The sequence below is a fragment of the Nelusetta ayraudi genome, unplaced genomic scaffold (genome assembly GCF_046127955.1).
Source record: "Nelusetta ayraudi isolate G7.1 ecotype Tasmania unplaced genomic scaffold, CSIRO-AGI_Nayr_v1 ptg000059l, whole genome shotgun sequence".
Lineage (NCBI taxonomy): Eukaryota > Metazoa > Chordata > Actinopteri > Tetraodontiformes > Monacanthidae > Nelusetta > Nelusetta ayraudi.
In genome coordinates this window covers 4,168,749-4,236,567 of record NW_027466109.1, presented here as the reverse complement: position 1 = coordinate 4,236,567, position 67,819 = coordinate 4,168,749, and the positions used below count along the sequence as shown (strand labels likewise).

The 67,819-nt window shown below is 44.9% G+C and overlaps 5 protein-coding genes and 1 long non-coding RNA gene across 15 annotated transcripts; 2 read left to right on the top strand and 4 right to left on the bottom strand.

The window, feature by feature from the left end:
* Positions 1-539: 539 nt before the first annotated feature.
* Positions 540-3,788, top strand: LOC142897290 (torsin-1A-interacting protein 1-like). The gene is made up of 7 exons (XM_076039499.1): positions 540-691; positions 786-965; positions 1,263-1,319; positions 1,396-1,536; positions 1,651-1,773; positions 1,864-1,914; positions 1,999-3,788. Exons 2-7 carry the CDS (start codon positions 854-856, stop codon positions 2,784-2,786), a joined length of 1,272 nt encoding a protein of 423 aa, XP_075895614.1. The 5' UTR covers positions 540-691; positions 786-853; the 3' UTR covers positions 2,787-3,788.
* A 2,593-nt stretch (positions 3,789-6,381) lies between these two features.
* rgl1 (ral guanine nucleotide dissociation stimulator-like 1) lies at positions 6,382-31,010 on the top strand. Of its 2 annotated transcripts, none has more exons than XM_076039138.1 (18): positions 6,382-6,797; positions 20,649-20,759; positions 23,108-23,316; positions 23,404-23,478; positions 23,575-23,765; positions 23,876-24,000; positions 24,137-24,352; positions 24,442-24,545; positions 24,680-24,764; positions 25,213-25,302; positions 25,419-25,505; positions 25,811-25,843; positions 25,941-26,062; positions 26,344-26,433; positions 27,621-27,810; positions 28,560-28,814; positions 28,914-29,028; positions 29,147-31,010. In XM_076039138.1, the coding sequence occupies exons 1-18, from the start codon at positions 6,639-6,641 to the stop codon at positions 29,332-29,334; spliced, it is 2,445 nt and encodes an 814-aa protein (XP_075895253.1). In that variant the 5' UTR covers positions 6,382-6,638; the 3' UTR covers positions 29,335-31,010. The 2 variants fall into 2 exon arrangements, with proteins under 2 accessions (XP_075895253.1, XP_075895254.1); XM_076039139.1 differs by lacking the exon at positions 6,382-6,797 and adding an exon at positions 17,453-17,724.
* A 1,478-nt stretch (positions 31,011-32,488) lies between these two features.
* Positions 32,489-33,613, bottom strand: LOC142897176 (uncharacterized). The gene is made up of 2 exons (XR_012928428.1): positions 33,026-33,613; positions 32,489-32,914 (listed from the first exon to the last, which is right to left on the bottom strand). It is a non-coding gene; the product is annotated as an uncharacterized LOC142897176 (long non-coding RNA).
* Positions 33,614-38,024: 4,411 nt separating this feature from the next.
* abhd17ab (abhydrolase domain containing 17A, depalmitoylase b) lies at positions 38,025-44,805 on the bottom strand. 2 transcript variants are annotated; one of them, XM_076039178.1, is made up of 6 exons: positions 43,993-44,805; positions 43,382-43,737; positions 42,305-42,499; positions 41,095-41,274; positions 40,402-40,652; positions 38,025-40,282 (listed from the first exon to the last, which is right to left on the bottom strand). In XM_076039178.1, the coding sequence occupies exons 2-5, from the start codon at positions 43,729-43,731 to the stop codon at positions 40,427-40,429; spliced, it is 951 nt and encodes a 316-aa protein (XP_075895293.1). In that variant the 5' UTR covers positions 43,732-43,737; positions 43,993-44,805; the 3' UTR covers positions 38,025-40,282; positions 40,402-40,426. The 2 variants fall into 2 exon arrangements, with proteins under 2 accessions (XP_075895293.1, XP_075895292.1); XM_076039177.1 differs by having other exon boundaries at positions 38,025-40,652.
* Positions 44,806-46,101: 1,296 nt separating this feature from the next.
* Positions 46,102-53,479, bottom strand: LOC142897318 (AN1-type zinc finger protein 5). 5 transcript variants are annotated; one of them, XM_076039555.1, is made up of 7 exons: positions 53,208-53,344; positions 52,118-52,307; positions 51,754-51,865; positions 51,008-51,135; positions 50,601-50,708; positions 49,984-50,053; positions 46,102-49,090 (listed from the first exon to the last, which is right to left on the bottom strand). In XM_076039555.1, exons 2-7 carry the CDS (start codon positions 52,266-52,268, stop codon positions 49,039-49,041), a joined length of 621 nt encoding a protein of 206 aa, XP_075895670.1. In that variant the 5' UTR covers positions 52,269-52,307; positions 53,208-53,344; the 3' UTR covers positions 46,102-49,038. The 5 variants fall into 5 exon arrangements, with proteins under 5 accessions (XP_075895670.1, XP_075895667.1, XP_075895668.1 ...); XM_076039552.1 differs by lacking the exon at positions 49,984-50,053 and having other exon boundaries at positions 53,331-53,479; XM_076039553.1 differs by lacking the exon at positions 49,984-50,053 and having other exon boundaries at positions 53,224-53,358.
* A 287-nt stretch (positions 53,480-53,766) lies between these two features.
* Positions 53,767-61,909, bottom strand: plin3 (perilipin 3). Of its 4 annotated transcripts, none has more exons than XM_076039547.1 (8): positions 61,754-61,909; positions 58,740-58,820; positions 58,355-58,550; positions 57,944-58,026; positions 57,286-57,517; positions 56,099-56,445; positions 54,924-55,142; positions 53,767-54,366 (listed from the first exon to the last, which is right to left on the bottom strand). In XM_076039547.1, exons 2-8 carry the CDS (start codon positions 58,797-58,799, stop codon positions 54,232-54,234), a joined length of 1,272 nt encoding a protein of 423 aa, XP_075895662.1. In that variant the 5' UTR covers positions 58,800-58,820; positions 61,754-61,909; the 3' UTR covers positions 53,767-54,231. The 4 variants fall into 4 exon arrangements, with proteins under 4 accessions (XP_075895662.1, XP_075895664.1, XP_075895663.1 ...); XM_076039549.1 differs by having other exon boundaries at positions 54,924-55,139; XM_076039548.1 differs by having other exon boundaries at positions 61,759-61,884.
* Between the last annotated feature and the right edge of the window lie 5,910 nt (positions 61,910-67,819).

Sequence of the window (67,819 nt, the reverse complement as noted above, 5' to 3'; positions counted from 1 at the left end):
TTTGCAAGCAGTTTGCACGCGAGGACTCTGTTTAAAAACATAACATTATTAAAAGCATGTATCTTTATTTATTGTTCAAGTTGTTTAACCTGGAAAAGAGAGATTGTTTTAAAATTATAAGCATAAGGTGAGGAACGTGACTGCGAACCGAATTGGCGCTGTAAAAGCAGGAAGTTGCGTCTCCAGCGCTCGCTTTGCGGTCCACATCCTGTTACTTTAATAATAAATCCGTTGACTAAAGAACAAGGAAGTCGCTTGCTGCTCTGTGTTACCACGATGCGCCGTCGGTTTCCTTAACTTTTTTTTTTTTTTTTTTGCTGCTTTTGTAGCTGATCTCAAATGGATTCTGATGTCTCAGAAAACACGATCCTGAGACGATCATCGAGGCTCTCAACGAAAGGTGAGTACGACGACGATCCTGACATTTAGGGCTAGGTTAGCTTATTGCTACAGCTAGCTGTCGTGAAGTTATCTACACTTTGACAGCTCCATTTGAGGGTTATCATGTCACTTTATATTTAAAACCAAATTGTGGCCGAGTAGGATTTATTTATTTCTGTTCACTTTCCTGGATATACCATTGAAGCGACCCCTAGACCTCCTATAAGAATTGCCGGGAAACGGAAAAACTCTGCGCCCGTTGCTCCTGTCAATGGTTCCGAAGATGTGGTTAACGGATCCGAGGACGAAGGTGTGAATGGATCACTCATTTAAATACGAGTATGAACCATCAGATCTGCTCGCAGCCCAGTGTAACACGTTTTTTTGCTTGCTTGCTTTTACAGGATCCCCAGGAAAGAAGAGTCGTCTGGAGCCTTGTGAAAACCCGTCTGACACTGTTGACGAGAATGAGATGGAAGTTCAGGAAGGTGCAAAGGAACAGCCTCAAGATGCAGATATGGATATTGGCCAGGATTCCTCCCCACCTCGTAGCCCTAATACCGCTCCACCAGCAACATCCAGAGGTTAGACCTGCAAGTGCTTGATGCTTCCATGAGTGTTTCTTACATTCAGCTATCAAAATGATAAAATGGATCTCCAACACAATACAAATTTCCATTGAGAAGTAGTTATTTTGCCATTAACACACTTTTTCCTCTTAAACTACACCAAATGTACAGTAAGGCAGCAAGTTTTCTTTGCCTGTCTTTAGATTTTAGATTCCTTTCTTTTTCGTCATTTGTAAGTGAAAGCTGTTCCATCTCTGGATTATATTAATTGTCTTCTCCTTGTCTCCTCGTCTGTCTGTTTTTCCTCATTAGGCTCCCATGGCGATGGATTTCTAATCGCCCCTGTGTCCTGTCAAAGTTGTAATGAAGGTAATGAAGGAAAATGCTTCACTCTGCTATCGATTGCTTGCAGCAAAGACGCTTACTCCCTTTTGTTTGTGTCCAGGAAAACCTTCTACAGGGGAACCTTCAGCTTCCAACAAATCACACATACAAACCAGATCATCATCAGGGTCATCATCTTCACAGATTAGCCACCATGATCTGGGTCCAAAGTATGGTATGGAAATGTACCGCAGGAACAAAAGTATGATTATCACTGACAAAAGACAGCATTAGAAACTAATTCTCTTCTTCAGTTCGCTGAACTCCTTGGAAAGTGATTGCACTTTTGCACTCATACATTTTGCCTAATCTCCAGCTTTGCCACCAGTTAATCACCACACTCCGACAGTTTCCTCCTTGGGAAGCGCACCACGGCATCGTTTCTATGACGGTCCACCCCTTAAAATCCCAGCGGTGTCCGTTCTGCCGAAGGATCCAGGTACTGCAGCTTCAGCACTAAACGGCAGCCTTGGAAACACACCATCGATCATCAGCATTCACCTAACGCACATCTTCCTCTTTTTCAAAGGGAAAAATAAAGCTTCTGTTGAACGGGAAAGTGCTACCGGTTCCTCCAGAGGTAAGCTGTCCTTTGCACTCTTAGCAGACAAACATACACAACTACTGACTTTCACCTTTGCGCCATTGGAATGTCGTCTTGCAGGATTTATCTGGCTTCTCTGCCAGTCGCTTGTCCTGCTGCTCTTCACATCTGCCGTCATCCTGCTGGCGTACAAGATCGTCCCTTCACTCCGAACGTCCGCAGTCAGCCCAACGCCCCCGTCTGCCTCCGTGAACGCCACGTCGTTTTTGTACAGCTTGTCTCTCCTCCAAACCCAGTTCGCCAACCAGCGGCCTGATTTGTGGAAGAGGAGCAGGATCCACCTGGAGACGCACCTCAAAGCGGCTCAGCCGAAGGAGCCGGTCAGTCTGATCCTGGCTGCCGGCCTCCGAGCCGAGAGGACACTGCGCTGCCTGGCGCAGGGTCTGGCCTCGTCCTTCTCCTCGGCACTGAACGCCTCCGTCCTCCACTTGGACGGGGCCAGCACAGCCAGCTTGGACAGCGACCGGGTGAAGCTGGACATTGACACGCAGCTCCGCGCGGCTTTCGAGGGAGACAAGCCGGCGGCCGTCATCCACCGCTTCGACAGCCTGCCCCCAGGCTCCACCCTCATCTTTTACCGCTACTGCGACCACGAGAACGCCGCCTACAAGCGCGCCTTCCTCCTGTTCACCGTGCTGTTGCCCAAAGACGAGATCGACGGCGAGTTGAAGCTGACGGAGGTGGAGGAGGTGGTGCAGGACTACGTGAAGAACAAGCTGGTGCCCTCCGTCCAGCACGCCGGCTTCAACATGATGGACATGGACAAGTTTGGCGGCCTGTGGAGCAGAATCTCGCATCTCATCCTGCCGGTGTTGTCGGAGGAGGACGTGGAGAAGAACGGCTGCTGAAGGAATCAGAAGACCAATCTGGACCAGCCACGTCCGTTTTTACACTGTGCAGCAGGAACAATGAAGAAGCAGGTTCGTATATCTCGTGTGCCGAGTTAAATTTTACAGACTATGGTTTTTTGATTTAATTATTGTTTCTGAAGAATTCGTCATTCCATCACCTTGACATATGATCAAATGTGTCAAGTTCCGTGTTAACAATTCCCTTCACTCTAAAGCTTTGTTTTTCATTTTAGGTTATTTTTGAAACTTAAGTGTTAAAACCTGATGTCATGAACTCTAGCTCTGACAACGGTGTATGTCATATAGCATTGGCAGGGTGTACATCATTTTTGAAGGTTTGCTTTTTGGCTTGTACTTTGATGAACAGCACTTACGTATTATTCTCACCGTTTTAAAATGATTTTTTTTTTTACATTGACTGACTGATTGATCTTCTTTGATTGTTAATTTATTTCCAATTTATTTCCCACTCCAGACAATTAGATGTCTTGTCAATCTGATTGGTTTGTCCTTTTGTATACAATGCTTAAATGGCTATAAGGCCCAATAACGAGTGGCATTTATTATCTTAAATAGTGTTTTTTACAGTTTTCTTTTTTTTTTATCTGAGAGTTTGTATTTGTGTCTCTTTTCCACATTGGATTATATTTTGTTTGCTGTTTGTATAGTGGATACACTTAAAACATGTCAAAAACATTTTTCCACTGTTTCTGGCTTTCACAGTTTTGACTAAGAGATAGGAATTTAAAAAACAGCAGGTCATAATATGTGCCTTGAATACTTCTGTAAAAATCAAAGTTTAGATTTGAAAAAACAAAACAAAAACACAGTTACATGATTCTCACAGGTGCCACTATTCAGATTTGTGAGGATTTCTTTTAAAAAAAGATATTCAGCAGTGTTGTCATTAATATCACTTTTTTCTCTACAATATGAGATTCATTTAGCCACTATTGTATGAAATGAACATTTTCAATAAATATTATTTTGGTAATTAAATTATTTTCTTCTCCAGCGATTTATGATTTCGTAAGAACCATATGACTTGATGTTGAGATATAAGACAACCAAGAAGGTTCCCCCTCATTAACACTCTCGTTAAAAGACCCTTAAAAGTCTATTCATCCTTAACAGGGTCCTGTTACATTCGGTATCAGGAGAAATTCTGTCAGTCAAATTATTTTCGTCATTTCAACAATGCCGGATGCAGACTCGTCACGGCCGAAATTAACCGTTGTGGGTTGTTTTTTTTTTTATAACCAGCAGATGGCAGTGTGCAACATTGAATCAATAGGAGTCAAGCCTGGGCAGTTGGGTTTTCCTTGCTCCCTTTTTTCTTTGCGATTTGCTCCACTTTTGTGTTTATCACTGCTCGCGCTCATTTTTATGCCGTTTTCCGTTCGGTTGACAGCTGATTAATAATGCCGCAACCACCCCTGTATCTGTATGTAGTGGTTCCGTCCCGGCCCCAGTGGGTCCCGGTCTCGGGGGCAGCCCCACCCCCCTCCCAGTGCTGTCACTCAACTCCCCAGAAATGAGGAAAGTCACTTCTTACTTTCAAGGTACGATTGAGTCACAGTTACGGCGAACCACTCTGTTCGATTTGAAGCACTCCCCTCCTTCGCGATTCCGTTGCACAGATGTTTTTTTTTTTGTACAACATACATTTTGTCTTTGTTGTGTATGCTACAGACGTGGGTCTCGTGTCGTACCACGACGCACAGCTGTGCGGTATTTGTTCGCCCTCTGGGAACTGAGCCAGGGAGAAATTCAGACCCAGAGACTCGAAGTTCTGTTTGCAATAAGCCGAGCCGATGGGATCTTGAGTGCGTAGCGTGCGTGTGTGTGTGTTGTCACAGTTTTATGGAGCTTTGCCTTTGCCAGCTGTGTAAACCGTAGCTGGCCACACTGCCGACTGTGTCAGCACACTCAGACGTGGACGGAGGAGAAGGGTGGCGGTGGTGGTGGTGGTTCTGCAGACGAGGGGAAATAAGAACCTCCACCATGAAGTTTTTTCAAGTGTTGCTGAAAACATTGCATCCTGGCTGTTAATGTTCAAATCACTTTGTCCTCTGGCATCATGTCAGGCAGCTAGCCGGGCGAGGAGGAAGTGCCAGAGTCTGGGCCGCAGCGAGGTGATTGGTGGGCCTAAAAAAAGAGGCGCGGCGGCAGCAGCAGCACTGGACAACAGGACAACAGAGAGAGGAAGTGGTGGAAGGAAGCAGAGGAAGACCAGTTCACTCCAAGTCCATCCAGGCCGACAGCATAAAGCCGTTCCACCCATTCATCCTGCCCCACCCCCCCAGTCACCATTCATTCCCAGATGTCACCTCGAGTCCAGCTGCCCCCCACTCACCTCCACTCCTCCGATTTATCGCCTCTGATGATTAGGAAGGAATTTGGGTGTTTGATGTTCATTTCTAGGCCACGGGCTCCAATGAGTCACTTCTCCAATATAAACAGGCATTAGGCGGAGACTTAATGCATTCTTGTGTGTCGGTGCTCCGGAGGAATTCCTCACGCTGAGTCAGAGCGGCGGTGGTCTGAATCACGACCACTGCCGCCGCCGTGATATTTTCTCCCTGGAGACTCAGCCGGTAGTCTGTCGGTGATGGTTGGTTTTGCCTCACGTGTCGCTGAGTACAATGTAGTCATTTGGCACAAGAATGAGATGACCGTCGGGTCAGACTGTCTAAATGGTATCAAATACCAATGCGATACGAAGTTCTGGGGGAACCAGTGGAGGCGAAGATGAAAAAGAAAATGGCTGAATTAAATACTTTTACATTTGCGATGTTGCAAAGAGTGAAAGCCCGTCTGATTTGTCTCTATATTTTTAGATGAAACCCAAGCAGTGTGGTCCTGACTCGAAGGTTCAAGTCTCTGAAATTTCTGTTGAGTGTGTTTGCCATTGAGTAACTCTGCCGGATGCTCCTCTGACACTGTTATTGTTCCTATGGCTGTTTATTTACCAGAGAGAGAGAGAGAGAGAGAGACCGCCATACAGCTCGTATGGTTTGAACTTAGACCTGCTGTTGTGCCACTTCACAGAAAGCTGAATCAGTAACTTTATTTAACAAACCAAAAAAGACATCAGCACATCTGAATGGTGAGTCACATTTCGTGTCGTGAAAACATAAAAAAAAAAAAAAAAGAAAAGGGGGGGGGCGGCGTCTGGATCTGTTGACATTTATCTCGCAAACTTTAATGGGATTTCAAATGAGCCTTTGGAGTGAATGGAGTTGGGAAGTGGCCATGAAAGAGGCCAAAGGTCAACCGTCCTGGAAAATATCTGCTGCGCTTCACACTTCTCCCGACATCTTTCATAACATCCTCCGCTCCGTCCGTCCGTCCGACCTTTCCTGCCTTTCTTTTCCTCTTCTTCACATTCTTCCACCGCCGAAGCCTCTTTAGTCGCTGGATGAAGGAGGAGGGGGGGAGGGAGAGGAGGAGGAGGAGGCAGGGGAGGGCCGGGGTGATAACTCCTCCCCCTGCCGTAGTGGCGGTGGTGGAGGGAGGGCGGCAAAAGAGACTTAAAGATTTGGAAAGGAAAAGAAAGGACAGACACACAGTTGGTCCGGGTGGCGGAGAGCAGGTTGAGGGCGTGCACGGATAGAGAGAGAGAGAGAGGGGGAGAGAGAGGGAGGGGGAGGGGCCATTAACTTACCACTCGGCGCAGGAAACAACAGAAGCGCTCCGACCGCTGTCCAGGACTGAGCTGAGTGAAAACATCTGGCCAGGCTGCCAGGGGAAGGAAGTGACTGACCGCTGCGCCTCCACCAGACAGACCACCGGCCTCCGTCCAATCAGAATGCTCCGCCGCTGAGACGCCATCCCACCCGGCCCAGCATGATCTCCCACTACCCACTGGCCACCCTGCTGCCGTGGCCCGCCGCCACCCACCAGACCTGCCCGCACCTGGACTGCAGCCTGCTGCAGGACGGCGAGGGGGGCGTGGCCCTGCAGCGGTACCAGCCTCGCTCGCCCGAGAGCAGCCGTCGCAACTGGGTGAGTGAGCGAGCCAGCGAGCGCCCGGCGCCGCCGTTATCCCCCCGCCCTCCCCTGTACTCCCCCTCTATCACCCGCTCCCCTCTCCCCTGCTCCCCTGGGAGGAACAGGTACTCCCAGTTCAGATGCTGTTTCTGGTGCGGAAGGCCCTGATAGGAGTCGGCCGTGGGAAGAGATAGTGAGAGAGAGCGAGAGAGAGAGAGAGAGAGAGAGGATTATTCTGAGGAAGCAGCTTGGTTTCTTTGTTTTTTCTCTCCTCCAAGGTCTGTTTGTTTGCAGGATGTGTCCGCAGATTGTGAGAAAGGGAGCAGAGTGTGAAAGGGGAGAGACAACATTGCTGATAACTGGTTGTTGCCTGTGTGTGTCTGTGTGTGTGTGTGTGTGTGTGTTAAAGCAGTGTTTTTCAACACTAGTGTCAGGTGTGCCATGAAAAATTACCCAATTTCACTTCATTGGTCTAACGAAATAAAGACATTTCATTGTGGAGTGACTGTGCTTTAATGGGAATGTCTATCATACTGTCAATTCCTCCCAGGACATTAGCTTTAAATTAATGAAGCGACTTTATTGTCATTTTTCAGGCTAAAAAGTGTCATTTTATAATATTTTCGGTTGGTGGTGCCGTTGGATTTTTTTCATTGTGAAAAATGTTCCGTGGCCCCATAAAGCTTGATATCACTGGGTTCAAGGTCTTCCTTGACTTGGCGGGTCACAGCAGCAGCTAACTGACAGCCAGACCCTTCGTGACCTCTCGCACGACAACTTGCTGTAAGTTCAGCGCTGTGTCCGTGACTCACTGACATGTTTTGCAACACGTGGACAGCTCACAGCAGCGGAAGATTGCACAGCGGACAGAGCGGAGGTCCGGTCGACCTCTTGTGAAAGGTGGCATGTCACTTAAATTTAAACCATAAGTTCCGTATGTGTGTGTGTGTGTGTGTGTGTGTGTGTGTGTGTGTGTGTGTGTGTGTGTGTGTGTGTGTGTCAGCAAATCCTTGATGACTGGCCAGAGTCCTGGAAGCATTATTACTCATTTCAATCTGGAGTTTGAGCATCACCGTGGCAAAAACCGTCGGTGTCAGCCGAAAAATAATGGATGCCAGTGTCAACATGATGCCTCCTCAAGTTCTACTGATCATTTAGTTCTTTATGTGTTTTATTCTTTTTGCCCGTCATGGAAATAATGACAACAGGAGAGCAATGGTTAAGCAGGAGATCATTTTATTCTTATTTTTCAGTCACGAGTTTTCGTTGTGAATTTCAGCTTTCAGATATATGATAATAATGAAGGTTGAGATTTAGTGAGTGGAGGATCTGAGGCTCAGCCAGCCAAGTGTAGTGTCCCCCAACAGCAACCAGCACTCCAAGTAAAGTGCCATCGTCATAAATTTAAAGGTGTAATTTCAGCCTCCCCCCGCTAGAATTAACGATTGATTGGACCTTCCATGTGTTTGGAAGGAGAGTTAAATCAGTGGTCAAAGACACGATGGGCACAGTAAGCACAAGCAACAGACGACCAAGGGTCCATTCCACAATGTAGCAAAAGTAGAAGTGCCCTTTGTGACATCACAGAAGGCTGATTCTGCAAGAGAGGTGGAGGGTGCATCTTTATTGCTGCTGGTGAGTTCACAAACAGGACTGAGGCCCACGATTGCTGGAGAACAATGTGAATTGAATTTTTCTGAATACACCATCAGTATGTCAATCAGTAATCGTAACTGAACACTTGTCAACTGCAAGATGTTTTCACGTGAAAAAAAGACTTGAAAGCGATCAAGACGGCTGACGATTTCTTACTTCAGCCGCACGCGTGCATGATCAAATTGTATGTGGCGGCTCCGATAATGACTAGAATAACCTCCATCAGAGACACTGAGCGTCCACCCTGCATTAATATCCCTCAGCCGACCTTCCCCCCGGCTTTTGTTTGCTTGTTTTTTTCTTTCTCGAGTGGAGTATTGCGCGAGCATCGTGTCCGGCATCCTGGCTGACGCGTTTCTAATCTCGCAGCACCATTTCCGCCAATTGTTCAAGGGGGCGGGGGGAGTAGTGCGGACGGAGGTTAGCTCGCAGACACTCGGCGCTGACAGCAGCGGCTGGCCGTCGTCCTTGCAGCTCAGCTTAAGTGCGCTGAGGCTGAATAAACAGGACTGGATGGAAAAAAAAACAAAAAAAAAAAACATGTCAAGTTACATAAGAAAAAAAAAAGTAGACATCAGCAGGGAGGAATCATGAGACCTTCTGTCTTTTTTTGCAAGCACTTGGATGAAACTGCAGTTTCTCTGAGTCAATTCCAGTCGTTAAAAGGGTGGAGAAAAAAAAAAAAGCCATGATGGTGCAACAGCTCCACATGTTGCTTTATGGGGACAAACACCTTGAGTGCACCCAAGTGTTGCACACTTCCATGTCACTTCAACTCCTACCCCCCCTCCCCCTGCTGACACCGAGTTATGAAAGCGGCCATAAAGGCGACGATTGAACCCGTTACCTCGATTTAATCACCGTCGCTGGCAGTTGTCAGGTCCATAGTTCAGTGTCGCGCATTCATGGCGGGACTCTCCTGTTGTGTGTGGGAGGGGATGAATGATAAAATCACAGCAGAAGTGTATGGATTGTAAAAAAAATAAGAAAGAAAAAAAAAAGAAAGAAAGAAATGAATAAATAATAAACATGTTGTTAGTGACCAGAATGTTGCAAGATGTGGCACAGGAGGGAGCAACAACACTCCATGAAGTTTGAACCCAGCTGTGCAGAAGTGAGAATGTTGATGAGGAGCGAACACCCACACACACATACACACACACATCAGCAGGTTACTAGAGGTGGTTTTACTGCATTGTAACAAACATTTACTCTCCTCTTGCACGTCAGTGCAACACAGTCGATGCGCATCCTGCTCAATAAAATGATGGTAAAAAAAAAAAATTCTGCACTTTACGAGGAACGCTTGTTGCTGCCTTATACAAGTTGAATCCCAACAACCAGCAGGTCAACAACCTCGCTGTCATTTGCAAGAAAATGCAGAAGTTTTTTTCCCCCCCTTTTTTTTCTTGTTCTATTGAAACATGGAAAACAGCCACAAAGGAAGAGAGGACGTGATTTTTTGATGATGCTGCGCTTTCCATTGAAAAAAAGAAGAAAGCTGAGCGAGCACTCCTCCTTCCTCTTTCTTGGCTTTTTCAACAGAGAAGTGCACGTTTTTCAGGGCCACGGCTCATTGACGTCCATTTCTGTGTTGGTGTTTTTCATTTTTTTTTTTTTTTTGTTCACCCTGTGTTTTGATGACTGCCGTGATTCATCGCCATTCCTTCGCTTTCATGTGCGGAAACAAAAAGAGAGGCCAGCGACACTTGCTGGGTGGCAGTGGCGGCGTTGCGATTGACCCAGATGGCGCTCGCAGTTGGCTACACAAGTGACAGAACATTCATCTGGTACACCGTCCTTTTGAGAAAAAAACCCACCGCTCACAGACAAGCAGAACTCGAACTGAGTTAAATACTTGTCAACAATTTCAAAACATTAACTGTGAAAATGAGTTTCAGGCAGCCCCACATGACAGCAAGAAAGCTCTCAACCATCCATCCATCTACCCACCCATCCATCCATCCATCCATCCACCCACCCATCCATCCACCCATCCATCCATCCATCCATCTAGTTGTCGCCTCAGATGGTGTTTACACACACGGCCGACCCCCCGCCGGGTCAAGTTCTCCGCAGGCCCGCAGGTTTCAGATTGTGATCTCGGCCCCCTAATTAGGTCACATAATAGAGGTGGTGTGAAAAGTCAATAGTGTGGCCATTGTCCCCTGTCGGTCCCACCGCGGCAGCAGACCCAGGAGCAGCCTGCTCAACTGGGGCAGAAGCTCATCACAGCATATGGAGACACCATTTCTTTTTGTTGTTGTCAGCTTCTGTTTTGGTAGGGCAGTGTGTGTGTGTGTGTGTGTGTGCGTGTGTGTGTGTGTGTGTGTGTGTGTGTGTGTGTGTGTGTGTGTGTGTGTGTGTCAGTAGGTGGATGGCAGGAGGCCGGAAACACAACACGTGACGTGTAATTTCTTCTTCCATTATATTTTTTTTTTGTTCTGTTTTTTTCTCATGTTTTTTTTTGGGGGGGGGGGGGGGATATTCTCGAACTCTGAACTCTTTGTTTCTTTTCCCGCTCAGGCGAGGCTCACGGTATTAGCAAGGACGCATGACTGGGATCAAGCTGACAATGTGATGTGTGAATTAGCGTGTGTGTATGTGTGTGCATGCGTGTGTGTGGCATTTTTAAGCTCGGAGCTGCTGGTACCCAGACAAAGAATGTCAGCATTTACCCACTTTGTGTCCTAGCGGGTAACTTGTGTCTTGAATTAAATATCTGTAAAAAAAAAAAACAACAACAACATACAAAATTCATTGCATGTTCTATGAAACTGCATTTTCAGTTTAAAAGAAATGGCGATTCAGGATTGGGGGATGGGGGCGCCTTTTTATTTTATTTTTTTCATATTTTTGGACAGCAGGCCTGATTCACGCTAATGTAGCTGAATAAGTGTTGACTCTTGACCAGTGTTGTGGCAACAGCCCAGCTTGTTTTGCTGGCTTTCCCTCTTTTGTAGAAGTTCTCTGTTTTTTCTTCTCGCACAGTTTCATTTCCCACAGCTGCACATGCTCTGCGCGTCACTTTTACAGTAAGAGTGCCGCGGGCCGCACGTATCTTTGGCTCTGATTCAGCCTAAGGAGGGAGGAATTAAGTAGGACGGTTACATAAAGCAATAAAAAAAAAAAGGACAAAGTGCAGCCCGGCCTGGCCTCTGACCCCCGCTGTCGCCAAGTCCGACGCGCGCGCTGCCATTTTTCCGGCCTCGGTGCTCGGTTGCCACCGGTGTGCCTCGTGTTGTTTTTGTTACGTGCGTGACAGGTTTTTTCGGGGTGGCGCGTCTCCGCTCAACAACAGATGGTCCGTCTCTCATTAGCAGGGGGTCAGACAGACAACCGAGCCAGTCCAGACCGATTCATTCAAGGCTTAGCAGAGCTTAGGCGTGGGGAGGCGGGGCTCCGCGGGTTTTTGGGGGGCCCCCATGATGAGTGTTTGTGTGTGTGTGTGTGTGTGTGCAGTGGGGATCTGATTGACCGTAACTCTTCTATACGTACAAACACCTGAAGGTAACCTTAATACCAGCTGAGTCACCGGTCGCTCCTCTGAGGATTAGCCTTGTTTTTATACCTCTGTCTGACGGAGCCCATGCGGAGGCTGCTGCCAGCAGGAAGCAAAGCTCCTTCACATCCCTGCATTAAAGAAAAATGAAATTCAGCAGATCTGGTGCAAGTACGGCATACTTTCTCAAAACTGAAATTTCACTCACCGCTGTGTCAGTTCAGGCTCTACTGATGTTTCCTAACCAGCGTGACCGTGTTGGAGCTTCACCGAGGGGGCGGTTCATGCCAACCCTGTTGTGGCTCAAGCATGTTTAAGGAAGCTTTCAAGTTTCAGGAATCACCAACGTGACGCTAGCGCTCTGTTTTTAGCCTCCGCAAACGAGCAGCTACGTCTGATCATGTGATGTGGCCAGATCTCAGTCAAACCTCCCCGGCCACAACAGGCTTCTGACTGGGCGCACTTCCCTCTCGTCTCCCTCTGCAATGCTCAAGACCAGTGATGTGGATTAGAAAAGTTTTGGGTGAACTATCCCTTTAAGAGGCTCTTGGTTTGCAGGGTCATCTGTGTTTCATGTGGAGTGTGGAGGAGGAGGAGGAGGAGAAGAGGGGGGAGTAGAGGGAGGAGGGTCTCAGCCTGCAGCTTTGGACTTTACTGGAAACTAATGATGTCACCCATCCAGAGAGGAGTGGGAGACAGACAGAGAGAGAGAGAGAGAGAGAGAGAGAGAGAGAGAGAGAGAGAGCTGGACAACAACAGCCGGGACAATGGATCAGAGGGGCGCAGAGACGTGACATAAGAGAGGAGGGAGAGAAGCAGACAGAGCTTTTAATGTGACCGCCCACAACAAAAGGCTCAGTTGACCGAAGTCGATGAAAAAAAAAAGAAGAAGAAGAAGAAGAGGGGGGGAGAAGAGAGAAAGAAAATGCAGCTGTGCGTGTTATGAAACCTGGCATGTCCTCAATTTGTTTTGCACGGCAAACCTGCTAAAAAGAAAGAGAGAGAGAGAGAAAAAAAACCTCCCAAAAGAAAAACATTCTCATGTGTTTTATGTCACTGCAGATCCTCCCGACCCTCCACCGTAACATAAACCTCGTGGGGTTTTTGCGGGTCTGGCCCGGCCCGCTGTAAAAACCTCTGCTGACTCTGAGTAAACACGACGCGTCCTGAACTCTGCCCTCTACTGGCCAGTGGCGCTTTGAAAAACAGGGATCTGTCAACCATGTCACACACACACACACACACACACACACACACACACACACACACACACACACACACACACACACATAAGCAAACAGAAGATGCGCTCCATGCGTGTTTTCCCCGTCATGTCACTAGAAGGATGTGAAGGCTCCTCGCCATGGGATCCCTCTGAAGTTTGGATCCTGTCAGAACCCCAAACTCCCTTTTTGTTGTTGCTGTTTTGGTTCGACAGCCGGGAAAGGTGGACGAGTTCCTGCTGCAGGACATGATATCACTCTTCCCTGGAAGTCATGAGCGAGATGGTCCAGTTGCGTCACGCTTGTCTCTGGGCCAGTGTGGAACCTCTCAGCCTCTAACAGCCCTGCAAACTCTCCTCTGCTCTCCTCTCCTCTCTCACACCGGGGTGATGGCCCTCTTTCAACCTTAATCTCATCGCTGTCCGATGCCTTCTTCCCTATCTTGAGTGGAAACACTGGGAACGCCGTCCCTCCCATCTCTGCCCTCCAAGTTTGTTTTGCTTGTGCGTTTCACAGCCTCTCTCCTCTCTTGTCCATCTTCTACGAACCACGCCCTGGGGCCACAGAAGAGAGGCTCCCCCGGCCGGCCAGTCAGGTATAAGGGCGGCAGGCTTGCCGGAGTCGAGAGCATGTCGGCAGGAAGTAGGAGATTTCCTGGAATGTACTTTTTTTTCCCCCTACAGTGGTGCAATAACAGTGAGAGCAGTTCCCCTCCTGTTTTTGTCCCCTCTTCTCTGCCTGTGCTACTCTGACACAGTGAACCAGGGAGAAGAACGTCGTCCTCGATAAGGAAAACAATGGCAGAGACACATCGGTCACTGTAAATCACACAACTTTGCTCTTATCAGTCAGCTGCTTGGTGGGATTGTCTCCTTAGTCTCCCAAAGGAAGTGAAAATGCTTCCAGTCACAACTTTAAAAGTTGTTTTCAAGACTACTGGGGGTTTAATCATTATATGAGAAAGTAAAATAGTTTCTCGTTGCATTTGGCACAATCACCTTCCTCCAGAACCCCCAGCGTTGTGTATCTGTGTTGAATAAATGAGTGGGAAATTCAAAAATGAAGGTCTTTGCACCAGCCACAGCGCAAATGAAAAAAAAGGAAAGATGCATGTTTTCACACTGACTCATCCTCCATCGATGACAACTTTGCCCTCATCATGCTTCCAAGATAAAGAAATCGCTCTCCAATAAAGCTGTCGACCATCGGTGAAACCAGGGGAGGACAGCATTGTTGATGTTGGTTGGACGAGACTGTGTTTGGTGTTCGGCGGATGCGTTTTTGTCAGTTTGCTGATGAAATATTTGCACTCCATATGAAAGTTCTCACGCCCAGCAAGTAGGTATAGAGCTTGGAAGGTTCTTGAATGCCTGAATAGGGCTGTGTTCCATCTCTCATAGGTATAAATCATTTGCTAGAAAGCCAGTGATATAACTGATCCCCAGAGGACTGGAGTTGACATCAGATGTACCCTTGACATTTGCTGATCTTCATTCCCACTCAGTTGTGTTCTATCATCAAATGTATGTCTACTTGTAAACAGCCTTTATTTCCCCAGGCCTTACTCCCTTATTATTTATTTATTTGTTTGTCTTACTTTGCCTCTCAAGTCATAAGGACTTATCTGCTTCATCCATCATGCGACGCTGCAGATGTCACATTGGTCACGCGTCTTGTTTGCGCTCCGATGCAACATCACTCCCCTCTGTGAGAGTGACACTCCCATCCCCTCCCCCTTGGGAGTTCTGCTGGAGGTCCTGTGGGGTCACAACCTTCCCAATGCCCCTCTGGGCTTCCCAGAGCCCCAGAGACCCAGGCGGACGTTGAGGAAAGCTCAGCCTGGGAACTGGAGCCCGGCCAGATTAGCAGGACCAATAAGCAGTCAGCAAGAAGACCCAGTGATGAAGCGTCAACACCACGCACAGAGGTTCACTGATGGGGACCTGTGTCGGGCTTTCCTGCCCTTATGGTGACGTCCAAAAGGCCTACACCAACACTGATCCACCTTCTGTGAGTGTGACAGCCAGTGACGCTGGGTTTGCCGTCAGGGTTGTGTAGCCTGGGCAGAGTGCTGCTTTGTAAAACCCTCATTGAAATTAGAGCACAGCAGGTGCAACTGCAACTAGGCCGTCTCATATCACAATGCTGCCCCCCTTGCCTCGTGCCGGGCTCACCAATTCATCTGTTTATTGTAGAGTACCAAGTAGACTTCTTTAACTGAAAATAATAAATTATGACGACCGGGGGTACCAAGACCTAGTCCAAGACCAAGTTCAGGACCAAGACACTACCAAGACTAGGGGTATTGAGACCAAGTCCAAAACCAAGAACAAGACACTACCATGACCGGAAGTATCAAGACCAAGACCAAAACAGTACCAATACCAGGGGTACTGAGACCAAGACAAGAGAAAGCTTCATGAGACTAAGACACTACCAAGAGCAGGAGGATCATAACCGAGACAAGACCAAGGCCAGGTCCAAGACAGACCGAGACAAAACTTGGATGGAATAAAATTTTAGAATCACCCGGACAATCCGGTTAATTGCATTGATTGTGGAACGAAAGCATCACATTAGGACTCAGTTGTACAGCACAAAATCAGCACAGCTATTATTGCATGATTTCAGGCACATTACACAATATTACCTGCCTTTCTTGATGTTTCAAATCACTGCATGGGTAGAATTGGGGTGAATATTTTGTGTGGAGGAAGTGAATGACGGCTATCGCTGACCTTTCAGAGGACCTCACATGCAGACTTTACAAGCATTTTGTGGCTACGTAATAATATTGATGCTGCATTAAACTGGGACGTCCGAGACCGAGACGAGACCAAGACCAAAGAGTGCCGAGGGTGAGTCAAGACTGAAACTGGCTAACGGTGGTCTTGTGACCGGCCTCGAGTACTACAACACCTCGGCCTGCATTGATATAATTTGGAAGGCCTATTCGTTGACAATAGGACATTGTACAATAAGGACGACTTTTGATTCATATCTTCCCGTTTATTCACACAAGTGGGCTGTTTGCGTACGTGTGCGGGCACCGTCACAGAGGAGCAGTGTTGGCCATTCTCACACTCGGACTATTCTCCTCCTCTATGTCATTGACAATGCACAGTACCGGTGACGCCATCCAGCGCCTTCCTTGAATTGTCCCACGCAGAGGAGGCCATGAGGCAGCTGCAGCACACACACACACACACACACACACACACACTGGGCAGCCACAATGCATCGCTTCATCCACTCTTATGAAATCTGTGTGTTGATGTTTTATTCATGCTACAGTCTGAGTGGCTTCTCATCCCTTTTGGTTTTATTAAAATGATATGTTTAGATTCCAAGGGTGGCGTTTACATTAATGTTCTGACATATCATGGAGGACTCGAGCATAAAAAAAATAAAGGCATGTTTAGAGCCGAAACATAAGAGATAGAGACAAACACGTGCTGCCATAAAACAATGCAGTAAAGCAGATTTCTTTTGGAATTAATTTCATCCTGATAAAACCAACTAACTGAAACACGTTTGTCAAACAGAGTTGCTCTTTATTCCACAGGATGTTGCAAAAACGAAGAGGCTTTTTGTAAACATCCTTACGCTTGTAGTTGGTGAAGAGAAGTCGTGCCAGGGTGAAAAAATAAATTCTGCGTTGACGTGTTTTCCAGTGAGAACTTTCTAGGTGCATGGCATGTAACAGCATGTTGTGCGATTTCTTCATCGTGAGTGTACTACATATTTGGGAAGTGCAATGTTAAATCATCATCAGATGACTCTTTGGCCAAGGAGATCTTGTTTTATCGTGACATTTACCTGCATCAACTGCATTCTAGCCAATAAAGACTGTCATTTCTGTAAAAACAAAAGAAGCAAATCGCTGAGTCTGTTGTCTCGCGGAGCAATGAAACAACTTCAAGGAAATGATAGACAACATTTTTATTATTTAAATTGTTCTACTTGTCTAAGAAAACTGTAGAAAAGAAAGTAAAAGTAAGGAAAAAGAAGATGGCAAAAGCCTTCGAGCGCTCTTCATACAAACAGAAAAAGGGGAATATGTTGTATAACTGCGTGGTGTTTCATGCGAAGGAAGACCGGTTTTCCTGGGCACATTAATGTCATTGCGCAAAAAGACTTCGCGCGGGCATCGTGCGTATTGGTCGTCACACTGACGAAAGTCGGGCACGCACAGAGCGGAGCGGAGCGGGGGGAGGGGGTGGTGGGGGGGTGAGGGCTCCGGTGGGCGGAGTCAGGCCATTCACTAGAAGAAGGGGGAGCCTTTTGACAGACAGACAGACAGGCAGGCAGGCGAGGAGGACTCGGAGAGTTTGGGCTGAAGCGACCGACAGTGTGTTTTGGGAGGCGGAGGGGAATTCGCAGCGGCGATCGGGGACTTTTTTTTTGCGGTCCGCTTGCTTTTAGCGCTTTTTACCCCACATCAGGAACTAATCGCGGCTCTCTCACTCCTTCGTCTAAACGGATTAATGACCGGCTCTGATGTTTCCCCCGGACCATGAGAGAAACGCTCACCATGAAATTCGCATGGAAAACTAAAATGGTAAATTAAATGCTTTTCCATCCTGCTGCTGTAGGTTTTTCTTTTTTTTTCTTCTTCTTCTTTTTTTTTGGGGGGGGGGGCGGGGGGGTATGGGGCGGAGGGAGGAAGGAACTGGGTGAGGAGGGGGAAGGCTGTTTGTATGCTTGGGAAAGTATCGGATGAAGGGATGGGGTGGATGGGTGGGTTTAGGGGGGCAGCGGGTGGCCACTGGAACATGGAGTTTTAATTGTTTTCACTACCCCGCCCCCCCTAAAATCCAGTCCAAACCACATTGTTCGCTATGTTTTTTGTTTGTTTTGTTTTTTTAAGGCGTCGCGCAAAGTTTCTTTAGAAACGTGCGTAGCGGAGCGGAAGGACACAAATTCCTCCGCCAGAATATGACCGCGATCCGTTAGCTTCCCCCTCTGGCCGTGGATGGTGCTGTGCGCTGCACGGGCGAACTTTTTGTTTAGTTGGTGCGGGCGGTGCTGGTGGGGGAGAAAGGCTGAAGGCTGAGGGGAACAATTGGCGAGGCCTCGGCCTCCTCCACGGCTCCCAGCTGCGTCCAGGCCCACACAGAGGAACACAAAAGCCCACAAATCAGCGGCCAAACAGTCGCCGCAACTTTTGTTGTTGTTGTTGATGTTGATGTAATCACGGGAGTTGCATTTCACGTCCAGCTGATGGCCAGATAGGCTCTATTTGCGCAGGGATGATGCTTTATTTACCTCTCACGGCTCTCCTCTCCGTGTGTGTGTGTGTGTGTGTGTGTGTGTGTGTGTGTGTGTGTGTGTGTGTGTGTGTGTGTGTGTGTGTGTGTGTGTTGTTTTAACGCGCCTCTCCTGTGGAGTGCTCCACAAGTGGTGCAGAGTAAACAACTTCTCTCCAGCTTGTGCTGACGTTTCCATTGGGCTTTCACTTTAAAGGACCCCGGGCATTGAATGATGGAATTTCATTGCTTGAATAGAGGGAAGAAAAATGCATACATGTGCATGCTCTAATATACAAGTGGCTGAATTATTTTTTTATTCATTAATAATAATAAGTGCATATCCAATAGAAGAGTAGAGGCGGTCCACTTGTAAGGAGGCGGCCATGTTGCCCACAGTGTGAGTCTGACATGTGACACGAAGCGGGTACGTCAGAAAACAGGGATCCACGTTAGCAGCGTTAGGAGTTTGCCTTCCTCCCCCTGAGATGCTGCTGAACCTCGCACACTTGGCCTCTAACTCGCACCTATCTCATCTAATGCCCAACGTGGGCAACACCCTCTTTTATTCCTCCTCCAGTGCAAGCCGGCGCAACTTTTCCATCCCTCGGCGAGCCTTCAACATGCTGCACAAAAAGCCAGTTGGAATTTTTTCTCTTTCTCTCTTTCTTTCTCTCTGCACGGCTCTGAAAAACATCCCCGATTCTTTTAGTGGACAAAAAAAAGCAAGCTGTGTGTGTGCAGACTGTGAACTCAGCAGCCCCGGACAGGCGGCGCACGGACCTCCCGCTATTGTTTTGGGAGTGTGTGGACTGCATGACTCATGCACTGATGTATTTATCTGTCTCCGCGCCAGCCGGTTAGCCAGCCAGCCAGCCAGCCAGCCAGCCAGGCTCCTGCAGGTGGCTGAAGTGGACGGGCAGCGAGACGTGCACTCGGTGGCAAAGCGAGGTCCGGAGGGGGTTCTTCGCAGCCTGCAGACGCTCCTGCAGGACGTCCCTCCTCTCTCTGCTCCTCTTTGTGGTCTTTCTTTTCTCCCCTCTTTCTCTTTTCATCTCAGCGTCACATGTCTCTGTTCAAACCAAAACACGGGCCCCGCCATGGACGAGTGCCATGCCCCCGCCCCAGCCCCGCTAGCGCCGTCCGTCCATTGAGCCTGTTAACGTGAACCGTGCCCTTTGACCTTTCATCTGGCAAAGTTCTCCAGTGTGGCGAGTCGACTTTGCCGTTGAGCTGCGCAATTGAAAGTGGGGACGGGGGAGAGTGATGTTGGCCGCCGCCACCTTTTGTGTGTGTGTGTGTGTGTGTGTGCGTGTGTGTGCGTGTGTGTGTGGACTTGGCCGTAATACTGCATGCGTGGTGTTTATATTTGGCCGCACCTCCTCCTCCTCTTCCTCCGCTGTCTCTGCTTCTGTTTTTGTCTCGCTCTCTGCGTGTTGATGTCTCAGCACATCTCAGCCTCTTTTTTTCCCTTCTTTTTTTCCCTCTTTCCTTTCCCACACCCGATCCAAGCGAGGGTTTCTGGATTTTCATTTTTCGCTCCTGCTATCTCTCGCCCCTCCCTCCCTGTGTTGTGTGTGCGCTCCGGTGATTTAGTGCCGGCAGCCAGAACTGAGGGTCGCGACGAGCTCACGTCCATTTAGTCTCCGTCTGCTGCTTCCGAGTGCATTTTTGCTCTGCAGGCACAGGTTTTTTTTGTAATGTGCGTCTCGGGAAGGCGGGCCAGACTGCTGGAAATCATGTCAGCTCGGGGCTGAAGAGACGCAAACGTCTTGTCTTCTTATGGGGCTGAGAACAAAAACAAACTGTCAGGTTTATCAGGAGATATTTGAGCGTCAGGACAGACAGGCAGACAGCGGTCGGGGCTGCAGAGGGCCGGCCAGGGGACGCGCTGGAGGAGATGGATGGGGAATCAAGCGGGGAGTGAAGACAAGGCCGGCCAGCCAGGCTGCAGCGGTGGGGGTTGGGGAGTCGGCTCCTGATGTTTTACTGCACTTTCTGTCCCTCCTTTGCTAGTTTGTCTCAACGCTGCAGCCGCCTTCCCCTTTTATCTCCACCGGTCTCTAGTCGCGGCTTCCAAGAAAACACCAATTCTCCTGTTAAACCCCACGCTCGCCCAAAGAAAGAACTCTGACTGGAAACTGTTTGATCTTTTTTCTTTTTTTTCCCCTTAAATCTCGTTAGAAGCTCTTCTCCCGTCCGGAGCCTCCTAAACAATCTGCCTCTTTTCTTCCAGAGCTCAGTGCAAGACTGGGGGGAGGAAGTCGAGGAAGGCGCCATCTACAATGTGACACTGAAGAGGGTTCAGATTCAGCAGGCAGCCAATAAGGGAGCACGATGGCTCGGGGTGAGTTGGCATTTGGAATTTCTGCACAAAATCCCAAAAAAGTGGAATGTCCTCTTCAGTCGACTGGGTTTACTTGGTGTATAAATGTCGCTTTAAAGGCCCAGTGTGCATGAAAGCATGTTGAAAAAAACAAAACAATATTCATGTTAATGTTTGTTGTCTTTCTTCCGCCACCAAACACTAAGCAGATCTACACTCTGGGCTATTGTAGATATGTCACGGCACAATATGGCCACCTTCATGTCAATAAAAATGATTGCCTTTCGGAGACTGTTTAACTTAATGCACACCCTTTAGATCCCTTCAAATGCAACACGTCGGCACTTTAACCGGTCCAGATTCAATCAGAAACTCCTCTGTGTTGTGTAAAACAGATACCGCAGGGCCTCGGTCGGCACGGTGCTCCCACAATCGAAAAAGAAAAAAAGAATCAACAGTTTGAGCGGACCTGGACTGTTTAGCTAAAGCATGTGATTTCCTGGCTTTCCTGCTGCTCCCTCCCCTGTGCTGCCCAGTTTTTTTGTTTTTTTTTAAACGCTGGTATGACAAAAAAAAAAAGAAAAAAAGAGAGAGGAGACCGAGGGGGGGGGGGTGTTATTAAAAGCTTATACTTCAGTTGTGCGTTTCTGCTGCACATATGCAGCCGCCGCGCCGTTTATACCCGCGTAATAAGACGGTATACGGCGCATTATTACAGAGTGCAGAAGGGGCCAATTAGGAGCGTTGGCCCTTTGTTTTTCCCGCCTCCCGTCTGGAGGAATGCGCGATGGCGGCGCAACAAGTTGCAGTTTCTTTTGTCTCGGCGGTGGAGGATAATCCCGCGCGGTTGGCCTGGTTGATTGTTTGCCTTTATGGCTCGTCGTTTCTTTATGGGGGGGCGTTGGGGGAAGTGGAGAGAGGGATTTTGACCCAGCCAAAAAAAAAAAAAAAAAAAAATAGATAACAGCTCTAAGGGCTATAAACCCATATTGATGTATTGACCTCTTTGTGAGTTGCCAGCTGTATTCTGGCTAATTAAAACATCACAGGAGGCTTTTTTTTTTAACAGTGTGCAGTGATCTCTGCTGAGCCGAACAGAGCCGGGGGTGGTGTGTGTGTGTGTGTGTGTGTGTGTGTGTGTGTGTGTGTGTGTGTGTGTGTGTGATGCGGGGGGGAGCACATCGCTTTCCAAGCATCAGTGTGTTTACTGTGAAACGCTCGATTGTGAGCGAGCGGCGTTTACTACTGCGAAGATTGTGTTTTGCGTGCCGCCGACTCATCGTGGGTGTGAAATCAGAGTGCGCGTGCGTGCGTGTGTGTGTCGGAGGGTTGGGGGGCAGTTTTAGAGTGATAATGAGCCGTTTCTCGGTGAGCTCCGCTCTGGGGAGGGGAAGAGGTGGCGAGAAGTGCGGCTGTCCTTCCTCCCCTCGCTGACTCCCTGTCTGGAGGGACTGTGGAGGAGGGGCCTCCCCTCGCTGATTAGAAGCAGATTGGAGCGTTTCCTGTTGTAACGAGCCAACTACACCCAAGGTCTCTGCTGCCCCCTCCTCCGCCTCCGCCTCCTCCGCGTCTCACTCCACGTCGTCGGTGCCACATCTCCTGCTCGTTTCCCCGGTCTGTTTTTAACCTCCCGCTTTGTTTCCCCGAAGACACAATGGGCAGACACGTCAGGAGAAACTCTTAAATATAGGTCACCGAGGCTGCTTCCTGTTTTTGTTGGCAAATTCCATCATCTGAAGTTCCAGAGTCGCGCCGGCTGACTTGATCTTCGCATGAAAATGACTTTGTGCTTGGTCACTTAATTATTTTGTTCTAGTTTTCAACTCAGAGACGAAACAAAATCAACGTATAACAGTCAGACAACGATGAAAGGCAACATTAACAGGCCTCTTATGGGACAGTGGAGCAGCCTGGCACATTCTTTAAAAAAAACAAACTTAGATCTCCAGAAAACAGCATATTTAGCCCTTTGTTTACAGCCTCCTGCTAAAAGCGCTCCTGTTAAAACTTCCTGTTGGAGCCGATACTTTGTTAGACATCTTTAGAATAGGGACAAAAACAAAGTGATCAGAGAGGTCGAGACCCAGCAGAGGAAGCGGTGGCATAGATTTCCCTTTGTGACAACACAGAGGGCACTTGGGTTGTTGAAGGGCACGATGTGTTAGTATGTTTGAAAGTGGAGCAGGAAAGAAGAAAATAAGAGGTTGAGCGGTTCTCTTGTCTATTTTTGGAAGTTCTTTTGCTTTGCAGCTCAAAGATACATGTTACATGTGCGAAAGTGAATTTGAACAACATGGAATATTAATGAGAAAATGTTCTCCTCTAATAAAATGGAAGCAATAATCAGCATGTTGTGTGTGTGTGTTCAGGCCGAGGGCGACCGGCTGCCTCCCGGCCACACGGTCAGCCAGCTGGAGACGTGCAAAATCCGCAGCATCCGCGCCGGAACGCTGGAGCGCCTGGTGGAGACGCTGCTGACGGCGTTCGGGGACAACGACCTCACCTACACCTCCATCTTCCTGTCCACGTACAGAGCCTTCGCCAGCACGCAGACCGTGCTGCAGCTGCTGCTGGACAGGTGAGCGGGCAGGCGACGGAAAACGCAGGGTTTTTTGTGTTTCCCTTTTCCACGGTGCTAAACGGAACTTCTGCTTTCCTCCTTCAGATACGGAAGCTTGGAAGAAAATAACCAGGACTCGAGCAGGAGTCAGAGCTCGGAGACCAAAGGAGCCATCAGGAAGTGAGGAACACGTCACACCTGCAGCTGTCGCCCTTCCATACTGATGACTTTTTTTTTTTTTTTTTAACAAGTGGCGTCTATCTCCTGTGTCTGCAGCGTGTTGGCCTCCATCCTGCGTGCCTGGCTGGACCAGTGTCCGGAAGACTTCCAGGAGCCTCCTGACTACCTGTGTCTCCACAGGCTGCTGGACTACCTGGGCAAAGCGCTGCCAGGCTCGGAGACCCTGCGCCGGGCCGAGGGCCTCCTGGAGCAGCTGCAGGCTCAGGCCGGCACGGATGAAACTGAAGGTAACTCAGCTCAGCTTCAAAGGTCAACTCTGCACTGTACAATTCACGTATTTGTTTTTACAAAAAATGAGGTCGGTCTATTTTTAAATCTCCTGTTTACCTGCTTTCAGGTGCCTTCACCGGCAACAGCTCTTTCTGCCTGGCGGAGGAAGAGGAAGTGGTGATGGAGGTCCAGGAGGACTTCCTGTCGTTCGACGCCGACCTGGTGGCCGAGCAGCTGACCTACATGGACGCGGTAAGTCGGAGGACAAACGGGGGCGGAAAAGCGCGGGCGGTGGGGCCGAGCAGGACGTTAAAAGGTCACCGGTGTCATCCATCAAGCTAACATCAGCTTGTTTTTTGTTTGTTTTTTCTTCTCTCTTCCGCTGCAGCTGCTGTTCAAGAAGGTGGTGCCGCACCACTGCCTGGGCTCCATCTGGTCCCAGAGGGACAAGAAGCACAACAAGCACAGCGCCCCCACCATCCGCGCCACCATCACGCAGTTCAACGCCGTGGCGGCCTGCGTGGTCGGCACCGTGCTGAAGCACCGGCAGCTCCGGCCGCACGTGCGGGCGCGAATCATCCAGCGCTGGATCGACATCGCTCAGGTTGGCGGGCGAAGACGAAAAGAGAAAATAAATTGCCGAGCTGGTGACGTGGGGCGAAGAAATTCCAACAATTTTTTCTGTCTCAACAGGAGTGTCGGATTCGCAAGAACTTCTCGTCCCTGCGAGCCATCGTGTCAGCCCTGCAGTCCAACCCCATCTACCGGCTGAAGAGGGCCTGGGCCAGCGTGCACAAGTAAGCAACAAGTCCTCCTCCTCCTCCTCTTCCTCCCCCTCCACCTCCTCCTGCCAGATACTCTGCATCCTAACTGCTGATTTTTAAAAAGAAATATATTTTTCTTTGCTGACATCACTCTGTACCCGCCGCAGGGACAGCATGCAGACCTTCGAGGAGCTGTCGGACATCTTCTCCGACCACAACAACTACCTGACCAGCCGGGAGCTCCTGATGAGGGTGGGTGTGGCCTCCTCCACCCGTACACATACTCTTTAAATCAACGACACCAACGCAGCACGTTAGCGCACGCGAAACCACCACCAATCCCCCCTTATGTGTTTCTTTACACTGTAACGTACATCCCACGTTTACTTCTGTCTTCTGCTAGCGTTACGCCGCCACCTAGAGCTCTGGCATATACACTGCAGCATTTACAGCCTAGTCTTTTTTGTGATAAGACATTTCTTGTTACGATGCCGTTTATGGAAAACTTTTAAAAGCAGTTTGACCTTTTCGTCTCTGTGTGAACGAGGCCTTAGCAGTGTCGCCAGCTAATGCCTTAATTATCACCTGTAAAAATCCCACTTTAAGACACATGGAAATCCCCCTCTAATCATTTAGTCCAAGACTGCAAACTTGGATTGGAGGATTTTCTTTTCATTTTTTTTTTCATTTTGCAATCCAGGAAGGCACTTCAAAGTTTGCCAGTTTGGAGAGCTGCGCCAAGGAGCACCAGAAACGAACACACAAGAGGCTGCAGCTGCAGAAGGAGATGGTGAGACGGAGGAGTGTGGTGTCAGACAAATGCAGCGCTGGAACACCGGCTCAGAAGAAAAAAAAAATCTATATATGTGTTGTTCTTTTGCACTGACTTGTGTGATTTCTCCTCAGGGAGCGATGCAGGGAACGATACCATACCTGGGGACCTTCCTCACCGACCTGACCATGCTGGATACGGCTCTGCCCGATTTAGTGGAGGTGAGAAGGAATCCTTGACACCTGCTATACATGTGTGTGTGTGTGTGTGTGTGTGTGTGTGTGTGTGTGTGTGCCCGTTACCACTGGAAAGCATGTGTCCGCGACTTTAAACCCCCCGGCAGATCTGACAGTCTTGCCTGTGTAGCTGCCGCCCCGAGCCGGAGCGTAAGTTTCCATAACTGCATGTGGAATTTTTGCCGGCGTGTTTTCCAAGCGCTCCGCTCTATTGCTGTTTGTCTAAGCGGCTGCTGGTATGTGATGCCCGGCCCCTGACTTGGCTGCCGTCTCTTTGTCTCCCTCTGCAGGGTGGTCTCATCAACTTTGAGAAGAGACGCAGGGTGAGTGGCCTCCTCTGACTCGCCGTCAACTGCCAAACTGTCGCGGCTTTCGCTGTGAGCGTCGTTGACCTCCTTCCTCCTTCTTCTCCTTCCGCAGGAGTTTGAGGTGATCGCCCAGATCAAGCTGCTCCAGTCGGCCTGCAACAGCTACTGCCTGACACCCGAGCGGCTCTTCCTGCGCTGGTTCAAGAACCAGTCCCCGCTCAGCGAGGAGGAAAGGTGCTAAAGCTTTTGGACTTGCATCGCTACACACGAGACATCAACCACGTTAGCGCGTGAGCTCACGGTCTGCCGGGCCCATTGTCAGAGACACAACGCACGACAATAGCAGCTCTTCTTCTGGCCATCCTCTCCCAGCTCCTCTGTCGTACCTTCCCTGCCAACTGATCTGTTGTGAAATGGGATTTTCCCCCCGAACAGACTCACTAAAACACCACTTTTTTTTCTCAAAAGCTATTACGTTTCCTGTGATATTGAAGAATTCTTTCCTATTTTTGCAGCTACGCATTGTCCTGTGAGATCGAAGGTCTGGGAGACAGCAGTCCAACCTCACCGAAGCCTAGGAAAAGCATGGTGAAGAGACTGAGCCTGTGAGTGCATCCGGGGGCCAAAAGTTTTACAGGCAGAGAGTCTAGTTTCTGATCAAATGACTCTCAGTGTCGCTGAAGCAGACCAGATCGCTGCAGACTGTTTATTTCATTAGGCAAGCGCCAGGCAAGGCAGCTTTATTTAAAAAAGAACACAGTCTTCAAAGACAAAAGACAGCTTCAAATGCATAAATGGAGCAGTAATAAAGAATAGAAATAAAAAGATGATAGTAAAATATAATAAAATCACTCAATGCTAAGCATAAGAGAAAAGAAAAGTCTTAAACTTGGATTTAAAAACATTCACACTTGGGACTGACTTCACTTCTCTTGCCAGCTTGTTTAGTGTGAACTCTGGGCTCCACTATCTGACCTGTGTCTGCAGATCTCAGAGTTCTACAGCAATCCTCTTTTCTTTGCTGCTGAAAACAATTACCTCAGTTTTGTTTTGTTTTAAATGAAGAAAATGTTGGTTCATCCAGTTATTTATTAGTTCTAGACAGTGACACAGCACACCTATTGAACTGTAGTCATCAGGGGAAACTGCGTAACTATAATAGTCAACTTTTAATTTCTGCATAATTTGACCCAAATACATAAGCTGAACAAAAGGAGTCCATTAACTGACCCTTGAGGAACCCCGTGCGTCATGGCCAGTCAATCTGATTCAAAACTTCCAAAGGACACAAAAAAAAAAACTCCTTTCCTCCAAGTAGGACCTGAACCATTCTAGGACTAGGATCTGTTCAACAGTATACTATGATCTACAGCAGGCATGGGCAAACTACTGCCCGGGGGGCCATAAGCGGCCCGCCGAACTTGAAGAAATTACATTAATAGTAAGGCATAAAATAGCTGTATTTCTACCTTTTCTTTTTCAGTCATTTCAATAGAGTTAAATACCGTAGGGCTTCAAAGACACTGATTTTGTTGAAACGCTTTTGTTCATTTTCAATAGACATTAAATCACGTTTTCTACATATCCTATCATATATATTTTTTTCTCCTATGGCAGCTCACCAAAACACTCCATCCATCTGCTTCTGTTCCAGCACCTCTGTCAAATGTTAGAACACTGATCCGCTGATCTGCAGTATCAAACGCGGCACTGAAATCCAATAAGACAAGAACTGACACTCCCCCCACCCCCCCAGTCATTATCTAATTGCCGACTTCCCTTTTCTCCCAAGGCTGTTTCTCGGAATGGACAGCAGCAGCACAGTGCAGAGTTCCCCTGTCAGGGAGCTGCCTCGCTCGCCCCCTACTGGCAGCTCGGGAGAAAGCATGGACTCAGTCAGCGTGTCCTCCAGTGACTCCAGCAGCCCGTCAGACAGCGAGGGCCTCGCCGCCGCTCACGCCTCTGACTCCCAGCAGAACAAGGTGCGTGATCACGCCACCACCGATGTGTTGCTTCGTGTTGATTTCCACTTAGAGGTGACAGAGTAAAAAATAAATAAATAAATAAATGAATAAATAAATAAATTGCTGCGACAGTTTATTCCCAGATCTTTTCTAGGTGTAACCAGAGGTGGCAAAAGTATTTACAGTCTTTACTTAAGTAAAAATATATTTTGGTGAAAGTACTGATTCAACGTTCAATGTTTCATCAAGTAAAAGTAATAAAATACAGGTTCTGAAATGTACTTAAGTAAAAAAAAAAAAAAGAGAGAAGAAGATATATTTAATGAAACAATACATTTGTTGATAATTTAGCTAAATTGAAAAAGTTGTGACAGAAAAATCTGGACTGAACCGACCAAACCCAATGTTAACGTACTGAACAGTGGCACCAAAGCAGAGATACTCCAAACTAATCTCCCTCTAAAATATAATCCAGTTTTATATTTAATCACACAACAGCGTAGTTCAGATAGCTCCACTTCAAGCAATAATGCCTAAAGTAAATAATAAGTGAAGAACTTTGAACAGAATTTGTTTCTTTTAAACACAAAAGTAACAAGCATGTTTTTCACATATGAGGAGTAAAAATTACAGATATTTGTGTGTAAATTTAGGATGAAAAATAATAGTAATAATTCCTCAGAAAAATAAATGCACAGCTACTGTATCTGAAGTATTTGTTCTTCGTGTGTAACTGTGTGTAACCGCTCTTTTCACGCTCGTTGCAGCTCTCGGAATCGTCGTCCTGCACGTCGCTCCACTCCATGGACACCAGCTCGTCCACCGCCAGCGTATCCATGACTCCCGTGTCCCCGCCCCTCCCCGGCCCCTCCTTCGCCATACACAGACGCTCCATATCCCTCACGCCCCTGAGCCCCAGCTCGCCGTGTCACACCCTGACTCACAACACTCAGGCACAGGACGCCTGCATCATACGAGTCAGTCTGGAGAACGGCAACGGGAACCTCTACAAGAGTATACTGGTAAGCAAAAAAATAAAATATTAATTATAATATATATTCTATTTTTGATGTGACCAGTGGCTGAAGTTACCTGTGTTCTGTGTTCTCTCCAACAAACAGTTGACCAACCAAGACAAAACGCCGACTGTAGTTTCAAGAGCGATGGCAAAGCACAACCTTGAGACGGAACCAGAGGAGGGATACGAGCTGGTACAAGTCATCTCAGAAGAAAGAGGTAAAAACAACAAGCAGAACGTGGCCCTGCCCTCTGCTGGTGTCTTCTTGAATCTTCTGCACAACAAAACAGAGAAAAAATAAATGAATGAATCTACCTCTTGTTGTCTTCCTTCCAGAACTGGTGATCCCAGACAACGCCAACGTCTTCTACGCCATGAACACCTCGGCCAACTTCGACTTCCTGCTGCGGGCCCGAGGCTCGGCCAGCCGGCCGGTGCAGCTGCGGAGCCGCTACAGCACCACGCTGCCTCGAGCTCAGCACCGGACCAGCCTCTCCCTGAGACTCAGCAAGGTCACGCTTTGAGCTCTGCGCCGCGGGGAGCCCGGCTGTTGTACCGTCAAGCCGGGACAAGACCAGACTTTGCGTGAGGTGATGGGTTTCGGCTGAAGAGGCTGGATCAGAGGAGCCGAGGGATACAAACCTCCTCCTCCTCCAAGCAGAGACTCGTCCTGGTGTCCATCCTCTTCAGCCCCGTCGCCCACAGCCTTAAAACTGAACGTTAACGAGTTGCCAGTGAAACAAGACTGTTGACCCAGCGCAGCCCTCTGACAGAGTGAAACAGCGACCCCAAGCGGCCTTTCCTCTGTACTACAGCTGGGTTTTGTTGATTTAATTGTCTTTTCTTATTTTTGCACATGTTGTAGGGAGAAGCAAAACTTCTGACCTCCAGCAGTATTAAATAAAAAAAAAACTTCTTTTCATTTGATTGTGATGTACGTGTAGATGAATATTCACTTTTCTGCTCCAAGAATTGTGGTGGGTGCAGAAAGAGAAGATTTCACCGGTGAAACGGAAGGACGGAGCGGACGGAGTGTCCGGTCGGGTTGCCTTGATCGACGTCTGCGGACCTGTGGCAGTATTCTGAATGATATTAATGATTTGATTGACAGGAGCTGCGGTCAATGCGCTTCTTTCGCCGAGTTCATCCGCCGCCTCCCCCGTGAGCTGCGTGACGAATGCAAGCGCCGCATTCCGATTGGTTCTATCACTTTGGTTTTTTAACAAGTTCTCGGCAGAAACGTCGGAAACGCCCCGAGCCGCCTCCATCGGACGGATGCGGAAACGACGACATCTGCACCTTCATCTTGCTGTTCCCCCATGTTGTTTGTTTGAAAATGATGCAGGAGTATGAAAGGAGGGAAGGGGAACTCTCTTCCTGGAGTGGGAATCATGGAAAGTGTTAAAGACTTGGACCTCTTTGCTCTTCACGATATGAACTGAGAAAAAAAAAATAGTTGCACTTTGTTATTTGGTCGATGCCAATGGGATGTGAATACCAGAGAGAGCCACCCGCTGGTCGCCTCTCTCTTCAGCCAAATGGATCATTTTTTTTTTGTTTTTGTTTTGTCATTGTGGATTTTTTTTTTATACATGTTTTTGTACCAAGTTCAGGCCAGAGGTGTTGGAGAGAGAGACGGAGGATGTTTCAAAGAAAATCTTGATTGTCGTATTAAAAAAAACAAACAAACAAAAAAAAAAACATGCAAGTGCTAGAAACATTACTGTGACACATTTTAATGTTTTTATTATTTTTATTTTGTTTAAATGCCGAGGGACCTTTCACTTCATCACTCAAACTAAAGCTTACCACATTGTCACTGTGCAAACAGCCGTCTGTTTGCCTCATGGGCACGCTCCTCGTTTTTCAGCACACTCGGTTTCACAGCAGCGTCTGCGACACTTATCACCTGTCTGTCACTCGACAGCCCACGCACGCAGTGAATCGTTTTGTGTGCGTGTACGTGTACGTGTGATGGGACTCGGTCGGCTCCCTCAGAGCTGACAGCCGTTTGCATGTTTGTGCCATAATTTATGTGTTTTCTGGGTGTTTCTTGCCACGACCAGGTCCTCTGTCCCCCATGATGCACTTCATTGTACTGATGTTGTGACTGTGCCGCTCCCACCCTCAGTCTCAGTCTGTGTTCTTTACTGCCAAAGACTCTTTCTCTACCTGAATCAATAAATTATTATCATTATTATTATGGCTGTTCTGTGTCTTCATTAAATCTAGCGGACAAATAACAACAACATAGACTAGAGAGACAGATAGTGATCTCATGTTCTGGAGGAATTGCAGGTTGGTGGTTCTGTTCATTGCACACACCACAGGTGCACCTCTCACTGGTTTCACTACCAACCAAGGTGGTTTACATATGACTCACTGTCTGAAAAGCCATGGAAACAGGATGTGGTTGTTTCTCAGGCAGCCATAGCCACTTTTTGAAACTTCACATACCAAGGGTGAAAACATGAAAACATGTATAATAACTGCAGACCTTGCCTAAATTTTCTAATTGCCTAAATCACATGCTGAGTTCAGCCATGGCCGCATGGCAGCAGTTCAACTCATTTAGGCATGTAGGCTCAGATGAGGACAGCCTGCTAAAATATTCAAACAGTGGACCCAAGTGTGTGTGTGTGTGTGTGTGTGTGTGTGTGTGTGTGTGTGTGTGTGTGTGTGTGTGTGGATCACTGTTTGGCTTGAGGTTCTTTCAGTTATTTTTTTGTTGTTGTTGTGTGCCCAAGTAGTTACACATTGTTTTGTTCAGATTTACTGTTCCTTCCTAATTTCTTTTGTTTGTGTTGACCACGGCTTTAGTATTTCAGTTATCGTTGATTTGTTAATAACTTTATTATTTGTTTTGTTTCCTTGATTGATTGTCTGAGTATTGCGATTTCATTATAAATTTGTTTATTGGTTATGTTTGCGTTAACAATTTCATTATTTCAGTTATGTTGCCTAATTTTATTTAGTTGGGTTTAAGTTTCTTCCTTTAATCGATTAAGAGATTTCATTAATACTAGTTTGTTCAGTTCATTATTACTTTGTGAATTTATTTCAAAATTATGGTTATTTTGTATTTGACAATATACTTTTGAGTTATCATTGCTTAGTTAGCGTGTTAATGATTTTTTTTTCTTTTTTTGCTTTGTCTCAGCAGCTGATGGCCGAAGGTGTTGGAAATGGGGACGTCGGTGGTGGGGAACCTCTGCCTGTGTGCTGTGCCGTTCACCCTACAAGTTTTTTTTTGTGTTTTTTTTTGTAGTGTGTGTGTATGTGTGTGTGTGTGTGTGTGGTGACTCTTCCCTCTTTGGGCTTCTGACTGCCCTCACGGCCAATTCCCCACAGCTTCTGCTGTGAGACGGTCCGTTAATTTTTTTTCCTTATGCCTCTGCTTGTTTTTATTTTTTTTAATTAAAATTTTAACTGTCTTAATACTAATCGTGTTCAATAAAAAATATTTTTATTTTTATTTTTTAATTCTTTGTACCTGGAACACTGACTTGTGCTTGAAGGTTAACAAACCTGAGTGCCTTTGAATCCGTACCACCGTTGGTAAAATTCCTAGGGTGGCGTTGTCTGGTTGACTTCTTAGTAGTACCGCTCGCCACATGTTCAGCTTCCAAAAATCTCTGCCTCACCCACCAACATAACATAATGAATACAAGTCAATGCTTTGATGTTGAAAAACCACATTTATTTGCCAGCGATTATTTGGTTTTCACAAAACAATGGAATGAAACATGCTTTTTATGACAAGTGACAAAACAAGAAAAAAAATTAAAAGAAGCCAGTTTCATGTTACAGTAACACCCATCTGATGTTTGTTTGAAAGAGGAGCGTGGAGCAACATCTTTGCACAACCTCATATTTTTGAGCATCTGTTTGGGGATTAGCATGGCATAGCAAGGGGGTTTTGATCACAGCCCCCCAAAAAACAGACACCTTTACTGCTGTTTTTACATCCTCACCACTTGAAGATAAATGACAATAGGTAGCAGGATGATTCCACACACCAGCGCGGCGATGTTGAGGTTCTTGGCTTGCCTTGAATGCAGCCATGGCTGTAGTCGCATCTCCAGCTTTGTTTGCGCTATCTACCTTTATGAAGCAAAGTTTCAAAATTAGTTTTATTCCAGCTCGTAAGTCCAAAACGCAGCACTGTCAAGAGGTGCTGTCACATTAAAAAAAAGGACAAGGAGAGAAAGTTACCTTGCAGGAGGAGACCAAAGCGAAGATTCCAAGAGGCAAACAGCAGCACAGAAGATTGAAGATGGACCATGCCATGTAAGTTGGAGCCTCAGCATCTCTGTGGACTCTTTCCATCGCTCTTGTCACAAGTGAAGTGGATCGGGATAGACGTCCTCTGGCAAATGTCTAGACTGAGGATGCAATGCATCGTGCTTTATACCTCGTGGTCTGAGGTTTTTGCAAAAGGCAGGTAGGTGGTTGTGCAAGGAAGATAAGATGTTGGGTGGCTATGGTGTGGTGTGGCTGTCCTATTTACACTTGGGTAGGTCAGAAAAACAAATTATAGAAGTACATTTTAATCTGCAATCTGGTAACCGAAACCTTTGTAGTTTTATTTAAGCTTGATGTGATTTTTTTTTTATAAATAGTTTTGCCTAAATTTTCACCGTTTTTTTTTATTTTTTTTTAAATCAGAATGAAATGCTGCAGAGTTCTGATCAAAGGAGTCTGTAATGTGCCATTCACCCAAACACAGGAAATTGCTTTAGTTTCAGTGTGATGAGTGATCTTGTGCACTCGCTGAACACTTTATCTGGTACACCTGTCTGATTACGTAAACAGAGCACCTGAAGGAGAAGAAGTTGAGGTGGGAAGAGAAATGTGATTGTGGCATGTTTGTTGTTGCCAGACGCGCTGAAACTGAGGATCTACTGGGATTTGCACACACAGTCATCTCTATCTAAAGTTGGAAGAGAAAGATCAGAAAAAAGAGAAAATATTCACTGAGTCTGTAGGTGAGCATGCTCTCTACTGCGGCGTGGTAGAAGTTTACCATGAGTCCCTGTGGAAGTTTTGCCTTCTTTAACAAGCTACAGCTACTGTCCTAATGATTAATACCGATTATTTTTTTTCGTGAACCATATTAATTGACTGACTTTTTAAACTACCAAATAAATCTTGATCGCACTGTTTCTGACCTGTTAACTTAAAAAAAAAAAAAAAAGTAAACGGGGCTTCACCAAATCAAAAGCGGAAATACATGATTGAATATACTATTAGATATCAAATTTTGTATTCATTTCAGCAGACTATGGGTTCATTTCAAAACAACCAGCCAGGGTTCCTTCACCGTGAGCAGCTGGTCTTGATGATAATCATGACTTTTTCAGGTTCTGATATTGCGTTGTAAACTTACAAACAAACAAACCAACAAATGTTGGGTGTCAGGTAAGGTTAGAATTTTGGACTCCGTGAGCACAATTGATCATCGCTAGTCATGCTAACAATGCTACAAGCTAGTTTGCAATGCAGGGCTCTCAAGATTTGAATGCAGACCAGAGTGACCCCCCCCCCCCCAAAAAAAAAGTCACTCCGCATGGGTGTTGGAGAGGTTATAGGAATGGGGGTCTTTCATATTATTCATATTATCATCAGTGTGGTTGCTCTTATAATAACTGCTCAGGCTTACAGAAGTATGACACTTGGCACCGACAATTAAACCAAGTAGAATATCTTTATTGAATTTCTGTGTATTGAATATGAGTGAGTGACTATGATTTGTGTTGTTTGGTATAAGTGTTTGTGGCCTTTGTGGTCTCAGTAATCATCTGTGTTGTTGGCTCCCACTTAAAACAGTTCGGCTCAAGTCCTGCCATTTTCAAGGTCATATGCAATGATTAATGCATCCATGGCCAGGATTATGATCATAAAATATGACATGATTTTAAAAGTGACCTACGAAAACAGCAGTGTTAATTTTGTAAACGACGACATTTACTAAACGTAAACGCTATTTCAGCAGCAGGTATACTAGCTCAGCACCAAGCAGCAGAGCGCAGTTTAACTAGCTGCTAGTTACCATTAACATAACAAACCCGCTGTCTGTCACAGTGAAACCATTTTTATTTATTGACTACCGTCATTCAAACAACCTAAGATGGTTCGCTGATGTGTGTGAGTTTTTATGACTTGCTCTGTTCGCATACTCCTGTGGACGGAGAGCGGCACACTCTCGCTATATATATAAATACTGTATATGTTTGTTTTTTTTTAGCGTGAGAAATACAATGTGTGGCGGGAGTGCGTGACAAAAGACCCAAAAGAGTGACTGAAATGAGAACAAAACTAGTACTAATTGGAGTATTTAAAAGTGAAATTTCCTTGTGTTCACTGTGTAAAATGTGGTCATTTGTTTATTGTAGGGTAAACTTTTTTTTTTTTTAATATGTATATAAATTGTCACACTTCTGTTAGTGGGTCACAGTACTTTTCCACTCAGCATGCCAGCCACTCCCACCTCATCAGCCACTCCACTCACCTGTGCTTACAGCTGCTCTTCATCTGCAATCAGCTCAGTATATATGCTCCTGCTCCACACCCATGCTTTGCCAGATTGTTCTTTGTCCTCATGCAAGACCTTCCAGCGGTTCTCTGCCTGACCACCCGGTGTCGGCCGAGCCTGACCCGATCCTGCTTGGATTTCCCTGCTGTTCTGACCTGCCCGCTTCCGTTCTTGGTAATCCGCCTTCTCGGTTCCGACCCCGTTTTTCCCTGACGTCCTGCCTTCCAGCAACCCGACCGGCCTTCAGTCCCCGACCTGCCCCGACCGCCAGCTCCCCGGCAACCCGACCAGCCTTCTGCCCCCGACCACGTCTACAGCCATTGCGTCTCTGGTGTCTGTCTGCCTGTTCCCTGGCCCTTGTTGGTTCGGGCCTGCTCCTGATCCAACACCTTCCCCCTCATTGCAATCTCTACTACGCTGTTTGTGCTGCATTTGGGTCCACACCACCCCGCGTTTCATAAATAAATAAATAAATAAACCTACAAGACGTTTTTGATTATATGAAAAGTGAATTTTCATCCATCATCTTTATATCAATTGAAATGGATCAAGAAGGATGAAAAAGATTTATTTGTATACACTTATTTATTTATTTATTTTTAATTTTATTGTTCCGTTCCATTTGTGCAGACTTTTTTTTCTGGTGTGGCCAGCCACTCCCCGCCGGGATTCATCCTTAAACTTCCGGTATATTCAGGTAAGAAAAAGTAAAATGATAATAATAATAATGATAACACTTGCAGATACGAGTGATCTGATTCAAAGCTACTCGTCGTGAGCTCTTTGTTGGATAGATCACTGCAAAAAAAATAAAAACATTGTCAAACAGCAGTTTGTCGTGCGTGTCGCCCGCGCGAGTTTGTAAATATATTGCAAATATACAGGGTGTCCCCCAAAAAATTGACATAATTTTAAAAGCAATTGCCTTGAAAACTGCTAAGTCTAGCTCAATGAAATTGAACAGTTTAGGTGTTGAACATCATAAGATTATTATGGGACTGATTTCATAAATGTTCAATATGTGCGCCACCTTGTGACACGGCACTGTCATAGTCAACTGGGTGACTATGTGCGAGCATATTCCAAGACGCAAAATAAATTACTTCTCTTTGGGAGTGAACGGCATGGCTCAACCTGAAAACAGAACAAAAAGAAAACATTGAATATAAAATCTTGATCTGTTTCCATCCATCCATCTTCAACCACTTCATCCAGAGTCGGGTCACAGGGGCAGTAGTCTCAGAAAGAGATGACCAGACCTGCCTGGACCCCAGTCACTTCTTCCCGCTCATCCGGTGGGACCCCAAGGCGTTAACTTTCTATACATTCTGCAAAAAATTGAGGTTATTTAAACAAGAATTGAAAAAATTATTGGCCTGCGAAATTACGTCAATTTTTTTTGCGACACCTGGTATTTCTCCCAATTAACAATTTTTGCTGAATTTCCCCCCTTTATTTAAACGGTTTAAATCTCTCATGCCTTTGATTCCTACCGTCAGTCCAGACAGCGCTGATCAGTGTTCTATCGGGACACTCGGACCGGTGTCACACGCATCAAAGACAACAACTCTGTATGCTGTACAGTCCTGGTTACAGCTGCGTGCCCAGCTGTGAAACTGTTTGTGTTAAATATCAAACACATTAACAAATTGGAATGTGTTTTTATGTTACCATCAAAAAGGCCTGAACATATAGTCCACAATCTTTAAATTGCTGTTTTGCTAAAAATCCAAAACGCAGCGTCGCTCAAGCGTCTGATCTTTGTGCTGATTTTGTGTCATATAACTGCTCTCTGTATTGTTCTTTTTTTTTTTTTTTTTTTATCTTGCAGTGATGCTGAATGTTCTGGTCGTTTCAGTGAACAGGGATTTCCCCTCGAGGACGATGAAGTCCAAATACGGCCGTGCAGCTGTGAAACAATATGCACTGTCCTACCAATGGCGAGTGGAGTGCTTTTTTATGTGTAGCCTTGCATAGTCGAGACCTGGCACGCCCCCCAGTCCTTTGATACACATTGACATTAAAGGGCCGGCGGTGGGTTTGAGTGAGTGGAGAACTGTGGCTGCTGTTTGATGCTGCAGTTGGTCAGGCTGCACTGCCTGCCCCGAGGTTGCTGCCGTGCTATTAATCCTGGGAGCATCTGAGAGAGACACCAGATACTTAATGCAGTCTGATGAAAAGGAACTCTGTGTGTGTGAGAGTGAGTGAGTGAGTGAGGCACTGAGTGAGTATGTGTGCGGTATACTGTCTGTTTTCTCACCAGTGTGCTTTGTTGGCAGACAATACGACAAGTGCAAGGTTGGGATGCACCGCAATTGCGGCAGCGGCTTAATTAAAACACATAATTTGAACCTTTCTTGGAAGAGCTGATAACAAGTCCCATTCCGCCTCCACAAAGGAGGACGCGCAGACACTCTTCAGCCAATTAAAGGCTCATTTACTCACCAGACAATGGTTCACCTGAGCCTTAAGCCTGAGTAACTGTCTTGCACGGCCCTGCAAGGCCTTTTACTACAGGCAGGCAAGTAATTGTTATTCACACAGTTCTGGGACTGAGACTGAACAATTAAAAAAAACAAAACAAAACACACTAGCCAGTACCTGTAGCTGAGATTAAGGTAAACTTCACCCTGACAATGGAGTGAAAGCAACACATTCTTGAGCAAAGACAAAGAGTCATTTTTCTTCACAACTCCGATGATGCTTTATTAACGATTTAGAATCTCTTTAGTTCTTGGAAGGGAAAAGTGTTTAAAAATTCATCGGTATGATAAACAGTGGTGAAGAATGAGTGATGACACAGAATTACACCCGAAATCCAAACATTTGAGGAAAGAGACAACATAAAACCTTTTAGAAATCAAACCCAAGCCTCCCAGTGCAGATAATAATAATAGTAGTAATTCCACACACTGGAGTTTCTCAACACAAACTTGCAGCTTCACTGTGGAGATTGACACGAACACACCCACAACTTGGTCAGTTACGCCGTTAACCCGCTGCGTCTTTGTCAGACAACAAATGTGTTGTGTGGATCCAAAATATCAAACAAGAGACAACTGGATATAGAGTCACCACAGAGCTGAGAAAAACAAAAAAAAAACAACAACAAAGTTTGTCTTTGGTTAATAAGATATAGACAGAAATAAGATGTACACTGGGTAAAGTGCTAAATTTAAAAACAAAAAACAGAACACACTTTGGTTTACACACATAATAAAATCTCAAAAGCCTTCTTTGCAAAAATAAAACCAATCAATCGGCGTATTTAGCCAAGTTAAAGTATTAAGATAGTTGAATAAAACACCTCTGTAGCTTGGTGCCGGCTGCACCGTCGAGTGCAGCCCATCATAAACAGTTTGCACGGTTTGACTTTGATGAACCAAAAGAACCTTGAATAATTCATGATGTTGGTTCACAGATTAGTGCCAGCTGGTCAGTTTGGTGTAAATAGTTAATGGTATTGAAAGACAAAGAAAACCATGATGAGCAGCTATTTTTAAACTTTGCCGACTCACATGTCAGCTACTCTGAGGACTTAAGTGTTTCAGACTGCTAAACGGAAAAAGAACCCAAGTGTTGCCCGAAGAGAAAACATTACCCCAGCTGTCAGCCTGATGAAATGGAGGCCACGCCCACCTGACAACTGACAAACATTTCACCCGAAACCGACTGCGGATGGCGAGATTAAAGGAGTGAAGACAGACTGACCGACTGGAGGTAGAGAAAGAGGCCCGTGTGATTTCCTGTCGCTCTGCAGCTGGAGAGGAAGGCCGTGCCGACGGAGGTGACCCACCGCTGTCAGATGTAAACAAGGTGAAATTGACTAAAACAGTTGTGTGAAAGGGTTGAACAGGCTCGAGTTCTCAATATACACTTATTCCGTACGTTTTATGACTCTGCAATGCTATTTGATAAATGTTATAAATACCTTCATTCTATTTAGCATTTCTTTTAAACCAATTTGAGAAGATGTATCTGCGCTTTGCACTGAAAGGTGCTGAATAAATACATGTTTACTACCGTCCGCAACTTAACTACTAATCTCATTCTCCAACTGCCGCAATAATATCATCAGACATAGTGTAGTTGCAATATTTGCATTAAACAAACAAAAAAAGAAAGTCAGAACCAAAGGAAAGACAACCACAGTGGCTACTCTCAAAGAGTTCTCTAGAGAACTGAAAAAGATGAATCTGAGAAAACAATTTCAGACGTTATCAAAAATATGGAGCACGCAGGGCATCTGAAGGTTACCTGAGTAAAATGTTCAACACAGTCAGTGAGAGAGAGAGGGAGAGAGGGGGAGAGGGAGACAGGGAGAGACTCAAACCAATTTAAAGGAGAAACACCTCTTTGTATGATGCAGTCCAATGCAACAAGTCTATTTCAGGAATAGTTCACCCAAAACTGACTGAATGATCCCTTAAAACAAACAAAACAAACAAAAAAACATTGAACTGCACTACTCTGAACAGGACCAAGTTAGAGTCCTGGACCCTGTTGACTGCATTGTAAACCTATTGCTATCACTTCAACAGGTGTTAGGAGGGGGAAAAAAAATACCAAATTCACTGCCATTCAGAGACATTCACCAACTGCAGGAAACTACAAGTGTAAGGAAAGCCAGAAGCTTTTCATGTGGACCTCAATGTTACAACTGTCCTAAAGGCTCGAGTTTGACGTCTGACTGATCCTCCGCATGATGTGTGTGCTCTGTGGACAGTTTCTGTTATTGCACAGTGAAGGAGGTTGACTGTCGCCAACAGGTGGCAGCGGTGCTGTTACCTTCTAAAAGTTAAATAGAGGAACTGTATGAATGCTGTTTCTGACAATGTTGATGAACATTTCTTTCCTCTCCTTGTCCCATCCGCCAACCGTCCATAAAAATACAACATGCCTTGATAATAAAGCACCACAGCAAAGTCTTTGACCGCCTAAGAAAAAAAGAAGAAAAAAAAAAAAAAAAAGTCATGGTTAGCCATGAAAGTCTTGTGGTGGTGACCTTTTGAGTGAAGCCCTGTAATATGCAGTGATGATGTTGGTGCTGGAGGACCTTCAACGGTCCCGGTGGCGACGCGTCAGGCATGTTGCGCTGCCACTTCCTGTCCGATGAAGCGTCGCAGGCGCTCCAGATACTGGCTGTACAGCTCAATGTCATTGTGTCCCGCTCCCTCCACCCACAGAGGCTCCACAGCCTTGGGGCAGCGCTCGAACAGCGCCAGGCCGTGGGAGAAGTCGATCACCTCGTCCTCTGTCCCATGGATGATGAGCACTGGCGACGGGATTTTGGACACTTTCTCGATGCTAGAAGGGGAGAAGGCATTTAAAGACCTGGATTATCAAGTCCTCCACCCCTACTAAATATCAAAAACATGTTTATTATAAATGTATGTGACACTAAGGATAATGGAGACTAGGGCTGCGCAATATTAGGAAAACGGGGGGGGGGGCAGTTACCAAAAGCAGTTACTCGGAGGCGGGCATCTAACGGCTCAATCTGATTGGCCAAATTTCTTTACATCTTGCGCATGGATGATCGCACATGTCGATATCGATACATTTACAATATATCATGCAGCCCTGGTGGAGACATGCAAATCATTATATAGACAGATTTAGTTAATCAGTATGGTGTAGATTTGATCTTTGACCTCTCATCTGCACACCACAGAGGTCACTGTGAAGGCTGGAGACGAGCGGCCGGCTGCGAAGGGCAACGGAGAGGCGGTGGAACGGAGAGACTCACTTTGGGAAAGCGTCGAAGCAGTACGTTTTCTTGGTGTCTGGAAAAGCCACCCTCATGCCAGAGGTCAGAGGTGAGTGAAGGACCACAGCGGCACACTCGTAGCGTGACGCCAGGTCCACGGTGGGCACCGTACCAATGCTCTGACCGTACAGGATTATATTCTCAGGGCTGATGCCATACCTGGCAAAGTTAAAGTACAAAGAGAATCTCTTAAGAGTTTGGGATACACAAAGTCGAGCAGTGACACACGCATTCATTTGAAGTAGTTCAAAGAGGAAATATTTGGGCTACTCTCTCTAAGCCTTTGCTTGGCCATTCTCTTAAAACCACTGGACTCCGTCCACACCAAGTGTGTTTAGATCACACTTCATTTATCACTCATTTGAAAACTTTCTTCACCTGGCCCCCATCTACCATCCCCAGAATTCAATCCTTCCTATTTTACCTGCGGTGCATATTTCATCTATACCAGGGGTGCAGAGGAAAATCTATTCCCAAGCGGGCCGGAGCGCTAAAATCATGGTATGGTAATAATAACGTAAAAATAACAACAACTTCCAGTTGTTTTCTTTGTTTTACTTTGTTTGTGTTATTTCAGCACTCTGTTGTCATCACTGTTGTCAAATCCTCAGTAAGGAAAGTTGCTATTGGCCGTCCTAAAAGTAGCCAAATTACGTCATCGTCTAATTTGCACAATTCACAACTGGCACTTGATCGCAACGTAAAAACAGCAGGAAAAGTCGCTAGATTTGTCGCTAGTCGCTTTTGACAGAAAAAAAAAAAGTCACCATGGGGAGTTGGAAAGTCGCCAGATGTGGCGAGAAAGTTGCCAAGTTGGCAACACTGCTCTGCGTCAACTTTGTCCGTTTCAACAGAGACATTTTGGGGCACTGAGGGCAGCCAATACAAAACGTGAGTGGCTGTACCTGTGCCGGTTTGCTCAGCCCCAGTATTGAGTTCATTTGCGAAGTAGGAACGATATTGTGACACCAAGTGGACACATTTAGAACAGCACTTCCTTTCATTAATAAATTGCAGTTTTTATATTTTGCAAAATCATCTCGCGGGCTGGGGAAAAAAACAGTTTGCGGGCCTATGCTGGACACCCCTGATCTATACCATCCCACATCTAACCCCCCCCCCCCCGGAAACACGGTGCTTCACAGCTCAACCTCTCACAGACAGATAAGGCAATTATCCTACAGTTTACCGTGTGCGCAAAGCATGCCAGGCCGCGTCGATGTCTGCGTAGAGGTTCTTCTCCGTGGGCTTGCCAGTGCTGACGCCGTAGCCCGAGTAATCATAGGAGAAGATGTTGCAGTTGATGCGAGTGCCGAGGCCGATGTAGAAGCTGCTCATCTGCCCGAGGTCCACTGCATTTCCATGGGAGAACAGAACTGTGAATCTGAAGAGACAGAGGGAGATCTCTTAAAATGGACACAGTCCATCAGTCAAATTCAAAGTACAAAAAAACGCATGTCGGGAGATTTTGTTACAGTACTTATTATACACTAGTATCAAAACTTTAACCGAAATGTTTATGACAGCAACACCTTAGTCAACGCTGTAATAGTGGCTCAGTGGTTGTCCACTTCTTTGACATTCATCTTTAGTGTAAATGTGATAAGTAAATATAATAATGTCGTATGAACCAAACCAAACACTTTACAAAGTAGTGGAGCTTAACTGAAACATAGTCCAGTCAGCAAACTATGCTCCTTGGCCCACCTTGCTAACTCCAGACCAGATCTACCATTAGGCTGCCTTCCCTAGACTTGTTCTGCGGTTGCTTTTACTTCAAGATATTTTACAAATCCATGTAAAAAGTAAAATTTCCACAATAACTGGCTGGGCATTCCAGACTTCTATTTATTCTGTTTATTCACAAGCTGTGATGCTTTGGAAAAATCAAACCACTCGCGTTCTTAGTACTTTTCCCCACATGTTCATAGTTTTCACTTCTGAATTTATCATTGGAATGGGACACTTTGAAGGGTGTTCTAAACAGGAAACAAAGCGGCTGAAAGCAAAGGACGAAATCAGTGTCAAAGCAGGAAGACGAATGTTGAAGTCAGCTGAGTCAACGGGAAGCGAAGGAAGAAGTGTTGGCGTGGGTGGAAGAAATCCTGACGAGACAGGATGGAGTGGAAGCACTTCTGCTGAACGCAGCTCCTTGCGTCAAAGAACACAAACTTTCACACTAGCCCAGGGTCTAAAAATAACACGAGGAATTGTTCCCCATCGCCGCACTGCTTCAGACTGTAGCGAAGCCCGTCGGATGACCCACCTGGCGTTAGGAACACAGCGGATGTACATGCATCCGACTCTGTTCCCCCGACTGGAGCGGGTGAGGAACACCTCGGTCGTGTCCAGCTCTCGCTGCGAGTACTGAAACTCCGCCCGCTCGGTCAGGTGAAGCTTCCATCTGCCATCCAAGGCCCCGGCCCCTGAAACCGACGCGCCGCTGCGCACCCGCACGTTGGAGGCTGCGGCGTGCTGAGGGGCGCCTGCCTCCAGCTGTGGAACAAAGGCGTACGTGGGCTCGGGGGGCAGGAAGGCGAGCTTGGCGGCAATGCGGCTGGGGCAGGGTGGGCAGCAGAACAGGCAGCACAGCTCGCTCAGCGACAGACCATTCATCCTTCACTGTTGGAGGGAGGGATGACAAGAGGATCACTGTACAGCTGTGGCGCACACACACACACACACACACACACACACACACACACACACACACACACACACTAAACAAAGACACACTTATTGCCAATGTAATGCAGCGTGCCAGTGTTGGTTCTGGTAAAAGATGGTGACTGGCGCTCAGTTTTATCATTTCACAGCTGGAAATTTGCAGAAAGCTACTGGATAATACACTCAAGAGTAAGGCAATGTTAGACTTACCTGTTGATCTTGGCAGTTCAGTCAAACAGAAGCAGTGCTAAAAGTCGGTAAACAATTAAAAAAATAACACACACAAAAAAAAAAAACCCCACAGAAGCTTCCACCCGTTTAGCCAGATCCAAACACAGAATACTGCTCGTTAAGTGCCCTGTCAGCAGAAGAAAGAAAAAAAAAAAGTTGTGCAGCCTGCTAGCTGAACGGAAAAAGTATCATTCACGACGTTTCTGCAAAGTTCCGAAAGAAGTCCAGACACTGTCCATTCTGCATACCTGTAAAGTTGTTGACGGTGGGCAAAAAAACAAAACAAACAAACAAAAAAAAACCACAACCAACCAAATACGACTTGCCGTTGAAGAAGTGCGACAACTTTCTTTCCGACCGTCACTTGCGCATAGACGGTTAAAAAAAAGCGTCGCGAGGGGAAAGTTGACCTCGAAACAAACTAAATATCAGCTCGTTATCCACAAACACTAATAATTTTAGCGCGACCAAAAGCAGCAGAACAGCGAAGCTGCACTTTGAAGAAGAAAGTAACATACGGAGGTCAGCTAACGCTATCCCGTCCCGACTTAAGCTAGCGGACAGCCACAAACACGGACGTTTCAATTAAAATATTTCTCCGATGTCGTCCAAGTTATAAAAGTGGTAAATTACGCCTCGACGCGCGCCAAAGTATCTCCGAGAATCCGCGGTGCAGACACATACGCGGACTTAACGGGTGGCGTCATGACATTTCTATCCATATACGTGCAATGTTTTCCTAGCCACTACTTTGCTGTTTAACCGCATCCGGAAGCAACAGCTGACAGGATGTGACGTACTGAACGTCCACGAGACTAGTCTCCTGAGCAAATAACGGTAAACAGATGAAGTTTCCGCATCTTGCGTAGCATTGAGAGCAACATTAGGACGAGGCTGCAATGTGGCGCCGCAGAAAATGTCTCTCTTCAGCAGAGTTAGATTTCCCCGAGGCTACTCTGATGGACTAGATGGATTTGATTAAATATTGATGTGTTTCCAATTATTGCTGTGGCAATGATGTGAAGCCAGTGTGTTGTATCGTTGTAAAAAAAAACAATGGATGCAGCCATTTAAATGGGGCTCGAGGGGGCAGCCGGTGTTCCGATGACTTAATGCACAATTTACTTTGGCAGTGTTGTCAAACAAACGCGTTTCCAGGTCACCCGTGCTTTTTTTTTTTTTTTTAGGAAATGTGTCCTAAAAATGCAGCTCTATAAATCTGCCCTCTGTGATGTTGCAATGGGTGATAACTTCCAACCACTTCGGCATTTATTCCACTCTCTAAGGCTTATTTCCCCCCCGTTAAAACATCCAGAAGATAAATCTTAGCATTTTTGTGAGAAACAGTGAACAATTGTTTTTTTTTTTTTTTTTTTAAACACGATAGTTTCTTAGATTGATTATATTGATTATATATACACACACATGGGGAGAGAGAGAGAGGCATCATAGAGAAGCATCATACTTTGATAATTGGGAGGTTATTAAAACTCATAATCAAATATTCTTTAAAAAAAGTGTTTTCAGTTGCACAAACAGTGCATGTCAGTGCCATAGAATAGTAGTTGCGGTGCAAATCAGGCTTTCAGCAATAAAAACAAACACGCATAATGTAAAATAAACTTTGTGAATTTATTGTTTTATACTTAATCTTACACATCATACAATCCTAAATCTGAAAAAGAAAAAACAAACAAAATTTAAAAAAAAAAAAAAAAAAAAAGATATCTGGTGGTGTTTCTGTGGGGACTGGAGTGCCAAGGGACAAGAACGGCTCTGAAAACTCCAAGTTTCTGTCGACGGTCCTAAAGCCCGTCATGGAAAAGAAAGACTGAATCAAGTCATTGTAATGTCTTTGCTTTTGCTGTCTGCAAAACAGGTTCCTTATCACTCAAAACCCTTACATGCTAAAAAAACAAAACAAAAAACAAACACACAACATACGACAGTTGTGCCAAGGACAGGTTCGAGGCCATTTCAAACCTATAGCAACAGACCAGTGGGGAGAAAAACACTGATACACACCATCTGCTTTGTTTGCTAATTGCTGGTGCCAAGTCCTTTATCACAAACACAAGAATGTCAGGGTTTTTGTTGTTTTTTTGCACTCACTCAAACCAAAGCTGTATTACAATCTAGGCCAAGAATTTTGATGAATGATAACAGCTGATGTTATGGTGGTGTACATTCAAACCGCTCATTTTTTTTTCTTTTTACAATAACGGAAGTACAGAGTGGAGAGAGTTGATATGAGCAGTCAAAAGGAAAGGCCCAAACTATGAAATCCTCCATGTTTAACTGGACAATCATCACATACAAAAGGACTATGAATATGTTCAGTCGTGTTTTTTTTGGTGTGTTAAAAATATTTTGGAATGCCTTCAACTGTAAATTTGAGTATGTTAAAATATCAGAAAGATCCTTGGGAGGGGACAAACTGCAGGTGGTGCGGTGAGTAAGTTTCCAATTTAAATGTTGCATTTAAATGTCACACATCGCTGTCCTGAAAAGAACATCTCATTCTCTGGTCCTCCTGTCTATATTCTCTTAGTGCTGGCACATGAGGTCCAAAGCTGTTCAAGTAGGCATGTCTCTAAACAACAGTCCGACACATTGTTCAGTTCATTCCAGAGTCCATCAAATTCAACACATTCGTCACTGGCATTGTCTTTGTGAGAATGTAGACCCTGCAAATGTCTTCTTTTTTTTTTTTGTCAAGCTCTAAATATCTCACTACTCGCTGATCAAGATTACATAACTTATGGAAAAAAAGAAAATTGGGGACTATTGAGAAATCATTTTTCAAAACACCAGCAAACAGGGGACAGTAATAGCAGGAGGCTGAGTACGTTTCAGTAACAGGACATAAGCATCAACTGTACATCAGCAAGGTTAAAGTGTAATTTTAATATTAGGGCTTAATAAAGGTCACATGGCCAGTTGGAGTCAGCCATGGTGATGCCAATCAAACATTAGGATTATTTTCAGGGTTCATGATGCCGTCATAAAAATAAATGGAGGGTACAAGATAAAGGGAAAGGACAGAATTAAAGAAATTAAACTTTTTTTTGGATATTCTGAAAGCATTTTATACAGACTATTTTCACCTTAGTTACTCCTTTATCACCTGGCAAAAATCTACATTATGATTATTCTATAGGAATAGCCATATGGTATTTACATCTGGAGAGGAGACTCTTGTTAACTTGAACCACTGGGTTCCAGTCATGCACTGTGCTAACTGCTGTGTGGTCTTAAAAACGTTTCAGCTTCATTTCAACTTTTGCAGTTACTTTCAAAACAGGCCTGACATGCATTTTTTTTTTTACGTATGATCTTCTCAGAAGAAGCTAGCTAGAAGCGCTTTTGGTAGTAACGACTTAAGTGATTCTTAGCACATTGCAAATAGCGCGGCGACTCCGTAGCATTGCAACAGTCTCTGCTTCAGCTGGGAGCAACGTGTGCCAATTGGTTGAAAAATCACGGCTCCCAGGTCAGTTTTGTGTGAGTCGTCTGCTGGTGGTTAGAGAGACATGGAGCGCCACTCTCCATAGAACAGAAAAAAAAAAGGGCATCCGGGAACTTTTAACAGCCTCGTCAACCAAAAAAGGCAACATCTTCAGCAAGTCTGCCCAACAATAACCGTGGATGAGCCAGATGCTGAGCAAAACGGAACATGTGGCACGATAATGTTGTGCTCAGCACCGGATAGACCATGTTGTGCTTTGTCTCTGAGCACACGCTTGTTAGCGCGCTACATGTGGTTTGCGAGCTGTAACTTGACTCTACCCCGTCAGAGCTTGTGTAGTTTTTATTTAAATGGTTATATAATTAAGATGTGATTACTTAATTATAACTGCAAAGGTTAAGCTCAAATCTTGGCGATTTGCCGACACATGCAGCCAATCCTCCAGCACAGACCAACCAAACGATAAAAAATAAATAAGAATGCAATCACACAATTCAAGCTAACTACAATATATTAATATAGATCTTCTGATGTCATACGTTCATTAAAACAGGGAAAAAAAAGAAAAAAAAACAACACAAAATTCAATCACTCGGTTAAGTCAAGGTTCTCAGTAACCCCTGCCCTTGCCCTCCCCTGCCATCCCTCGCCATTAAATGCTCATGCACCCAATACCAGTATGATAGGTCAATATATCAAAGAGAAACATATCCTGGAAAAACGTCGACTCTCTGGAGATCAACAACTGGTGGCCCATTTAGCGAAGAGGTGGAAAAAAAAAGGCCAATTGGACAGGAAGTTGACATCATTTTCAGGCCGGGAGAGAAATTATATTCCAAAGCCCTTAAAAGGTCTCGCTGATAGACACATTCTCCCAACTTGGTTTTTCATTTTTCAAATGAATCTCGCTCAAGCTTCGTTGAGCTCTTTGCCATTGTGGTGTCACATTCCTTATCTGCTCGCACCCCCTATCTTATTTCAACTACTTCACAGGGATTGTATAAAAATAAACTCACACGATCCCAGAAGTTGAAAAACAAAAAAACAAAACAAAAAAAAAAAGGGGTAAAATCCAATATCCTCCCCCTCCCCAGTGCAACACATTTGTCCGCCACGTCCCTTTGGCTCTCTCCCAGACTCTCAAGCAAATGGACACACACACACACACACACACACACACACACACACACACACACACACACACACACACACACACACACACACACACACACACACACACACACACACACACACACTAGTGGAGAGAGAGGGAGATGCTAATAGGGGAGGCTTCAGGACCGTGGCTGCAATCTCACCACCCCACCCCCGCCCGCCCGCCCGCCTCAGACTACCATGAACAAATGAAGCCATGATATAAGGTGTTTTCATTTAAGTCACCATTGTTCAGATTCACATCGTCAGAGAATTTTCTTGGGTTTTTTCCCTCTCCACTCAGTCCTCATAACTTCTGAATTTTCTCGGCCACCACGATGGGATTCTCTTTGCGTATGCGGGCAGCAGCTGCACTCCGGTAGTCGTAGGGACAGTCGTGTTTGTCAGAGTAACGGTGGATGGCACAGAACAGGTTTCCGCAGCGACAGTCGAAACCTTTGGTGAAGAGAGGTATACAGGGGTTAGCAGTCGCATCGCGGTGTTATACATCAAGAGTTGAGAAATTGATATTTTAAGGGCTTGCACAGGTGGAATGAGCTTCTTTTTTTGGTTTTTAAACAAACACAACCTGTAAATGCTTGAGTTTACGTTCACCATATTCACCTGTTTCTTCTTTTGAACACCTGGCAGCAAGTTGCCTTTGAAATTAAATTAAGGGATAAACTTTTATTTCAATGAAACCATGTTTGAAATTAAATAAATACTAGCAGGTGACATCACTAATATAGCAAGATGATGTAGGTTTTTTATGTAGATAATGTGATTAAAATAAATAAGATGTCATTTCATTTGCTGATAAGAAGCTGGGCCTTTACGTTATTAAAAACTGCAAGATAGTTTTGAGGTTTCTGTTATACCTGAGATAATATGCAAAACACGTTTTATGTTCCTATTCGAGCCAAGTTGTGTAGCAGCAACGCTGGAGGTCAGCGGAGGTCAGCAGTGCACAGTGTGAAATAACTCGAGACTGAATTCTGAACCTGCAGAATGAGGCTTCCAGTGCGAGTGTTTGTGCCCGTGAAGGACATTCAATAAGCTTTTGAAATTATGGAAACATTAAACATAGACTTTCATTTTATACAAAGACTCACAACTATTCTCTGCCTCCAAATTAGAGACCTTAAGATACATGAACAATTTAGGCCTCCAACACTTTACTAATTAATTTTTGTATTTTTCACATTTTCAAGATATTCTGTTTCGTTTGTATGTCTGACAAGCACCAATAATGCATTATTTTATTACAATAGAAACATGCAGTATAAGTGTGCTAAATACTCTAATGGCAAAATGACTCACAGTAAACATAAAAAATCTTAATACAGTGCCTTTTTTGCTTTGGTTTGTTGGTAATGTAGACCCCAGAGAAATCATCAGTCCAGCAACAGCAACACAGTTCTTAGAGAAGAAACCCAACAAAACTGATATACTTAGTGGAAGTGAGCCAACTTTGTTGCATGGCAATATTGTTCAATATTGCTGACACAGAGAACACTGTAATGTCCCATAAAACATTTTCTTTTCTCTTTCCCTTCAGCCATGACACCGACTTTTTACGGTCATAATCGCCTGCACATACGCAAGTACTTCAGTTACCAACCTTTGACTTTGCAGTTTAAGCAGTTTGATACGTATTACACCGAACATTTTGATATTGCAATGCCAATTAGTTATTATTAAATGCTATTATTTGCTATACCCTCCGTCCCACAAAGAAATCTGCAGTCAATCTGTGAAACGTTAAAATCCTATTTAAAATTTCGGCCAAGCAATAACAAACAGACATCAGTGGAGGGAGAATGGTGCACAAAGTTAAAGAACTGCCAGGATGTGATTATCATATAAATGGAAAACAGCAGTTGATTATGCTGCTGAACCTTTGAACCCACTTAGACGTTAAGTCCCTCATTAAGAAGTGTGGAACGTGAAACAGTGCCTTTCTTACCAGTGAGTCCCACTTTCTTTCGGCAGGAAAAGCACCGGTTCTTTTTCTTGTTTTTGTCGGGGGTTTGGTCATTATCAGACGACGCCTGCGCTGCTTCACCCTGTGGCTCTGAAAAACAAACCACTTGTTCAACAAATGGAACAGTAAGTAATGCTGTTTCATAGCCTTCCTAAACATGACAAAGAGACAAGGGGGCGATTAAAAGCTCCACTAACCCTGGATGACAATAATCCACGCTTCATAATAATGATGTACGGAACAAAATAACAAAAAGTGACAAGATAAGAACAAAAAAAGACGTCTATATCTAACACGATCCTCTTCATCTAACACAAAAGTTGAAATAGTTTTTGTGCATAGTCGATTGACTCCACAATAAAAGGGCCAGTATTCTCTGTGATATGTACCTGTACTGGTTGTAGCACTCTCCTCTTCTCCTTCTTCAGTCTCCACTCGATCAGAGTCTAAAGCTCCAGAATCCTGGGAGATGCTCATAGATGTCATCTGTTGAGTGACTGGACTGGGAGAACTCGGACTGCCACAATGACAACAACAAAGTAATCAGCACCTCACATCCACCAAGAAATAGCTAGGTTACTTAATAATTTCTATACGTGATTAAGTATTACTTATATAAATGACTTTAAAATGAATGAAACATTTTATTTGTATATCTGGGGTGACAATGCAATGGCCAAGAGAGGGAAAAAGTTAGGAAAATTCAGTATTGCTGCTATTTGATGAATAAAATGAGTGGACTATATTCAATTCCGTTTTGCTTGGTGACTGATATCTAGCCACTAATGATAAGGATTACTTTCATGCTCACGTGTGAGTGATAAACAATGCATTTGATGAGCAATCACAATCAGTTTCGACAAGACTCGAGCAACTGGTGACGCAGAGTCTCCAAACAAAAACAAAAAGCGGCCACATTATCCCTGATTACATGATACAGCCAGATCGGGCACAAATCCCTCCTGATAATTCCAAAATCTCATCACATTAACAAAACAAAAGAGGGCTGTGACTTCTTTGTAAACACTCTGACAAGTCTAAACCCACTACTGGAACAACTTCAATTGAAACTGACATCATCATAACGCTGGTAATCTGATTTTATATCGAAATGTACTTTCCCCACTCGGTGTACCTGTTCATTTGTTCCTCTGCTGGGGTCCCTACAACCTCTGTGCTGGACTCTGAGGGTGCGCCCTCCACAGTCACAGCAGCCGATCCAGGTGAGCCTACCGGTGACGTAGCACCTGTGTGTGAAGATAAAACCAGGTACAATTGGACACAGCGGCAAAGTAACCTTTTAAACTGTAAACCTTTAAATATAAACTACATCACCAATGCTTTTGCCATAAAAAAAAAAAGAAGAAGCATAATGACGGATTAATAAAGATGTTCCTGATCTTCTGACCATTTTCAGATTACTGTTCCATTAGTTTCTGTTTTCATTCTGCCACACCTTACATTCCTATAGACAGACCACTCCCCTTCCCCTTTCTCACCTGGGGGGCTGGATCGTCCCCCTCCCTGTTGTCTTTGCAGGTTTTCCTTGTAGCATACCGAGCACATGCCGTTGGTGCGGGGGTTACCATAGAAACCGCATCCCATGGTGCAAAGCATTGGCACCTGGGTCTGGTTGGTCTCCTGAGCCATGCTGTGACGGAGGGGCAAGGGGGATGGGAGAGGATATCCCTGGGAGGAAACAGAAAGATGGATCCGTGATTATGATTATCCGCGGTCTGCTTATTTTACTTTAGAGTTGCTTGGTTTCAATTTGATAGATCTTAGTGGAAGGCATTTTTAATGTGGGATTAGAGCTGCAGACACAGAGGCACTGCGCCAGGAGCGTTTAGACAGGAATTCGTGGAATTGTCACAAAAACAACCCGAGAGTTGTTTTTTTCTTTCTTTCGCAGCTATGAAAACAGGAAAAGCAAAAAACAAAAAACAAAAAAACAACAACAACGGCCAGGACACAAAGCGCACCGTTTCAGCAAAGTCGCTCAAACGACCTTCCTCTGGTTCACGGCAAACATTGTTTAAAACAACACTGACATAAGTTTTATTGTAGGCTATACGACACATATATCCATAAAACGCCCAGAAACCTTAAGTAAACAATCAAGGACAAGCAACAAAATACAAGACGATTAAACTATATCGACTGAACTCTGGTTATCAGTACAACTCACAGCTGTTCACCCGTTTCTGTGGGTCAGCATCAGAAAACAATCGGCATCTTATGCTTACATGGCTCAGAGCAAACACTGTATTAGCTAACAGCCACACTAAATGTTTTGTCTGTCTGCCACTCCATACTGACGCGAAAACAAAGGCAAACTCTCGAAAAGGCCCTCCGTTGTGATACAAATCGGGGAAATACGTTAAACAACGCGTCGCCAGCGGCAAACTAAAGGCAAATTGCGCGTTTAAAACCGAACGAACGTTAGCGCTAGCAGGCTAACGTTAGCAGAGCGGCTAGCGCAATCAGCCAGTCTGTAAACTGTGCCATGTCCGTCAACGTCCGAGCTCAGTTTGACATCGGTTACACTTAACGGGCGCCTCTCGTAGCGATCCAAAACGTACACGGTACCTTGAAATAAATGTACCGCGGGCTGTCGACGACTTTGGGCTTCCGATTTAAGCAACTTGTTTCCCCCAACCGAGCGCGCGGCCTCCTACCCAGCGATAACTCCCGACATTAGAAACAACGCACATGACGTCACCCTCAACATCGATTCAGCCCTCAGAAGAGGCCAACACAGCAAAGTCCTCAAACCCAGCGACGGCCATGACGTCACCCTCAACATCAGGGGTCAACATAAATAGTCCACCACCCAAGCCAGAAATATGACAGAAAGTAATAGACTCAAAATATGAAATGTGGTTGAGAATCTCATAGAAATGCCTTAAAGAATTTCTACTACATGGAACATGAGAATGTGGAGGAAACAAGAGTTTTAACCTTTTCCTTAAAATTCTGACTTTAACAGTCAGAATAGGATTCTAATTTTTCTCACAACATTAAATTCTGAGATTAAAGACAGCGATACTCCCTTTCTCTGTGTTCTTGCAAAATGAAATTCTGAGATCAAAGCCATTTTTGGTTGTTTTTTTTGTCAAAATTCTGTGATTAAAGTCAAATACCAAACTTAAAGAGTGCATCCATTTATTGACATGACAACATTTATTAATGAAATTTCAGACACCGAATGGAATTGGAAGGACATACTAAAAACCAAATCACAGAAGGAATTATTTTTCTTGAAAATATACAATTTATATTTTCATTTTTTTGGTAGCAAAACGTACTTGAGATACGCAAACACATTGGTTTCAGTTTAGAAAGTGGTTTATGAAATCGGTTCAAAAACAAAGAAAGGCACATTCATTTATTTAAGATGTAAAACATTTTCATAGTTTTTAATATAAAATAGTGCAAAAAGTCTGAAAAATTATACATTCTGATTGAAAAAGGCTGCGGCTCAGCACTTTATGTTTAATTTAATGTTCAAAGATTGGAAAAAAAATATCAAAATGCTATCTTCTTAAAGCAAACAGTCCATCTGTAATAAGCACTACTCTTGTTTCCAGACTGATTAACTCATGTTGATCTCTCAGTCTTTTGCCTTATCCGCTGACAAATCTCCCACTGGTTTCTCAGCAACCTGAGGGGCAAAAGGTCCCACCAGCCAGTTGAGTGGTGTGTTGTTCAGTAGGTACTCCACAACAACATCCAGAGACTGCTTAACCTAAGAAAACAAAAATGTAACAATATTAGAACTATTGACAGTCAATTTAATAAAATATGCATATCTGCTGCGAGCCTTTAAATCACGAAAAACTCTTTAAGCTGCCAACATTTAAGTATATAAACACACTGGATGACTCCACGTGTATACAGGCAGCAACATCAATGAAAGCACTTCTCTAGAAGCTGTTTGATTTCACCCCACAGCTTGGATAAGATGTGAGAGCAAGAGGATATAATGTAAACAAACCGCAGTAGTGCTACCAGGCGCTGAGGGTTATGTCATTCCTGAAATATGCTTTTGTTGTACTATATAAAGTTGTACCTTTGCTAGGAATATACATTGATCATCATATTAAGAGTGAGTCCACTTGTAACTGATTGAGAGGTATCTTATAGTTGGAGCTATTGCGACATCACAACAATGAGTATACAGGTGTTTTTGGAAATGATACAAATACTTGAACATTCATTTGCTTTTTTTTAACGCTACATGTGACAAAATCTTACATACTCTGCTTTTACTGAAGCCGATGAAAAAGCTGGTGCACTTATTACCTCCGTGAGTTGGTGACGGCTTCGCTCCACAAGAACAGGTGTGATGGAGCTGCTGCTGCGCAGAGAGGAGTACAGCTCCTCCGCCGAGTTCCTGGCGCTGGTCAGCTGCTCCTGGACTGTGCTGGGTAATCCCTGCGCACTCGACACCACGTTGGAGCAGGAGGCCCGCATCTGGTCGCTCAGGCCACGCACCATGGAGAGGGTCTGCCATTCCAGCTGCTGTGTAATGGAACGGCAATCAAGACAGGTAGTAGTGATTAGCATATTTAATATCAAGAGATTTGTTTTTCTCAATCAAGCCCAATGCTGAGGCCGCTGCGGTGGGGTTTTTTCCTGTCCACACTGTTCTGGACTTTGAAATGTTGCATTTGTATTATATAAACTGGGCGTGTGACAATAACTTAGATCCACGGTTCAATATATATCTTTATTCTTGGGTCATGGTTTTGATTGGGATATGATGCATCAGAGAATGGGTTACGTATTTATTCAAAAATTATTTCCATATCTTGCAATATTCAGATATTCACTGCTCAAGAGGACTAAAAAAAAAAAACGATTTCATCCATTTGGCTGTTAATTACTCACAGCTGCTTTTTGTGGGTGCACCTGATGTCAGAGATCAGAGATGGTCTTCACTGTAACTTCTATATTGACAGAAATCAACAAACAAATGGAACGTTATCTCGCAAAAAAACAGCTGTCTTCAATATATTTCTTTGTGTTCCACCAACACGATGGTGCAGAAGAGACGCAGCGGTGCTATTTTCTGCAGAACTGCTGTTTATTCCAGCTTTGATGTCATTTCTGTCTCCCGCTGCATGTTTGCATCACCGCTGAGTAAAGCTGTGACAGAAAGGTGTCACCATCTCAGCTTACCCCGAGCTGACACCAGGGCGCTGGCAGGGTAAAAATCCGGATTACAAAAATGTTGACGTTTGTGTTCACAGGCCTTCAAGGTAAACTCTGGAAATGTGGGTAATAGCGCGCGCATGAAATGGACTTTAAAGTTTGACTTCAGTGTTGTAGTTCGACCTCACAGCTTTTTTGGGAGGCATTTCGAAACCAAATATATTGAACCGTGGATGGCCAACCAAACGGTTACGTCCCTGTCACATACGAAACGTGATGGCATAGCGGACGGCTTGAAATTCCCCCACAGCTTCGGCGCTGACCTCAGCCTCGTTTTTGGCCCCGTCTGCTTCTGCTTCTGCCTCTGCGTGTCCAGCTGCGGCCTGCTTCTGCTTCCATTCGGTCCAGCGCTGCTGTAGCTGCTCTGTCGCTTCTCCAATCTGAGTGCTGGCCGAGCCCAGGCTGCTGCGCGCCCTCTCCAGCAGGTCCAATGTGCTGGTAATCTGCGCAACGGCGGCATAGGTGACATCCCTGGCTTGCCGTGCCCGGGCCAAGGACTGCTCTCGCGCCCTCTCCTGCACTTTAGTGGACAGCTTCCCCAATCTCACGAAGTAGCTCGGGCTAGCTGCCTGGTTGGCCAGTTCACCGGAGGCAGGTTCCGCCACAGCAGCTGAAAGAGTACAGCAGTCGTTCAGTGTATTTTTTTTTTTTTTAATAATGTCTACAATTAGATAAAGTTGTCTTCTATTTGTTTGTCTAAACCCAGGAAAGGATGGACCTAATGCAAAACCCTGCGGCTGGGTGGCAGGTCGTGTTGCCTAAATGACATCATAGTGGCAGGTGTCAGAGCTGTGAGCGTTGGATGTTGTAGCTGCTTTCTGAGCCAAGTTCTCAGTACGGAGGTTCATTGTCATGTCCTGCCTTGCTTTCTATAAATACCTCGAGCCATTCATGTGTTGAGGTCGAGCCACTGCCGAATGGAGCGCTTTCATCAGCAGCGGCTTTGCTTTATAATGACAGACAATATTTGTTTTTCACACAGTTTTGAGCCGGAAATAACCAAAAACAGGGACACAGTGGTTGCTGACTCATAATAAAATGTCAAATTATTCACGCATGCTATTCACAGAATAATTTGGGTTTTTTTTTCTCGCTAAATGTCACTGATGACAGCTGGGTGGGTTGTGGTGGGGGGGGTCGGCCGGTGGTTAAGATTGGAAAAATGTTGTAATTTGAGGACAGCGAAACAGAACAGCTTGACAATTTGAATTAGGATTGGAAAAAAAAACTTCTCTGGTCAATATGTCTAAAATCTACATACTCAAAAACGTGACTGTGTCACATCTGGACGTGTACAGACGTGTACACTACTGTAGAATAAATTCCTAAAAAGATGTCCTGGTTTGAGCCTCCTATCATGTCACATCTTTCCCCAGCAGTAGAGTTAAGGGTGCGTGAAGACGCCCCCCTCCCCTCTCGCCCACCCTCTCATTTTTCAGTCGCTACTGACCCAGTTCTCTCTCGGTGAGCGGCAGGTTCTGGTCAACCCATTTCTCAGACTGGCTCAGGGCCAGGACCATCCCACTGCTGACCATCTGGCCAACCTTGGTGCCCACGGCACCGATGAAAGTTCCGCTGACGGCCGCCCGGGTCATCTCCACGCCGCCCATCACGGCTCCCACCACGGTGTCCTTGGCCCCTGCCACCGACTGGTACACCATACCAACAGTGTTCGAAACCACCTGAGGGGTAAAAAGACGTGTTTTAGTGATACTAGGCTTGACTGTTGTGTAGACTGACTAACTGATGCCTGTGCTCATGTGGCTGATTAAAAAACAAACAGGCATGCAAGTGTTTGGAAAGTTGTGACTGTTCAAATATGATGAGCTACTAATTTATTTTTTCAGTTTATTCATAATAAGCAGACTGAATGCCTGAAGTTGCAGATGGCATTTACTTGAGAAAGAGACTTGTGAGATGTGCTGTTTTTAAAGTTTCGGCTACATGGGTCTCCATGTATTTCTCAATTGTTGAACAATGTTGTTTCGGAGTGATGTGTACTGCAGGTGATTTTTCACTGAAAAAAAAGCCCCTGCTGGTCGAGCGTCAGCTCCAACTGTTGTATAAACGTCCCAGTAACAATGGAAGGTTCTGTGTTTCTGTGTGACCTGCTCTGCTGGTTGGTGAAGGATGGGCAGCTTCTCTTCCATCTTGTCCAGCCCTTTCATGGCATAATGATTAACCGTCGCAACTGAAACAGACATACCAGAAGACACAGCGATAAAAGGATGGCCATCTATTTAATAAGTGTTGCTGATAAGATGTCACTAAAAGCACAAAATTGAGATGGTAGAATTCCAAAAAAAAACAAAAAACCCCAGAACAAAAATTGACAACCAAAACTGAATTATTGCTTTTATCAGAACAATCAGATCATATTCTTTAGGGTCTGGGCTGTGGACTTAAAAGCAATAAATATTTCTCTAAACAGTATTCTTGTGGCTGACATTTGAAATGTACTGTTATTGCAGATCCCTACAGTAGATGACATCATGAGTGGCTTGGAGGGAGGACCTTACTCTGTGGTTCCATCATGTCCAAGAGAGGCTTGGACCCCGTGGACGCTGCTGTTCCCAGAGTTCGGACGCCGCTCTCTGCCGCGTCCATCACTCCCTTGAGCAAAGGCACGCTGTCTTTGGTGTTGGTGTAGGCGCTGGAAACTGCCTCGCAAGCAGAACTAACCAGAGGTAAATTGCTCACCCGGGACACAACATTCTAGGTAAAAAGAAATAAAGAAAAGAGTCATCCTGGCCTTGTAAAAAAATAAAAATAAATAAAAACTTACAAAACGCCTTTTTCCCTTCTCCACTGCAGCTTATCGCTGTGAAATTCCGAGCTTCAAATGAGTTCATAAAACTGCTCGGTCTTGTAATGGGTCTCATTGTGGGTCACATTATTCCTCACCTGCTGATCTCCGTTGGCTGCTGCAGCTGCTGTCTCATTAACTTTGGTGCTGTCTGCCATTGTGACTGCAGGATTCAATCTCTGACATGGAATATGAAGAGGCAGAAATAGAGATTCAGCTCACAGTGCTCTCCGCGCATGATGCAATAAATCTCCGCCTGTGATATTCTTTGTCTGAGGGGCTGATACACTTTATCTTGAAAGAAAAGGTGGCGTGTCTCAGGAGTTTAGAAATGAAATCCGTGGCCTGTCATACGCTTTAACGTCACAGGCGGTGCGGAGAGTCGACCATGTTATATTCATTTGTCAACACTGATGCAATGAGGATGAAACTCCTCTTAAGGGAAAAAAAAGAAAAGGCATAATCGCGCAGCCGAGCAGGCAGTAGAAGAGTCTACGTGGACAAAATTGGATGTTGAAACTGGATGACACAATTAGAATTCTTCTCTTTGTCTTTCCTGTCTCTCTAACTTTTTACCAATTCATATAGAAACCACGAAATCATTCTTCAAATGTCTGATATTACTCACTTTTTTGTGATTCACTTTGCATCACGAAAATTTAGCGAAGCACCCCGACAGGATCATTCGTGCAATAGAACCTCAGAAAACACATTTAACCCTCTTTTTTTGCAGCCTTACATGTCTTCACTTCCTGGTAAAATGGATAACTTTTCAGTTACTGCACAAACCCAGAGGTCCCTTGGTGTTCCACTTATAGACTGAGACAAAGGAGGCATGCAGAGAAAAGCAGGCCTTGAAAATCTAATAGTGACTTGTTGATAAAGCACAGACAATATTAATAAGGGACCTTTATGAGAAATAATAGATGCCTGTTGAAAATCAATACAGAGTTCTGCATCGTCACGAAAGTCCAATCAGAAATGTTCTCCGACTCCTCTGCAGAAGCACTGCACCTGCTTTATCCGATATACAGGACAAGAATAAAGACAATGTTCTGAGCGAGAGTTATCCGTTTTGTCTTTCGCCGTCACATCAACGGAAGAATTTCAGAAGACAGAATTGCTGGGTCTTGACAGCTGACAGGACCGAACCCTTAGGCAGGAAAATCATCTTTCCTTTTCCCCTTTATGGTGCTTCCAACATGTGGACGGCATCTGCCTCTAATCCAGATGGCACGGGGGGTGGGGGGGCATGGAAGACGCGCCGGAGTCCACCTGTATTTACTGAAACACCGCTAACAAGCGTTAGCCATGGTTGACCTGGCGGAAAGGGCGCTGGAGTCGCGGGAGGACACGGCCCGGCCCCGGTAATCACAGCAACACGCAGCAGCGGAGTGAGTACAGCGGCATTCAGCCAAGTAGCTGGAGGTTAATACTCGGAGAGACAAACTTCATGCCCCTTTGACAGGAAAAGCTGCTGTCAAAGGGGAGTCGTGTCCAGAAAATTATACTTTTAGTCAAACCTCAGATGACCTTTTCGAAAAATTACTGCTTCCACTTTAGGAAAAAAAAAATCTTTCAGAGGTCATGGTAAATAAATACTCCTGATCCTCCTATCCCGGCTTGCCCTGTGGAACATTTCTGCAATTCTTTGGCCTGATCTTGTGTTCCCATTTAGTGAGGAGACCATAGAAAGCCCACTCTACTCCACTCTATTCACTGTGCGTCAGCAAACCAGTCAGATTTTGTTGTTGCCAATTAAGCTTCCTAACGGTGCCCACGGTGACATTAGCGGCACATCACTGTCTCGTGGCAAGATGTGCTGTTGTTTACCAAATGACAAAAAGCCTTCAGTGTCATTGTTTTGCTCTTTTAACATAAAAATGCAATCCAGTTCTGATAAAAAACAAAAAAAAAAACAAAAAAAAAACAGCCACTGCTGCAGGACCTCTGTTGCTTCTTTCAGCAGCAGCTGCGCTTCCAGTCACACTTCTTCTGGGGCTTTCAAAGGCAGCGTGTGGTTTCTTCGCAATTAAAAGGACGCCGACTGGAAAGCAAAACGTGATACCTACTCTAAAACCTTCCGTTGGTAGCTGGCACAATGGATGAGCGTTTCATCGTCATCACTGAAGCCACAGCCGTCCGACTGCTGTCCGAGGTTGCGATATTGCGCAGTTCGTGGCTTTGGGCTCTGTGTCATCAAAACTAACCTGATGTTGCGACAGCTTGATTGAGCTAAAATACCAATGTGTTGCAACAGGTCAAGTAGACGATAAAATCAACCTCGTTATCAAGCGTGAGCTTAAGCAAAGATAGCTGTCATAAACACAATTTGTATCATGAGGCAGATTGCTATCTGCAATCTTGGACTCTTGTCACATCCTCACTATGGTAAGGATTTGCTTTTTTTAAAAAAAAGGACTGAGGAGTATTTCCTGACAAGACGAGTCATGCTGTAACCTTTGATACAAAGGTCCATGCTGGCAGGCAAAGCTCAACTATTAAGACACTTGCAATGCAGGGGAGAAAAGAGCGATTACAACAAGGCAGCGGGTTAAAAGGGCGTTTGGCTTTACAACTGAGCAGAAATAAATTGGAAACTGAAGTCATTCCTGCAGTTTGTTCCTTCTGTGAAATCAATTATTCATATCTTGAGGTCTCTCAGTTAATACATTAGGTTTAGTCTAGTTGTTTTTTTTTTTTTTTTTTTTTTTTTTTTTGCTGTTTTGACGTGACAGTGCTGACTGAACACGATTGAATATCTCTAATCATTTATTTATTTTTTTTTAAATAACGGGAACAAACCACAACTTTCATTTCATCATATCTAACCAGTGGCGATTATCTTTAGACCTGATCCGTGACTGTGACTGATTTCAGGAATCAACCGTCATATTTCAAATGCACGTATCGCACCCTCAGGTCGCCACGCGACGTCATCAAGTCAAACGAGTACAACGTTTTCCTCTGGCTAATCAAAGGCGAGCTCACGAGCCAAACCGTGAATAAATAGTATGACAAGGTAGCCGTTAGCTATTCGCACCGCGCCCTGAACCAGTCTTTGAATGTTTCAAACAGAAAAAACAACAAAAAAAACCAAACAGAGTCAGACCTTACTGGCAGCCGCCTGGTGTTCTCTCTCCTCTGGCCTGACCTGCAGTGTAATGTTGGTCAATGAACCGGTGAAGACCACAACAAGACTCTCCCCGTGATATGACACACAGCTTGACTTACAGCAAAGGGTCGCGGGCGTGCCTTACAAACTTCCCACCAATCAAAAGGCAAAGCGGAAGTATCCGTCACAGCTGACTCAACGTGTGACCGAAGGGGACCTGAATGGAGTCACGTAGAAGCGTCCAAATTCACTCAAGGCTGCAATCCAAACATTTTCTTAAAGTGACGTCATGGCATGGATGGAGAGCCAGAGGACATAAAGTAAACAGCTTGGGAATGAGAAGCGGAGAGGAGAAGTGGTCAGTCTTTAGCAGGTGAAATGTAAACACTGCCCGCTGGTCAAATTCAAGGTTTGGACAATTTTCTTTAAAGACCTTCTACTGTTTACATCATTATATGTCTTTTACATTTTGACTAATAGTTTACTATACTACCCAGCAGCACTGCAAGTAGCTCTTAACAAGCCCACTCACTGTTCACCACTGAAAACATACCGATGTTCACCAATCATTATTTTTATTTATCAAATGTTAACTCATATGTTGACATTATCAGCTGGTTGTTTGTCTTTGTTTGTCTCTCTACGTAGCCCTGTGATAAACGGGTGACTTGTCCAGGGTGCACCTTGCCTTCGCCTTATGACAGCTGGGATAGGCTCCAGCAGACCCCGAGTACAGGAAGAAGTGAGTATTGAAAGTAAATGGATGGATGGATGGATCCGTGGATGGATCCGTGGATGGAATTAAAAAAAAAACCCCAAAAACAAACAAACAAACAAACATGCTATTTAAATGTGGGAACCATTTGAACCTTAATGCTTTATTACATAACAGAGTCATTTGAGCGATGTACTTATAAATGTGCCTAAAAGCTACACCTTCATCATGCTTCTTGCGAATAGTGTGATACTGCACAAAACCATGCTCTTTCGACTCTATGCGCAGCCAGATGTAGCACAAGTTGAGTAAACACATTATGTGCAATTGACGTAGTAACCCTGAGAGGGCAGTCTTTACCCATTAAGTCTACTTAGCCTCACCCACACTGAGCTCACTGAGCAATGAAGCATTTTAGCTGCAGAGGCGGTGACTTTTGAATGTGCACGTGCGTGTATAAATCACAAACATGACAGATATGTAGACTTAATAAGAAAAACAAAACAAAATATGTATTATTTGTCTTGGACAAACACTACATTTAGCAATTGTCCCATGTGCTTTACTCCTTGTGATATTTTGCAATATGTTTATCAGCACTCTATTCAAACAGGGTTTTTATTGTTCCAATTATTACAGTGTTCATTGTATTGAGTCCTTCCAAAGAAGTGTAATTATTTCAACACAATGCAAATTTATTTTATTTATTTAATAAGTATTTGAATGTAAACACAGTTGAGAAAATAGAAAGTAAAAAAGAAAGTAAAAATGAATGTGTACATGCAGCCTTCCTGAATTCAGGCTAGAACTCCTTTAGTACACATGTACAAAATTACATCCAGTGTAATTTAGATTAAATTATAATATCTTAAAGTCACTGCAAAAAATAGATTTGGTGGAATAGATTATTTCAAGGTCTGGAGTTACCTACAGTGTAATCTCTTGGTGACATCACTGCTTTAGGAGATTTGGCAAAATGCGCCACGAGAACTACCATCTGTCTTTGCGTCTTCGCTGATCACTTGATTAAAGCCAAAATCTTTCTGGATATTGAGTAAGGGAAGATTAGCAGATTGGAGCCTGATAGAGGGGAAATCACTCATCTCTAAGAGGGAAACAAGCTTCAGAAAGCCTTTTCCTCTTCCTGCCTGAAAGGCCATTCAAGATAAGAGCAATAAATTGGCAATTTGAACACATTTCCATGGGCTATGGAGCAGAATCCGAAAATCTTGCTCTGAGATAGATTGTCTTTAAGATGTACTCCCACGTCATTTAATTAACGGCAAAAGTAGGACAACAGCTGGATAAGGGGAAAAAGAGCAAGCACGAATGATTAAACACTGTGCAATAAAGACCCTCAAAGATTTGCTTTGAGTAATTACTAAACCACATTTATTTATATAAAACTAACAGGAAAAGAGCAATACATCATGGAAAGTGCAAGAAATTATACTAAAATGCTACAGGGGTCCTCATTATTTCTAATCCCAGGTGCACTTGGTTCTTTAAATCATTTTGTCTAGAAGGAATAGCTCAGGAAAAAAAGGGTTATCTATCATTAACGAAGAACTCTTTTGCAAGGACATGACCTCAGCTTACTAATAAAGGAGCAGAACCACCACAGTGTAAAAAAAAGATAAATCCATATGCTCTGTTTTAGTCTATCCCCATGTCTCTGAGAAGGCGTACTGAAACAGACCACATCCTTTTCACAAGGTTTCTTCCCCCTTGCTTGACAATTAGCAGCCTTAAAATCAAAGTTCATGCATTTATATGCTGACGAGGCCTTCTTGGTTTCATCTGCACTCCACCACCGATTGGAATCTTATTTCCAACATCCTGTGATAAGTTTCCGGAAGCCAGCTTGTGACACAGGGTATCCGTATCGTATCAGCGCAACCTAAAAACATCCGCAGGTCGAAACCTGATACAGACCCTTGGCCTGTATCGTGTCCAGTAATGTCTTTATGAGGCATGTCTGGTCCTAGGGTTGTGCAGCAACTGTTTCAGCACCACTTTGTGATGTTGAAATAATATAGACACAACTGTCTCCCTAATATTCACATAATGATATGGTGTGTATGTTCCTTAAAGATGCACTTGAGGATGTCTTTGCAAAATGAACCAAAGTGGAATTGAAGCACTTATGCCCATCATACACTATGTCACTTCTGTTTAGCTTTTGACATAGTTCATGGAGTACTCTTGATGCATGCATAGAGACATACAGACATTCATCCATACATGGGTGGATGGATGTGCTCCCTGCATAAAACCTTGTAGTTGACAGCAGAGCTTTGATCCCAGGTCATTAGGGGGCTTTACTGCACACAGTCACCAGTCACAGTGGCTCCGCAGGTCAGATCAGGAACATTTTGCCGACATTTTTGATCTTGAAATGCAGCTGGATAGCACAGGTTTGAACTCTGTGTTCCTGGTAATCCGTCATCAAATCCTCCCCCTCAGAATCGTTTCTCTGTAAATCTTAGCATTGAGCAGCAAATCTTTGCCGTTTAGTTTGTGACAAAATTAGGAAGGAACTTCTGCCAGCTACCCTTCGAAACCACAGAATGAGAAAAGAAAATAGTAATGAGAAGAGAGCTGTCACCTGTCGATGGTTGCTGCTGTTAAAGAGAGCCAGGTGTGGCACTAATGCATTTTCAAAATTAGAGAAAAAACAAGAATCACTTTCCATCTGTATTTGGCAAGAGATTAGTTAAACACCAAACTGCATCAGGGCTTTTTGATGTGCGGCCAATATTGCCTCTGACACCAGTAGGAAGCCTCAATCTGCTGCCAACAAACTCAACACTCAGTTGAAAGTCTAACTGGCCTGCTGGAAAGTCATAAAGAGGAGTTCCATCCATTTTTTGTTGAGTTTGAATAAGACTTCCTCTCCCCTCCTCTGTTCTACAGCTTCCTTCCTGGATGGATATCTGAAATGAATCCGACCAGTTTGAAAAAACATTCTGTCAGGCACGTCAGGTTAGAAGAAGAAGAAGAACCCGCTCTTAGTCAGCATCAGAGATATTCTGTCAGAATCAAATCACTCAATTTTGAGTAAGTTTTTTTTTTTTTTTTATCAGAATAGATGGTCAGTTTAATTATCACTCTAATTGTGTGTACTTTGGTAACCAAATTAAAAATCTTACCTTCGGTGTGTGAGAGTGAATTATGGCAGAAGATGTATTAATGTAGTTTATTAAGTGAGAGCTTGAAATGAAAGCCCATAAAACCCATACATTTTATGCATTCAACTTTTTCTTTCTTTCTTTTTCCTTTTTTTTTTTTTTTTTTACGAGTCTTTAATCTTCCCTGGAAGGAAAAAAGGTAACCAGTCACAGACGCTTTATGACTGCTCAACCTTTGGCTTAAAGAATATTAGAAAAGTGATTTGAGGGAGGCAGGGCACGGAGGACCTTTGCAGACCTTAAAAACACTTTGTGTGGAAGATTTGCAGCCGTCGCTGGGGAACGTGGGAAACGGCCAACTCGCTCACATGCAACACACAAAATTAAAAGCAACAAATAACGGGGGCCGCGTCTCATCGGCTGTTTTCTCGTCCAGGGCGAAATGCACAATTTACGACTTTCCCCTGGCTTTTTGAATGCCAGCGTGTGCCTCTCTGTTTCTCTGAGCGCCCTGCCCGTGTTTGTTTTGGAGGGCTGATTTCACCCCAGAGTCCTGACAGCAGGTCAGCTGCCACTGCCGGGGTGGAGCGAGCCAACCGGCACTGAAATATTTATGGTCCTTTAGCGTTGTGATTGAAGGAGTTATGACAGCGATGGCGCATTACCCAGATAGAAACCAAACAAAGAAGGCTGATGTGTTGCTGTCTGTTGTGGTGTTGCAGAGGTGAGGGAGTGCATCCACAGCCTCTCTGCTAAACTCCAGATGCCTCCATGAGCATTAAAGATAGATCAGTACATATTGATCTTCTTCTTTTCACTGCTTTCTCTTCTTCCACTGGCAAAGTTTGCTTGCCTTCGCCCTGTTTCTCTCCTCTGTACCTTCTTTTCCCACTCGGGATCAAATCTCATTACTGCCGCCGTGCCATTTCTGCGCCACAATCATCGCGACAGATTCATGGCCGCCCCCACGGAACTCTCTTGGTCATAATAAAGTCACGACTAGGTCACCGGTCCCAACTAATTTACGGCCGCTCTGTTTATGGACTGACTGTGGATGGTTTGATGTAAATTCTGAGTAGTCCGAGGCTGAATTTACCTTGGAGCATAAAGTCTGTCCACGGCTGGAGCCACAGACGGTGAGTGAGTTACTTTTCTGAGCGTAATTTTGATGGTGTCCCTTAAAATCATCTCATTTTCACCTTTTAACGATGATTGTCATTTTGATAGATTGGCTTATATTTTTCACCTTGTCCACGATGCCAGTGGTGTGACTTATTGAATTTTGCACTTGCCTGTGATTGCGGAAACTACAAATGAGTTGACCTCATTTTCCCCTCAATCACGGTGAAGGAACGCTTTGCCAGATGGGAAATTCTGTTTGACACACTATATTAAATTATGTATGTTTAATCGATAGCACAAACTTCCAATTTAAAATATAGAATTTCCTATACTACATTTTCTCAGTATTATATGAAAATTAAATACACTCACTTTCAGAGTGTCCTGCGCTTGTGCTCAAGCTCGCTCTAAATGTTTGATGGTTTTTATGACTTCTAGTTAATATTAATGAATCCATCATCATCTAAGCGCTGGAGATGTGAGACTGCTTAAGGAACGACTGACCTCCATCCGCTAAATTGAGCCATCAGATCGACTACAGAGACCCAGAAGTTGGCTCTAATCGCTCGAGCCTTGCCTGGCGGCTTCCGAGTCTTTGTTCGCAGCTTGGTGAACCATGTGATTACCTCGGTGGGCCAGGAAACAGGTCGCAAATGAGACTGCGGCATCTCAACGTCATATTTCTGCTGAACTGAAAGTTAGAAGGCAAAAGCCTGTGTGTGTGTGTGTATGTGTGTGTGTGTATGTGAGAGAGTGAGAGAGTGGAGAGTGGAGACTTCTTCATTCCCCATGCAGTAGAAAGATTAAAAGGTATTGCCTCCATCAAAGGTTATAGTTTTCTCCTGAGCGGTGCTGTCTCTCCGTTGCTCTTTCTCCGCTTTTTCTTTTTCTTAAAAAAACCCCTGCAAAAATACAAAAAACTGTTTGCTTACTTTGTTGGGATGAAAGGGCCCAAACAACAAAAACAAATAATTATTTTTATATTGTCAGAAGGCAAATTTTGACAGAGGGGATGGCGTTGCACAACCTCCTTTGTTGAGTTTGACTGCACGTTTCTTTGATGTGAGGCATTTGCAAAACAGAAAAATGAAACTA

Coding starts and splice junctions, on each gene's coding strand:
- plin3 (XM_076039547.1), bottom strand. CDS start 58,799: ATGGCAGACAGCACCAAAGTTAATGAGACAGCAGCTGCAGCAGCCAAC. Junction 57,518..57,943: donor TTCACCAACCAGCAGAGCAG/GTCACACAGAAA, acceptor TTTACCCCTCAG/GTGGTTTCGAACACTGTTGG. Junction 56,446..57,285: donor GCTCACCGAGAGAGAACTGG/GTCAGTAGCGAC, acceptor GTACTCTTTCAG/CTGCTGTGGCGGAACCTGCC.
- LOC142897290 (XM_076039499.1), top strand. CDS start 854: ATGGAAGTTCAGGAAGGTGCAAAGGAACAGCCTCAAGATGCAGATATG. Junction 966..1,262: donor TCCACCAGCAACATCCAGAG/GTTAGACCTGCA, acceptor TTTCCTCATTAG/GCTCCCATGGCGATGGATTT. Junction 1,774..1,863: donor CGTTCTGCCGAAGGATCCAG/GTACTGCAGCTT, acceptor TCTTTTTCAAAG/GGAAAAATAAAGCTTCTGTT.
- rgl1 (XM_076039138.1), top strand. CDS start 6,639: ATGATCTCCCACTACCCACTGGCCACCCTGCTGCCGTGGCCCGCCGCC. Junction 25,844..25,940: donor ACTTTGAGAAGAGACGCAGG/GTGAGTGGCCTC, acceptor CTCCTTCCGCAG/GAGTTTGAGGTGATCGCCCA. Junction 26,434..27,620: donor ATGGTGAAGAGACTGAGCCT/GTGAGTGCATCC, acceptor TTTTCTCCCAAG/GCTGTTTCTCGGAATGGACA.
- LOC142897318 (XM_076039552.1), bottom strand. CDS start 52,268: ATGGCTCAGGAGACCAACCAGACCCAGGTGCCAATGCTTTGCACCATG. Junction 51,866..52,117: donor GGGACGATCCAGCCCCCCAG/GTGAGAAAGGGG, acceptor CTTCACACACAG/GTGCTACGTCACCGGTAGGC. Junction 51,136..51,753: donor GCAGAGGAACAAATGAACAG/GTACACCGAGTG, acceptor TCATTGTGGCAG/TCCGAGTTCTCCCAGTCCAG.
- abhd17ab (XM_076039177.1), bottom strand. CDS start 43,731: ATGAATGGTCTGTCGCTGAGCGAGCTGTGCTGCCTGTTCTGCTGCCCA. Junction 42,500..43,381: donor CGCTGTGTTCCTAACGCCAG/GTGGGTCATCCG, acceptor CTGTCTCTTCAG/ATTCACAGTTCTGTTCTCCC. Junction 40,653..41,094: donor TGCTTCGACGCTTTCCCAAA/GTGAGTCTCTCC, acceptor CTCCCCTTCTAG/CATCGAGAAAGTGTCCAAAA.